Here is a 68,662-nt window from a genome sequence, read left to right on the forward strand (position 1 = left end):
TGTGTGTAATTAAAAAACCTTTTAATGGAAATCACTGCCCTAATTTGCTAGCTTTCTTTAATGCAGCTATGGCATCTGCAGTACCTGCAGGTACCTGATTTGGTCTCGTATTACAACATTAATAACAACATGACTGGCAGAGCTTGAGGGCATGTCTGAAAATGATGGGAACTTAGAAAGGAATGCAAGCTAGAAAACTTGGCTAGTGCCTGGTTCTTCTTGTTTACTTATCTACCATCCTCTTACCAAGAAATAGCCTATGGACAAATGAGTTTTCTTTTGCAAAGAAGTACTGGCCAAGTGGCACTGAAGTATTTCACAAAAATAAATTTAAAAACAAAATCTAATTATATACGTGGCCTTTAGCTATGGATATACTGAGATGCAACAACAGCAATTCAAAGAATCAGCATGCAATTTATTAATGAATTTTTTAAAATGCTTTTTTGCCAAAGCTAGAGCAAAACTTTCTTAAATATTTTGAAATTGCAGACTTGAAATGATTGATTAACAACAGAGAACTGCATGTTTTCTTGTGAAATTCTGCCCCAAGCTGTTGTGTTTGGACTGAACGAATTGCTGTTTGCCAGGTTTCAACTGTGAGGACCCAAAATGTTACTTGCTAGTATTCATGTTCCCAATGACGTTCCCTTGGCCCAGTTTGTTTTCTCCCTATTACTCAGGCAAATTCCCTAGAAGAGGAAAGCAGACACTGTCCCTCAAAAGTAATTTTGTTCTTCAGCTTTCCAAAATGGAAGAAATCCACAGAGCTGTCTCTCGCCAAACAGGAGACAGTATGTTCCCTGTGCATTGAAAAAAGAAACTCTTTAACCCATGACAGAGGAGAAAGTATGTTGCATGGTTCCTAGATTTATTGTAACTAACCATAAAGCATTTTAATACCTTGTCATTTCATTGGGGGGAAAAATTACCAGTTGCCTGTAAAAAGGAGCACATACATTCAACACTCGCTGAAGTCAAGGGGAGTCCTTCCATTGAATTTAATGGGCACTGAATCAGATGCCTAATAACCTTAGGTTATTTTTTCTAAACTTCTTTTGATAAAGGTAATAACATACATAATTTGTACTTTGTATAGCATATTTCACTGTAGAGTTTCAGATAACTCAGCTCTATCAGTTGTAAAGTAACAATTGGTTTTTGGGTTTGGCAGCCAAACCAAAAAATTCCGCCTCATTCCATTTGTTTTGAAGTAAAACTGCATGTTTTTTTTTCCTCTTTTAGTTTTTCTTGTTGAAATGAAACCACCCCAAAAATCCAATGACAACTGACAATTTCCAAATGGAATGCTGATTCAAAACAACATTTAAAAACAAAACAAAACGTGAACTTTCAAAAAAAAAGGTTCCTCGTTTTCCATTGGGCCAAAATTACTTGCTACATTCTACCCAAATTCACTAGGGGTACACCTACACAGCAGCTTTATTTTGCAATAACTGACGCTATTCCAAAATAACAAAGAGCGCATCTACACAGCAAGCCGTTATTTCAAAATAATGGCGAGGTGGAGGACTTCTTGCTCTGACTGCTGAAACCCTCATTTCACAAGGATAAGGGAAATCAAAGGAAGAGTGTTTTTAAGACATCACCAAAAGCCAAATTAAGCTATTTTGATTTCAGCTATGCAATTGATTAGCTGAAGTTGCGTTAGCATAATTCAACTTTTGCCCTGCTGCTGTTTAGACGTGCCCTAAGAGTTTTTCAAACTGCATTTTTCAGTGAATTTAGTATTTCATCCCCAGGGAAATGACAGATGTTGTTCTGACTATCATTTTTCAGGTTGGAAAAGTGAGACATATAGAGGTAAAGTGATTTGACAAAGTTTAAACAATGAAAGGCAGGAAGAGAACCAGAACTTGAATAGGCCCCTATTCAAGGGGGAGAGGGGAAATAATTTATCCTCTTTGTTTCTTCAGTGAGGTCAGCTTCACTAGCTTATTTGGTTCCATCTCCAACTTTTTGCTTTTTGGGTTGTTTTTTTTTTTTTTTTTTTTTGTAGCGGAACAATTTCTCAACCTTAGTGTGTTAGGGATAATTTGAATGAAAATAGGACCTAGAATTCACTTTGGTAAGACTTCAAAACGGCTACCAAAGTCATTCAATGAGAGCCAGCCTTGTCCACCTCAACATTTTATTCAATGGAAAACTAAGCATACTGTAAACTTTACACCTTCTTTTGAATCTCCTGTCTTCTAGGGGATAGTTATCTTTTGTACAGCACCATACACATCACTAGCACTTGAACAATGCTGGTATAGAACATGATATCAATTGTGTCAGAGGTTAAATAAAATCTTTAACTTCCCCTTTTAGGAACAGTAATTTTGAAAGTGATATTGGTTCAGCTTTATTTTATACAGATTTAATTCCTATCATTTTGATTTAAATGTGGGTGAAGCAGGAAAACAATACTGATTTCTGTGTTGTCAGCCCCCTCCTAGTAATGGTTATGGGTAAAACCATGGAATCATAGATTTACAGGGTTAGAAGAGACCACAAAGGCCATCTAATCTAATCCCCTGCAAGGATGAAGGATTTGTTGTGTCTAAACCATCCATCTCATTTTAAGTGAAGGGAATGATGGGTCGCAAAATGGCTGGCAATTGATATTCCCCATGCAGAACATATTGTCTTATTGTTTACATTATGTCAATACTCCAAGCAGACGCGGCAATGGGAGCCAAATAGAAATGGGATAAATGAAATTAAAAATATGTATGTATACCAGGCAGTAAACTATGATGAATGTTAAAGAGTTTTCCAAACTGAGAAATGGTTGAGGGAGCATTCTTTAACCACCAGCGTGTCTATGGTTCAGGGAATTCATGGAAATTGTGTATTAAGGTATCATTTCATGCTTTGATGGTAATTGGTATACCCTGAAGCAAGATTTGCAATCCTGGCATTCTTCAGTTATGATGCTTTACATCTCTTTGTTTGAACTTGGAACGTGTGAATTCACCATGCTTGTTTTTGAAAAGGCTCAGCATTGCTGACTGGAATCAAATATTACTTTCTTGTCCTGGTCAGGAGAGTGTATAAAAAGAAAAAAAAGAGGAGAGACACTGGGCATAAAAGAAAAAGGCAAACACAATGGCAAGCAGAGTAGAGGGGTAGCATGTAAAAGAAATACTGAGAGACTGTAAGATTAGAAAGGAGAAGGAAAGAGAGAACAATTACTTTAAGTATTAAAAGTGAGGCATTTCTGCTCATCTCCTATAAATGAAACAGTAATGGAATTTATACTTTCAAGAGATTACACTGACAGTGTTGTATGCTGTCTATGTTCTTTCTACAGCCACTATTACAGGCCCTCCTAGCCTTAATGGTGTGAAACCTCATGCTAACACAAATTTAAAACAAATTGCTGTAGTTGACTGATGCTCATTTCTATACATCTATATTTTCCACCATATTACATAAGATTGGCCATACTGGGTCAGATCAAAGGTCCCTCCAGGCCAGTATCCTGTCTGCCAACTGCTACCAGATGCCCCACAGGGAGGGAACACAACAGGTAATACTCACCTGATCCCTCTCCTGTCACCCATTTCCAGACAAAAGCACAGGACCTGTGACCATGTAACTTTATCCTAAGGGCCATCCCACCTCCCTCTGACATAGGAGGAGCTGAGAGAGTTGTCAGTGGTTTTTCATGTTTCTTCATCCTCCTTCATATTTAGCCTACTCTGACCTAAGAGCCATAGAGGGGGGTCTATTTGCTTGAGACATTTGATCAGGTTGGGTAGACATCTGTCAGGAATAATCTAAATGGTGCTTGGCCCTGCCATGAGGGCAGGGGACTGGACTCGATGACCTCTCAAGGTCCCTTCCTGTTCTAGGATTCTATGATTTGCTTGAGACATTTGCACACAATGAAAGCTACAGCGGCAGAAGCACTAATCCACTTTAGTGAAAGGGAGAGGCATAGCTTAAAAATAGGAGCAAATATCAAGACGACATAGATGTGAAAGTCTTAACATCAGTCCCACACTCAGAGCATTAATAATAAAATAATCATAGAATAACTAGAACTAGAAGGAACCTTGAGAAGTAATCAAGTCCAGTCCCCTGCCATCCAAGAACCATCTAGATCATCCCTAATAGATGTCTATCTAGTCTGCTCTTAAATATCACCCATGATGGAGATTCCACAACCTCCCCAGGCAATTTATTCCAGTGTTTAAGCACCCTGACAGTTAGGATGTTATCCTGCTTGCAGGTTAGCACGTAGCATTTCTGTAAACAATTAATGGCTAATATCCGAATAGTAATTTGACCGCAGCAGAAAAGTGGTATGGTAGGATCCACCATAGACAAACCAGTGTATAGACAAGTCATTTCATATAAATTAGTGCTCAGGGTGTCATTTTTTTGTTGCAGAAGCAACAGTAATAGTATCAGTCAGTGTGCCATGTAGGGCATATACTGATTTAAAGGCATATATTGGCAGTTGAGTTTCATGGCAGAAGTAGCTTTCACTATTTGTAGTATGAAAATAAACTTTTGTCTCTAGAACTCCACATTTCACAAAACCAAGGATGTGACCCAGTGAAAATTTTTTGGCCAATTTTGCCATATTCCCTACATAAACAGAAGACACTATGGGTCAAGTTGTAAAACGCAATAGTAAGGGGAAAGAAAAGACTAGCAAGAAGAGCCTGCACTGTCAGTTCATGCAAAGCTGAAGCACTGTGGGGGAACAGATTGATAGATTACAAGATTTCAGCTTTAAAGTGAGTGTGAAGCAATAGTACAAGGTAAGATGATGTAACAAAGACGTCTCTTGTTATCACCTTCTCTATGAATCTGGAAAAGGGCAACTGAATTCAGTAATTAAATAGACTATAAACAAGTCTGGCAGTGACACATCTATGCTGACATTTTGATGTGCTCCAACCATAAGGGAAACTAGCCACAAATATACATACGTTTGGAAGAAACTATGAAAAACACAGATCTATTTTATAGATTGATTACTGATTTATAAAGGCATATTTTGTTAAACCTATTGTAGCGGGCGGGTTCAACTCACTTTCACACATGGCTTCTTCCTTCAGGGTGGCTTTGGGGGAAGTAGCTGACCACTCCGACACCGACACACCCCCTTTGGGAGAGGTGTTCTCTTCAGGACACTGCCCTCCAGCAGTGACCACTCCGGTCTTGGTCCATGCCCCCTTCCAGGGAGGAGTCATTGTTCTTCCTCCGCTCTTTCTCCAGGGTCCTCCCTATTCCCTAGGACCTCCCAGTTCTTCTCCCACTGTGCCTGCCCAGTTGCCTCCTGCAACCCTGCCTTGCGGACTTATGGCCTGGGGCTTGCCTGGCTCAAACTCCCCCAGCCTACCGCAACCGCCTCCTTGTGAATCGTGGCTGCCTCCTTGCAGCCCAGCCTCTTAGGGCTGCCTCCTTGCAAGCCCCACCCTCCATGACTGCCTCCTTGCAGCCCCTGGGCCTCAGGCCAGATAGCTTGAGTTTGCTAGGCCAAAGCCTCTCTCACTGCAGGCAGGTCTCCCTCCTCCTCACAGGAGCTGTTCTATAGTCTCCAGCTGGGCCCTCCTTATTTGCCTCAGCTGGGCTTCCCCCTGACTCTAGGTCTCAGCCCCTTAAAGGGCCAGTACAGGACAACGCCTTGCCACACTATCGACTTAAAAATCCAAGATTTCATCTATTTTGTTTTTCTTTATGTGTGTCTCATATATTGTATACTGTATTTTGTTTGTTGTTTCTGCATTTACTCCCTTATGTGCATAAGCTGTCTTTCCTCTCCCTATCTCCCTCATCATTTCATCCAACAATTAGTTTTAACTCACTAAGAGTCATTATATAGTTAAGTTTTTATATAAATCAATACCTATAAATGCAATAGAGTACATTGATATGTAACAAATATTATATGGACCAACATTTCAAATTAAAAATCAACATGTTCTTGTCCTGGATGACTAAAATTTACAAGTGACATAAAAGTTGGTCTCTTTAAAAAGACTTTTCTTTGCCCTGTTCCCAGTTATTACTGCTATATTTGAGACTCCACAGGCACTGTATTTCTTCTACTGGCTGACCGTTTCTGAAATAGTACCACTATCAGGTAGATCAGATTGTTGGCAAAAGCTTTGGCACCAGAGAGACTCAACAAATAAATTTCATCACATTGACCCTGTACTAAACAGCAACTTTATGTGGATAACCTCATGGGAATGGAAGTTGAGAAAGAGCTATTTCAAGGCCTCCAATAACTTAATCTCTGGCCAGTTCATAATGCAAAGCCATTTCTGCTTCATTTGCTCTCAGTGCTTAAGTGTTTCTGGGATACTGTAATCCTAAAAAGGTGGGGAGGGCGACATGGGGGGTACGGCGGGGGGGGGGGGGGTTGTGAGAGGGGGAGATCCCACTCTAATTATGCGCCGCTTTTAAAAAAAGAGCAAGAGCCAACTTTTTTTTTTCCATCTTGGAAATTCTCACAGCCTCAGTTACGTGAGTGCAAAAAGTAACTTTTATTTGAAGAACCAACACTCACTTCTTTGTTAAGAAAATGTAAGGCACCCCCCCTGCAGACTTGAAGGCTCCTATATTATCAGCTAACTATTTCCTGGGTATATATTCACCCTTTCCATGCAGCTCACCTACTTTTTCAAACAAAGAGGAAAATAAAATATGGGGCAAACAAACTGTAAAGTCGTTGAAGTATCTGTGTTTGTTACAACTACTGCTTTTTTGATGTAATGGAAATTTTAGAAGTGTCTAGCTTTGCAGAAACAAACCTGAAAAGATTCCAAGGGGAGCCCTGTTTCAACACTATGTGGTTTTTCCAAGGTAAAGGGGTTTTGCTTGGCCCTGCTTGTCATCATTTTAGAAGGAGCCATAAAAGACAGGGACAGTGTGTGGCTGAAAGTAATCATCAGGATGGGAAAGGATTAGGGTTAGTGAGAGTGTTAATTAATCGTTAATGAACTGGTCATGCATGGAATATTTAAACAATTTCTCAGGATTTTATTATAACTTTAAATCTATTTTTCCATTCTTGCATTTTTTTTCAGCCACAAATGTTGCAACATACAACTGCACTATCCTCCCACACTGAGGCTTACAACAATGTTTTTAACTGTGCTGAGACATGAATGTAGAAAACTGTAGGCATTTGTTAAAGGCTGTCTCTGAATTTACTGTACATAGCTCTCAGTATGGATATGTCATGGAATTAATTCAGACAGTCCAGTTTCCAGTCAGTCAGCTTGAGAGGAGAGGTGAACATTGCTATCTTTGATGCTAAAGGGCTTGTTTTCTCAGTCACAAAAACACAGGCACCAGTTTCCTCAAAGACTACAATGCTGGAGAGATGGGATCAGATAAACTGCCGGAACTGAGCCACCCCTGAACTTCGGTGAAATTCAAATCTGGATCAGATTATGGGGTGAAGGCAGGGGCCTCTCTGCCATGAGACCTCGGTCTTAATGCTCCGGACTTCTCAACATTTTAGATCCAAATCTGACTCTGGGGGTTAGGTTCCTCTCTGTCCCTGTAACACACAGGGACTGATTGTGCCTGGTTCTAGCATGTGCAAGGTGTTTTGCACAGGTAGGTACCCCCTTCCCTCACTTGTACACCCTGTTCATTGGCTAGGCCTGACAGCAGATGGGAACTGCCCCGTACTGGAGTCCTGGGAGGTGCTAGCTATTCCAAATGATGATAGGAGTTTAGGGCAAAGGGAGATAAGACAGAGCCAAGATTTCTGAACAAAGAGCTAGTTGGCCATACAAGATGAAGTAGGTTGCATGGTCCAAATGGCTTGTGCGACATGCTTGTTGCTCCTGTGCATCAGGGAGTTTCAATGCTTCCTAGATCATTACCTCCCAAATGGGCCAATGCCTAAAGAGCACAATCTGGCCCATACTGCATAACACATCAACTTCAGACAAGCTCTCCCCTGCAGCTGATATGTATGTGCATTATTGCTCCTAGTAAGGCTAGGAACAAAGAGACCATAAATTATCAATTCAAGACTGAAATTTTCTTCTCTGTTGTTTTAATTTCTCTTCTGTATGCAGCAAAGTTAGGCCTCATCCAGCAGCAAGATTCTTTGGAAAGCCATTGTGATCTCACAGTTACAGAGCAGTATTAATGCTAATATAATACACAGGAGGTGCTTTTTTTTTTTCCATTTATGCTTGTTAAAGGGGTTTTCAATAAAGGAAAAAGAAAAATGAAGACATCCCCCTTCCCGCCTGCTTCTTTGACCATAAATCTTCAGCACAAACATTTTAGTCCTTCTTAAATACAATGCATCTTTTCATGAGGCAGTTCTTGGAAGCTAGCCTTACTGCATGTTACTGTATATAGCAAGGTAGAGTACAGTTTACAGGGTAGGCTGGTTTCAATGGGATTGGGAGGGGAGATGAAGTAGTCTTATGAGAGGAAGCTTTATTAACTAGGGGTTTAGTCTATGGATTTCACAGCTTTCACTGGCCGCAGCTAGCCACAGCAATTGTATTTCATCATGCCTGAGTTTTAAACACGACTTTGCATTTCATTTCACCTTGTCCTTGAGAAAGACAGGTGTCCATGGATAGTGTATCCAGACACTAAACCAGATACCCAGGCCAAATTCAGGAGCGACAAAAGGCTACTGTGATAGAATAAATGCTTCCTTCTTAGACAAACATTTACAGTTTCACCTTCTTTGTCTCCCAGTTCATTGCCCTGGTAAGGTGTCTAGCAGCCGACAAACAGAGCCTAAAATTTAAGACGTCTGCAAAGGTCAAGTTAGTTTTACTTGCACGTTTAGTGAAAGGAAAGCCGAGGCATCTTGCCTAGGTTGAATAAAGTAACAAAGCAAAACAAAAGAGAAAGTTTAAGAATTTATCTTCTGGAAGTCTTTTGCGTCCTTAACAATGCCTTTGTATTTAAGGGCTTTTCAGATGGCCTTGTCACACTGGAAAGATCTTTGCACAGTCAAGAAAATCCTCCACACAGTTTGATCTCATAAGACCCTGAGATATGATAAGGTTGCAAATCCAAAGCTTTAAAGAAATAGTGACAATGAAAAGGCAAAAAACCAAAACAAGTAAAGGGCAGAGCATGGGGTTACAAAAGGAACAACGGGATAAGTTTACAGTGTATTGCTTTTTTAATATGGGGATAAACATTCATCTGCCAGCTTGATTTTCAGATGTACGTCTTTAGCATGAATGCTTTCTCCCACTTCATCAAAGAAACAAAATTCAATTTTCTCTCTGTCTTTGGCTTCCCATGGTCATGACCTCCCGTCATCCAGTCCCCACACACATTGTTTATTCTTTTAGTCTATTTTCAGTAAAATGTCAGCAAGCAATTGTCATTTGCTATCTGTCAAAGATAAGTGTAGGTGGAAAGGGTAACAGAGAAATCTAACACCTCCATGCAAATACTACTGTACTATCTGCAACAGATACATTTACCTGTGGGTAACTTGACCTTCTAAATACACCCAAAAGTATTCTGAAGAATGAATGCCTGACCCATCATACTTGGGTAGGGTAGCAATGAGGCCTTCTTTTTAAAAAAACACAGGTATTCTAGAGAGTGAATACCTGACCTAACTTGCTAATGTCATCTGAAGGTAGTTTTTCCATCGATTTTAATGGGAGCTAGATAAGGGTATGTCTACACTACCCCCCTAGTTCGAACTAGGGGGGTAATGTATGCATACCGAACTTGCTAATGAAGCCCGGGATTTGAATTTCCCGGGCTTCATTAGCATAAAGCCGGCGCCGCCATTTTTAAACTATCTAGTCTAGTGTAGCCGCGCGGCACGGGGCTCGCACTAGCCGGCTTTTAAAAATGGCGGCGCCGGCTTTATGCTAATGAAGCCCGGGAAATTCAAATCCCGGGCTTCATTAGCAAGTTCGGTATGCATACATTACCCCCCTAGTTCGAACTAGGGGGGTAGTGTAGACATACCCTGACATAGTAGGAAAATTACATTGGTTCCTACTTTTAAAGCTAACAGTCTAGTCCTTTCTAACCATGTACTTTTGCATTTTTCAGCTGGAATATTACATAGTAAAATAATCAGTTTGGAGGCACTGAATCGTGTTGGGTCATCCCAAATTTTTTTAAAAAATTATAAGCAAAACTGTAGCTAAAGGCCTGTAGTTTTAAGATTAATATATTTAAAATCAGAAACACAAACAAATAGGAAATTAAATATAGCACTACTCATTCAAACTCTGGGGGAAGAATAAAAACTACTAGAAGGTTCTGAGTGTGTTCTGATTGCTGTAATTTTATAATGTATGTTCATATTGTATGAGATTGTTCTGGCAGATCACCTGTTATTGCCTTTTTTCATTTAATGATCATACATTTTTATGAAAAATAGGGAGAAGTAATCTTTAGAACAGGAGCTTCAGAGGGTTGCTGAGTTAGTCTGTAACTGGAAAAACTTATAAAACAACAAATAATCTAGCAGCACCTTAAAGACTAACAAAACATGTAGCTTTCATGGATAAATCCATTTTTTCACTGAAAAATGCATATTCAGTTTGATCAAAACAATTAACAAATTCATATCTACATGTTCAAATGGTATTGACTGAAAAAACTGAAAACTTTAATTTCATGTCAATGTTTTCAAAATGAACTGTCTCATTTTTTATTCAAAATAACCTTTCATTTCGAATTTTGCTTCAATTTCATTTTTCAGAAAAGTTTCAGGTAGAACCAAGCATTTCTGGATATGAAATGTTGGCCTCTTATGTGTCATCAAAAAATGTGAAAGTGTGCATGTATATTTGTTTTGGGTTGATCCAAAACTATTTTTGCAATGTTTTGGTTCAGCCACCAAACTGAAAAACCAGTCATTCATACAACTCTGTTTACAACCCAAGTTCCCATGCCTCCCACATATGAATAAAGTCCCAGTGGCACATTAATTAACTCTTATAGATTCATAGAAATATAAGGTTGGCAGGGACCTTCACAGGTACTGATCCAGGACCATATAGACCTAGCCTAGACCATCTCTGACGGGTGTTTGCCTAACCTGTGTTTTAAGAACTCCAGTGATGGGGTTTGCACAAACTCCCACTTACCCCATGAGGAAAGGTTGCAGGTGGACCATAAAAAATTGCATTATCCAAAAATAAGCGATGCTTATTTATAAAATACTTCTTTAAAACTTCTTCGGGAATGGATATCTACCTGGGGCCACATCTTGCTCATCCTATTCATATGAATAGTCTCTCTGGAGTTATTTACTTGAGTAGAGCAACCAGGATTTGTCCCAAGAAAGTTTATTTTTCATGATCACAAACCATTTTAATTTTTAATTAATGTTACAAACAACACGCTCATACACAAAATACCTCAAAACAGAATTTCACTACATTTCTCTGTGCTTGTAAGCAGCATGTTCAGAAGGACACTCACTCTTTTCCACACTACCTGCAGTGTCATTCTGTCACATCTCATAACTTAACCTGTACTTAGATAAGATAACCATCAAGGAAACCTATGACACTACTGTGGGTGTTCTTCCTTTGATTCTGTACTAACATATATCAGCTGTTAGGGGTACCATCTTTTGCATGAGATGTACACTCAAGTTCCTAACTGAAACAGTTTGTAGATCTTTTTGCAAGAGCAATGGTGGTATCCTAATGCTTTGATTAAATTCCAATGTTGACATTTACATGATGCCTACCTAAATTCTACAACCTCAGCTGAAGGCAGAACTTTTACATTTCTGTCCTAAATTGTTGGGTGGCATTGTTATGTATTGTTTAAATGGATGCTGGGTTCCACCTCAGATGCGACAGAATATCAGCCATTTTGAGTGATTATCATCAAAGCTGCTGTATGAATTTAAGTTATTACTCCTGGGGTTACATAAAGAGACGGGAAGGCACACAGATTTGAAAAGATTTCCAGATAAGGTTAGGCAATATATAATTCTTAATTTAAGACATGAATTACCATCATATTAAAGGGGCTTTTTTGAAATATTGCCAACCCAAATGTTCCAAAAATCATGAATCGCAACTTTAATTTCTAAAGTAAATGTTTTGCAACATTGACTCAGTCTGTCAATTACTCAAGGAACCTTACATTAACTTTTTATATACATAAGGTGTACTTTTTCATCACTACATAGCCATACTGAGCCTATTTTAAAGATAGTTGCAGACAAATCCATGCAGTATATATAACAATAACCCATGCATGCGATAAGGAACTCTGAAAGATCCTATCTTGGAACTTCCTCTGCAGGGTTTCTGCCTCCTCAGGGCATGACAACACCACAGCATTATTTCAAAATAACAATGTGAGCATCTACACAGCAAGCCCTTTATTTCAAAATAATTTGAAATAACAAGCATCTTATTCTGAAAGAATAAGCCCTCATTTTACAAGAAATAACACCTATTCCAAAATAGTTGCGTTGAAACAGGGCAGTTGTAGACCACACAACTGTGGTTACTTCAAAATTAGTGGCCTCCAAAGCTTCTCAGAGCTGCCCTGCTGGCCACTCTGCCCACACTCAACAAAATTCTATAGTTCCCCTTCTCCCGCAGCCTTTAAAGGTGCAGCCACAGGGAGAAAAGTATGTGGCACAACGCAAGCCCTGCTAGCACTGTGCCACAGAGCAACACCCTGCTCTGCCTTCACTGTTGCCATGGCATACCCCAGCACTCCCACCAAGCCCCCCAGGGATGCAAGTGAGCCAGCAGCCAGCTCCCAAGCCCCTGCCCGGGGTGAGAGTAGCGGGTGGAATAGGAGAGCCCCATTCTGGTCTGGTGTGGAAATCCTGGATTTTATTGAGGTCTGGGGAAAGGAGGCAAACCTCCAGGATCTCCACACCAGACACAGGAATGCTGATATCCAGGGCTCGACAATTAATGTAATCTACACGCTCATGGCGAGTAGATTACAAGCCGGCACAGCCGCACAGCATGGTCAGCGCATGTGCAGCGCGTGACTGGCAAGCAGGGCTTGCCATGGTTTGGCGAGCCCTGCTGATATCTATGGCTGGATAGCTGACCACCTGGGACTCATATGCACCTAGAAGCAAGTGTGCATGAAAGTGAAAGAACCGAAGCAGGCCTATACCAAGGCCAGGGAGTGGAGCTCCCACTCCATAGTGGCACTCCATAGTGGCTCCTGTAGGAGCACCTGCATTATGAACAGCTCCACCTCAATCTGTGATGGGAGTCATCCCCCCTCTTCCATTGTGGACTCTGGGCTGGAGAAGTGCATCATCAGCCTCCTGGAGGTTGGGCCTGTGTGTGAGGAGGAGGAGGCCAGAACTGATATCATGCCCACTGGCCAGCAGGTCAGCCTGTTCCAGGAACTGGTATCGCTCTCCCAGGATGTGACCCAGGGCTCAGACAAGGTCAGGGAAAGCCCATCAGGTGAGTTCCATGACTTTCACTAAACACACACGGGGGGGAGGTGGCAGGCAGCAAGGGACTGCACAATCCTCACTCAGCCTTCTCGGCCTGGGGATCGCACAGTACATGACCCAGAGCATGTGCGTGGCATGCACCAACGACCACCACCACCTGGTGACCGCCATTGAGCGGTCCAGCAGCTGCCCCCCTGCTCCTGCTCCCAGTTCCACTCCTGCTCCAGCTTCTCCTCCTTAGCTCCCCCCTGTGGCTGCACATAGGGTGGTGGGACCATCTAAGGCAAGCACCAGTCCCATCCCCATCCCTGAGCCTCTCCTCCCACTCTCATCTCCCTCCTTCATGCTCCTAGGGTGATGGGTGCCATCAATGGTTCCCCCACTGCTGCGGAAGCACATGGTGGCAAAGCCGGTGACAATGGGGGTCCACATTGCCCTGGATGATGACCCAGTGCAGCAGGATGGTATTGATGGTCCTCAACACCTGTAGAAGGATACAAACAGAATCATAGGATTGCCAGAGCTCTCAGGAGTTCCCTGAGCCCAAATTCCTTCCAACAGCAGAGTACCCCAACTTACCCCATCCCTGTCAGGGTGGGAGTGAAAAACCTCCAGGGAGGGAGAGTCCACCTCCCTCCTTCCCTAAGGAACTCCATTCCAGCGGTTCATCACCCTCCTGAAACAACAGTATGAGAGCACCAAACCTGCACGAGTATGGCCCCAACAGTCTATCTCCACATGCCGAACTGGATCCCGACAGAGTGGAAGCTGTCTGATGTGGCAAGCTACCAAAGTGGAATGGCAACCACTTCTGGAGGCAAGTGACAGGTCACATGTGTGTGTCCTGTCACCAGAGGACAGAGGTGGGCCACTCACACAACTCCAGGAAAGCGACCTTCCACATGAAGACGTTCTGGAGCCACATGGAGAGAGGTGGTGAGGAGCTGCCCTGCAGTAAGCTGCGGGTTCTGTCCCTGCACTGCTAGGTGGGCAGCGTGCCTGGTGCAGCAGGAGGTCTTTGCAGCAGGTTTGTGCTACATGGCTGGAGTGCTGTGGTGTTCACAAGGGCCACCAGAGCAAGCAGTGAGAGGAGTTTGCTGTCCCTCGAGGAGATAGGCAAAGGTGAAGAGACAGACATTTTGGGAGATTTTATTCCAAAATAGCTTATTTCTAAATAAGTGCAATAGTGTAGATAAGTGGTCCCCAATCTTTTGGGGCTGTCGGGCACCGGGGGGGCAGGGCCGCTCATGCGCCAGGCATCCAGGGGCGGGGCCACCAATGCGCCGCGCGCCCGGGGCCTTCACTGCGCATGTGCCATGTGCCCGGGGCAGAGGCCACCCGTGCACCACGCACCTGGGGCCGGTACCGTGCAGGTGCTGCATGCCCAGGACAGGGGCCGCCCATGTGTCCGGGGCCGGCACCACGCATGCGCCTCGTGCCAGGAGCGGGGCCGGCCCAGATAATTCATGGGCACACATAAATGCCCCGGTGGGCTCCATGGCACCCGTGGACACCGTGTTGGGGACCACTGGTGTAGACGTACCCACTGAGAAAGTGGAATTTAACCCACAGATCCCAGCTGTTCTGAGGACAGTGGCTTGGTGTCTTTTCATTGGCTCACAGGAACATCTCACTTCCAATGGGATCACACTGCCATGGACTTCCCCCCCTCCACACCGATGCTACCATAGATCCTTCCTTCCAATGAAGGGAATTCCATATAAAAGAGAGGGAAAATACTAAAATTAATACTGTGTTGCTGTCTCTGTTGTGTTTAATTTAAGTGGGGAATGTCAATGGGATTAATGGAGAGCCAAGGGCGAGAGAAACAATACACCGAATATGTCTGTCCCTCAGTCTCTCCTTTTCCATTCCATCTTATTCCCTTTCCACATGTGGATCCCAAACACCACGTGAAAGGAATGCTGCTGTAAAGTTGCTGCATTCACTCTCCTTTATGTTTACAGAGGCCAACTGCTAAATTTTTAATCCTCCTTCATCTAGAGAACAGATGAGCTCTAAGGAATGAGATTGGTGTTACAGTTTTCAGTATTTGTATTTATGTTTTGTTAATAAAAAAAGTAGCTTGTGGAAATCCCAGTTATATGATTCCATCTTGACATTTAAAAAAATATTCAAAGAATCACCAAATCTTCTGTCAACAAACACTCCGGCTAAGTCACACAGTCAAAACGAAAGTAATATGGAAACCTGCTGACACAGGGTGACTGAATGCCATGGATTATGCAAAGCAGTGATGGAATTAGGCCCTCCGTGGGTACATGCACAAATGTCCCCAGTTAGAAGGAAATTTGGGGACTGCTCCCATTTCCCCCTGGGTGAATGAGAAGTTTTCTATCAATTTCAATGGGAGCAGCAGAGTACTCAGCATTTTTTTTAAGCCAGGCCTCTTTATTAGGTGCTTAAATATATGGACTTTGAAACCTGCCTTTGGCATCCATATTTTTTTAAAAAAATCTTGGCCCTGTCTTTGTATGGAAATGTTAACCTCTATCTTCTAGGACTTGGAACATCTGCAGTTCTGTGAACAATGTCTCTCTCTCTCGCTCACTCTCATATGCATACACATGCACAAACAAACACAAACCCCCTCTACAGAAATCCTTAAGGGAAGAACTCCTGAAAGTTTGTCACCTTCAAACAGATTATTAGATCCCAGGGACAGAGCGGTCTTGAGTAATAAATAGCTACCACATTGCAATCAGGGAGAGGTGATGGTTCTTTACTGAATGCCAGAAACCTGGTCTAGCAAAGCAGCAGCAGAAACTTAGGACTTTGAAATACTAGATGATTTAAAAGCAACAGTAAGGTCTAAAAGTACTCGTTATTGTAAGGGACATAACTCCTATTACCACCTCTTCCTTTCAACTTATTTTATAGATCATGTGTGACTAGCACTGTACCCCAAAATGTAATGGGTTAAACACATAGACTGTTTCCCATCTCCAACATTATTTTAGAAAGTATTCTTTTAAAAAAAAAGATTATTGCAGGTCATTTCCAAGTTAGGAAACACAACAGACTGTATGATAGATTATTTGTTAAATCTCAAACTTTGACAATATTTCATATTATGCATGTTGCCTCATCTTTTACACATACTTGCAAAATATAAAAAATTGATGCATGTATTTCAATGCTGTGATGAGGGTTATGATACAAAATCCATTGCAAACAAAAGAATCAAGTACTTACTAGTAACAGTGTAAATATTTTATCGCCAGGGCTTGAAAAGAGTGATCTCATATAGCAGTATACACTGCATGGTTTTGAGAGAACAACATCAGCAACCTAGAAGTAACATTGTATTGTTAGAAAGTTGTCATTGAGATATGACAATAATCATTTGTTCATGGAAGTGATGCTGCAATGTATCTCTGGTGTTTAGTGATTCATTTTATGAGCATAGTCCCGATTCTATTTTAGAAAAATGTGGATATGGCTCCAAGAACGCCTGATCTCCAGGATACCTAACCCCCATTTTTTCTTCCTCTCCCCCGCCCCAGTTCTCTCCTTTTCCTCTTTCCCTATTCATGCATGTTTTTGCCTATTTTCTCACTGTAACCCCACCCTAACATTTCATGAGTGGGGGTACTGTGTGGTTTTGCAGTTTTGACAAGTTGTGAAATTACATAATTCCGCTATTCTGTTTGAGATCCTGTAAAGCATAAGGTGTCTAGAAACACATACTAGTTGTAAGTAATTTACTTTTTGTAGTTTTACTGGCCTATTTAAGAAAATGAATTTAAAAAAATCTATTTTATCTCCATATCACCTAGTCCTGTGATTTTGCCATAACTTACAAGCTCAAACCTGCTGGCTATTGCAAAGCAAATGTCCTTTAACTATCCCTTAATCCACACAGGGTGACACACCATAATATCCCAAAATGCAACCTGAGGAAGGTGTTATCTCTGCAAACAGCAGCACAGAGTTACCTATAAGTTGCTTGCAATGCTGTCTAATATTGTAAGAGGTAAAGACTTATGAGACTTATTTGGCGGTACCTCTAAGAATGTCACAACAAATGCCATTAGACTTTTTTTTTTTTTAACACAGGCCTTTTCCATAGTTGCAGGACAGATGGAGTGAGGAGTCCTTGTAAGAAGTTATGTTTTCAAATCAGTAACAATACAATATGATCCAGCATCTCTGAAACCAATGGGAGTACATGCAAACAGTGGGAATTACTTGAGTAAGCCACAGTTGCAAGTTCAAGATCTTACTTTGTAGTCAACGGGACTACTCCAGAAAACACTTGTTTGTTTGGCTAGTCCTTACTCCTCTGAGTTGTGATAGTATTCAGCAGAATTATTTTGATCAGTAAAAACCACTCATGTGAGCAAGGGATTCAGGATCAAGTCTAATATCTGCATTACAATTCTGTATACATTCAGACGCTTTAAATAAAAGCATTTTATAAATAAGGAAATAAATAATATATTAAATAAAGTTGCAGTACCAAAAGTAGGTAGGTCATGGCAAGACTCATCAAATGTCCACCTTCTTTGGCAACCTGAGACTTCCCAGCATACCCACCTGTGCTGAAGAGGGGTCCTGAATTTCTTGCCCATTTTTTTTCCTAATCATCTCCACTTGTAAAAAGAATGTAAACAGTCCTGGTTGTTTGTCCCCTACCACTGCTGAAAACATGACTTCAGAAAACATCTACTTTGACTGTCTGTTTACATGACTCTGCAGATTGAAACACTGGAGAATTCATTGCAGGGAACAATCCTGTGTTGGCAGAAAAATTGACAAGATGACCTAATAGGTCTTTTCCATCCCTAATTTCCATGATTCTACTATTCCTCAGGGGCAAAATAACTTGTCAGCAAAGTTATTATAAAAGAAAATAGAACAGTAAAAATAGTTACAGAAAATAGCCTACCAATTTCTTGCTCTAACAGATGAATGTAGTTATTAATGTGACAGTTTCTTGTTCCTAACAAAAAAGAAAAGCATGATCCAAGTTTCAATACAGTGGTCAGCTGAAAAACCCTCTATATCGGTCTGAGACTCAGAAATCCTAAACAGCATGGGAAGACAAGCAAGGAAGTTAATAAGCAACTCACAAACACATGAAACTTGTAAGTGACGTTTTTCTACTCATTTATTGATCTTACACAGTAAAGTTTGGGAACTTATCTAAAAACTGTTGTTTTTTAGAAATGTGAATTAAAGAAAAAAATATAAAATCCCCTGTTACTCTTTCTAGCCAACACCTTGTTAGAGTGATAAATCGCTGAGTGCTGTCACCAATCCTTGCTTAAGCATAGCTTAGGGACTTGTAGCTGCCAGCACTGGTACTTCTATCACTTCCTCAGGCACGCATATTCACACACAAGAAAAAAAGATGAATGGTGGGAAGATTCTTCAAAAAACGGCCCAATTCAAGCAGGTATTTAAGAACGTGAAGAGCCCAGCTGAAGTGTGTTTTCAATAACTTCTAGAATCAGTACCTAAGTTAAAACAAAATACAGGACTATGTAGCACTTTAAAGACTAACAAGATGGTTTATTAGATGATGAGCTTTCGTGGGCCAGACCCACTTCCTCAGATCAAATAGTGGAAGAAAATAGTCACAACCATATAGTCTGAGGAAGTGAGTCTGGCCCACGAAAGCTCATCATCTAATAAATCATCTTGTTAGTCTTTAAAGCGCTACATAGTCCTGTATTTCGTTTCAGCTACACCAGACTAACACGGCTACATTTCTATCACTACCTAAGTTAAGTGAGTGAATTTGAAACTTTCATATCACAAAACATTTCTCACCAAAAGACTGAGAATTATGCTCATAATCTGATCGTGGTCCTTAATTAATTAGATAACCTACTGTGTGCTTTGTTTGCAAAAATGAAAACAGTGAATAATCTGTTGATAATTAGTAAATGATCTAACCTAAATTTTAGTTATATTGATAAAGTACTGATTGAAATAATGTTTAGATGATTTGGCCACTGCACAAGCCAATTCCACAAATTCCTCATCAGGTTAATGCCTGTACAACACTAACAACCAGCACAGTTTTTGTACTTTGACTGGCTCAAGATATTACTTTAATTTTCATATGTTCCATCTGTTCTTGGACAGCCAAACACAGTCCACTTGGCTGAAAAAAAAAAGACCCGTATGTGACCTACAGTAGTTTTGGATTGTGACCCTGTGATCAAAATTAAAGAAACCATTAGCCAACAAGAAAGTACCGGAAACCACAGGCCACATAGAAAAAAGAGATTTTTTTAAAGAGTTATAATGAATGTGATTCTGTTCTTACACTGGGGTAAGTGTGGAATAACTCCACTGAAGCCCCCAACCAGTGAGAAAGTAGTGTATGCAAAATCGTTAACTAGGCCTAGCAGACACCCAGTAAACTTAATTCAATCTTACCTGTCCTACATGCTAGGAAAACCCTGAAACCAGGCTAAGATCCAGACCTCCCTTGAGATCTGACCTAAGCAGCTGAGGCCCATATTGAACAAAAAACAAAGCAGAAAATAAAAATAATTGGAATTTAATTTACATATTTACTTTATTTAATTTCCATCCATGTGCAGAATAAATTTTGTTATATGTACTGCGGCATGTATGGATGTGCACGACAAGTAGAAACACATGCTGTCAGCTATGGGCATTGTGGGTGCTCTGATAATCAGGTGCATGACACTTGAATCGCTCTTGGGTGGCCACCAAAGTGCTCAGTTTACAGAGAACACAGATTATATTCTACATTCATAGTCACTCTTCCAACTTGGAGTGGAGGAGAAGGTGAGTATTATCTAATATAAATCTCAATTTCAGTCAATTCATGTTCTCTGAGTGCATGCAAAATACATATACATGCATATGCATATTACTTATGGTAGTAGCATGAGATTTCACATTGATGGGCTCACAAAGGCTTGTTACACAAGTTGTACTCTGAGGTGAAATGGATATTCATAGCAGTTTCTCAGCATTTAAAAGCTTCCTAATCTAATATATAAAGGAGAATGTTTGTAAGTTTGTGCTCTAATAACTTGGACACTATAAGAGCTACCGCAACCAAACTTTGCATGGTATAACCTTTCATCCAGGAGAAGGTTTTAAGGTACTTTTGGACCTGATAGGGACCAAACTCAAACTGTAAAAATCAAAAAGTAACCCACCGTGCTGTGCTGCAAGGACCTCCCTGCCCACCGTAGGTCCCGTGCCCACCACCTGTGGCCCCCAGCGCCATCCGGGACTCACCCCCTCCCACCTGTGATGTTACATAAGTGACCCTCTTTCCGTTCCCCTGCACCGGCACACAGTGCCCCGACCACCACGTGTACAATGGCTCGGGCACCTGCCCTGCCCCCCACGGCACCTGCAGTCCTGGGCACAAGCTGGGGGGCCCCTCCTGCATGTAACCTTGTATAGAAATCGGTGCAACTTTTCTACCATTCAAAAAAAGATAATGGACTACTGTTTTTCTACATTTTGTTCCTCTGGTTTCCCGAGCAACGCTGGGTAACTCCAGCTAGTGGTTTCTAATGTCCTGGATATATGTAAACGATAAAGAAATATGCCATTGTCAGCTAACAAGAAGATTCATCTTTCATAGGTTGTAATTGCTGGGTTATATTTTATGTCTGCAATAGCCTTCCTGTGTATATCTCATTACCAAGGAAATACCCGAAAAACAGTATATCAAAGATGAAACAACCACAGGTGACTTACAAAACTGTACCTTTTTTACCCAAATACAAATTACAATAGAAGCTGTCATATATTCCAAATATACATTATATTATATGATTATAATAGCTAGAAAGTAAAATTATATATATTCAGACTAGCATATAAATGCTTAGGATCAAATCCAATCTTCAGAAGTATCAACACAACTTGCACTTCCTTCAGTAGGACTGCAAGCATGTCCCCAAAGGACATATACTGTGATATTTGTCCAATATTCTTTAAGGTTTCAGAGAAGCCATTATGTATTGTGTGTAAATTAATATTCTGGCACATGTAAAACATTCACATGGTTTGAGTACAGAGAAAATATCCTTATGATTGTAGATATAAAATATTAATACAATAATTACTACAAAAGTAAGTGTTTCTCTTTGAAAAGTTGATCATCTTGGCCGTTCCATTTTAAAACAAAAATGTTTCCAACATCTAACAGATTATATTACAGATCAACCACTCCCTAAATTCTGCTACTTAAATCAAAGCCATATTTGTTGTATTGCATGCGAAATTATGGGTGGGGTTTTTGTTTGTTTTAATGTGATGTGTAACATCACGAACACATACGTTGTTATTGTTCTAAACTTAAAATATGTAAATGAATTTTACAGCTGAATTATAAACACCTGGGCAAAGGATTTTGTAATGGATATGTTTATACCAGTAGGGACTGATGTTCTAGTTCAGAAAAAATATGTACCAAGCCGAACTTCAGCCCAAATGTTGAACTGGATCAACCATAAACATTTCCCAGAAGATGGTTCATATGGATGGGTGGAAACAGATCAACCCCATAAACAGCTGACCTTATGAGGAGCATTGATGGGATGAAGAGAGTGGTCGTTCTATGATGATCTGGAAGAGGGCCAGCCACCAATTCACACTGTGGTGGGAGTAAAGTTAAAGGCTCTCTTGTGGCCTGAAGAAACCATCCAATAAAGAGGAGGAAAAAGCTTGCATTCTGGAGGGAAATGGCTTAAAGGTAAACACATTTTGCAGAGGAATATGTTCCACGTGGGAAACAGTTGTACAATTTATTGTAGAAAAGGGGATTTGTGCAGACGGGAGGGAATTTCCTGGACAAGTGGTAGCCTAAGTCTTCTCCAGTTATTAGTAACTGAGGCTCCAGTTATTTGAAAAAAAAAAGTCAAGGAATTTATTTTATTCTGTGATATTTATCATAACAGCATTCCTTTCACTTCCTCCTGCTCCCATTGACATCAACAGCAAAGCTCCAGTGGATTTTAAGCTTCTACCCTCTCATAATAAATGAGATAATCTTGGCCTGAGGAAACGAAGCCCCTTTTTCTTCCTGTAATCTTTTTAAACCAAGAACCATAGAACAAAATATTCCACCGTAAGACATTGTCCGCCCACACTGCTTTCAATATCTGCCAATCAGGAAACACAAAGCCATGCAGGAAAGGAAAAAGATCATTTAAATGGAGTTTTAAAACAAGAAGAGATGCATCTAATAATTTAGGGATGCCCCTAATAAAGCACACTCCAGCTCAGTATGAGTAATGGGACTTCTGTACTTTATGTTCACCAAGTGTGAGTTATAGACCTTACACTCCCACTGTTGGGAATTACATACTACACCACTGTCCACCAGTGAGTATTCCCGATATATATTTTAAAATATCAACCTCATCAGAACCTCATATGGAGTTTTGGTTATTTAATTAGATCAGCTCGTGGAGAGATCACATTTGATCTCGACTGACCAGTGCTGATACAACAAAATCATTAAGAATAGGTTTGCTGTTTCACTAGAGCAAGAGTATTTTTACTGCTGGCGCAGAGGGTTATTTTCCAGACCAAACAAAAAAAAATCAGCCTAAATTGATTCCTGAAACTCTGGCCAAAGACCAAGGATTCAAGTACATTGTATGGATGAATCGCCAGTGAATCTTCTTAAAGTGATCCTTGAAGGAATAATAAAATAATGATTCAGTATTTCTACACTGAAGAAAAACAGCGATTCTCTCATCCATTAAAGAAAAATACAGCAAGGTCTTCCAAATAGATCTGTCATCTACACTGTACACAGTCCGCAAGCCATGGCAATGTGTGTGATGTATCCCCCTGAGTGAATAGCTAACACAGGAATGCAGCGCCTATGACGGTTCTATGTTAGGGCTCATGTGGGGCGGGAGGAAGGAATCAATCAGCAACATAGCACTATCTCTCCCGTCTTCATACTCTCAGAGGGCCCTCCACATACTTGGCTATCTATACATGAAGTGGATGAAAAGGGGAAAGATGGAAGCAAATCCAGGGGCATACAGGTTGTCCGCCCATAATCACAAGTGCATCGATCATAAATTAACTATGCCTGCAAGTGCCTTTCACTTCAGTCCCTAGCACCATAGCTACATTATTTCTGCAGACAGGTAATATAAAATAGGTGTCCACTCTTTGCACCCTACAAAGGGTGCATATTTTGTAAACCCATTGCTTTAAAATGAACTCTGGCCCATACTGTCTTCTGGAAAAATGACCTCTTATCTGTAGCTACACAGCATTCCCAAACTGCTGCATTAGTTAGAAGAGTAATTTTAATATATTAAAGATGGATTCCCTAACAAATGTTCTTATTGTTTCCTAATTATTTGCACTGGATTTCAAACCAGCAATGGCACATTAAAAAGAAAATGAAAACTTCTGTAACCCTTAGAGGAAACTACTTTCATTCTGTGTATAACATTTCTTGTTCATTTGAAACGCTAGCTATTTAAGGCTACATACTTTTCCCTTCTTAGAAAAAAATCTTTTCAGAAAGGAAACTATGTTTCAAGAGGCCAAGATAAATTATGCAAGAAAGTGTCAAAAAAAAAAAAAAAAAAGAGCAAAGGAAAAAATTATACGAGAACCAGCAGGTAAAGATCCCTTTATCTGAAGATTAACATTTGTTGTACTAATACAAGTAATCACTACATAACAAGGACTGATTGGTATCAGCGTAGTGACTCAGGGTACGCCTATCAGTTTATAAGAGACCATAGATGGAATGCTGTCCTTTCTAGTGTAGTGCAAAGAACCAGCAGCTCATATGATCTAAACCAAACTAAACCCCATAGAGTTTGTAACAATGAAAAAAAAACAGAAAACAGTGCAAATCAGGTGGAGGGAAAGACGATATTAAAAAGAGGAGAATGTGAGGGGAGAAGAAAGAATAGAGTCTATGCTTTGGGGACCCAACAATATACACACAAGATCCAACAACTGTGAATTATGATGCTACCATTCAAACAGGGGCCAGGTCTGTCACTAGCCAATGAGAGGCAAGCTTGAGAGAGCCCCTGAGAAGGGGCCATATTTTTTAATTCCAGATGTAACTTTGAAAAATATCATACAAGGCTCTTGTTTCCGCTGTGTGCGTTCAACTCCCTGTGGGGTTATTGGATTCGCTCACTCCCTGTTAATCACTGCTGCCAACCTAAAACTTCCTTCAATCTCCCCTGTTTCCTGCCCCTAGCATCCTGGATGATTTTCCTGTTCCCTTTCCCTTGCTTTCTCTTCTCAAGTATCCTTGAATCTCCACTTCTGCCTCTTCTTTCCCTGCTGCTAGAAAGGCTTTCCCTTAGTGCACAGTGACCTTTTGGGTGCAGAGAAGAGTGCTGGCACACTCTTGGCTAAACCAAAGACTAACAATGAAACCAGCACCAGCATCTCGGACAAAGCTGATGGAGTCTCTTAATTCACAAATGGGAATCATTCCCATGATTTACAAAGCTTTGTTTTGCACTGATTGCAAGTGCTCCATGTATGACACCTGATACACCATTAACATGGATAACCCAAAAACTAACAGTGATGTGTTAACACTGAAGGATCATACTTGATCCGAAACTGAGGCTGATAGGAAATTGGGGGAGTGGCAGGGAGAAAGTATTTGACCTATTGATTGACTAAAGGAAAATTTTGTTCTAACCCAACCAATCAACTGAACTGGGGGTGCACAGAGAACACATGGAAGCATAAAAAGCTAGAGTGCCTGAATGTGATTCTGAAGTCACTTACACCAAAATAACACAACTGCAAGTGATATCAGTGCTATGCTCACTGCTTTGACAAGGTAAGATTGAGGAACAAATTGCATATTGGGATTTAAAAAAAAAGGGGGGGGGGCAACTCTCCTATGAAGTTTTTAATGGAAAAACTCCTATGGACTTTAGTGAGAACAGAGATAGCTGAGCATTTTCAAAAATCCCGCTCTGTAAGTACAGGCTGTTCAGCGTGGATGATTTAACAACCTGCTGTCCCCAAAGCCTCAGTAGAGGGAAACTGACCATGGTCAATCTCTTCTGTATAGCTGTTGCAGCCAAAATGATCTGCAGATATATCAATTTCCTCCAATTTCATCCTGGACAAACTATACTGAACAAAACTAAATATACTAAACCTGACTGAATTAAATTTAAGTATCTTAGGCATTCATTGTATTAAATACAAATCTTTGTTTATTATTGTGGGATTGCGTGTCACATAGTTAGGGGAGAGATGTGGTTGGCATAAACCCTGCGACATTTTGTGAGCTTCAGAGGACCACTTGAAACAATGTGCCAGACAGAATGAACTTTAACGTTAAGTGGGTGCCCCACAACAGCTTAATGGGAGATGTAAGCAAGAAGTTTGGTTGTGCCAGATCTCCACCTTCGGAAGCTCTGCCCTGAGGAGGGGACCTCTGGCTGCTGATCACTTATCACATGAAGAAAAGATGACAGGCTTAAGCCAGATAAAGGAGTGCCTCTACGATTCCTGGGTGTGCATGTTCTGAGCCAAGGTGTTTAACATCAGGCATGTGTGGACATGGAAGAGGGAGTTCTGTCAAAAAGAGAGGCCTCCAGGAAATAACACAGGTGCCCTGCTGATCACTCCATCCAAACTCATCACAACTCTATAGTTCCTGTCTCTTGGAAGCTCTTAAAGCCTTGTGGCAGGAAGCCGGGCCTGGGAGCTGCACCTCACCATGGGTATGTCTACACTACAGCACTAATTCGAACTAACTTAATTCAAATTAGTTAATTCGAACTAAGCTAATTCGAACTAGTGCATCTAGACCTAAAAACTAGTTCGAATTAGCATTTTGCTAATTCGAACTAGCATGTCCACATTGAGTGGACCCTGAACCGAGGTTAAGGATGGCCGGAAGCAGTGTCGGCAGGGCATCAGATTAGGACTTAGAGCATGGAGCTGCTGTCTCAGGCTAGCCGAGGGCTGTGCTTAAAGGGACCCGACCCCCTTCCTGGACAGACAGTTCTCAGGGTTCCCCGCTCGCTTGTCTAACTCGATGAGGGACAGCAAAGCAGTCCTGGCTTGGAGTGCCCTGAATGCCCACACTCGGCACATCATGGCACTCGACCATCAGCCTGGCTGCACTTGCCGCAGGCTGCCATCTGGGGGGGGGTGTCAATCGGGGGGCTGCAGGAGAGCTTCCACCCCAAGGAGCCCACAGAGCCACCCCAGTCCTCCCCATCGGGGGCTCATACCCCATTCCTCCCTCACCTCCTTCCACTTACCCCTCCCTAGCCCCCTTTTCTGATGTACAAAATAAAGGACACGTGTGTTCAAAAATAGAAACTCTCTTTATTTAACAAAACTGGGGGGGGGGATTAACCTTTGGGGAGACTGGGAAAAGGAGGTGGGAGAGGGGAAGAGAGAGGGTGGGAGAGGGGAAGGGGAAACCTGGGAGGAGAGAGCTGGAAGGGGGAAGCCAGGGGAAGGAGGAGGAGGGGAAGTATCAAACTATGGTACGCCATATCTTCAGTACTGTGTACAGATGTGGTCTCCTTACCCCAGAAAAGATGTTTTGGCCTTGGAAAAGGTTCAGAAAAGGGCAACTAAAATGATCAGGGGTTTGGAACAGGTCCCATATGAAGAGAGGCTAAAGAGACTGGGATTTTTCAGCTTAGAAAAGAGTAGACCGAGGGGGGATATGATAGAGGTCTATAAAATCATGAGTGGTGTGGAGAGGGTGCATAAAGAAAAGTTCTTCATTAGTTCCCAAAATAGAAGGACTAGAGGACACCAAATGAAATGAATGGGTAGCAGGCTTCAAACGAATAACAGAAAGTTCTTCACAAAGCAAATAGTCAATCTGTGGAACTCCTTGCTGCAGGAGGCTGTGAAGGCTAGAACTAGAACAGAGTTTAAAGAGAAGAGAGATAAAGTCATGGAGGTTGGGTCCATGGAGTGCTATTAGCCAGGGGGTAGAAATGGTGTCCCTGGCCTCTGTTTGTGGAAGGCTGGAGATGGATGGCACGAGACAAATGGCTTGGTCATTGTCTTTGGTCCATCCCCTCTGGCGTACCTGGTGTTGGCCGCTGTTGGCAGACAGGCTACTGGGCTAGATGGACCTTTGCTCTGACCCAGTACGGCCGTTCTTATGTTCTAAGCTCAGGGCTCAGGGTCGGGGGTCTCACTGGACCACCTTGATTTTCATGCAAACCTGCTCCTGGGTGGCCAGCCTAGGCAGCTTTCCTGTGCCTAGTGTGGAGGTCATGGATGAGGTCCACGATGTCCGCACTAGACCAGGCGGGCGCCCGCCTCTTGTGGCCCGGGCAGGCTCTTGGGAGCCGCCAGCCTGGTCCCAGGAAGAGGTGGAAGGCTGGGTGGCAGCGGGTGGCTGGCTCGTGCCGTGCCAGGTGCAGGGTCTGCTAGCTGGGTGCTGGCAGGCTTGCACCTGGCACGGGCACCGTAGCCAGACCGTGCCCCTTTAAGGGCTCCAGGGCCGGGAGGGGGGCAGACAAGTTTCCCTGCTGGTGCCCAGAGAGGCCACCAGGGCAAGCTGGGGAGGGCTAGTCTCCCACTAGTTCGAATTAAGTGGCTACACAGCCCTTAATTCGAACTACTTAATTCGAACTAGGCGTTAGTCCTTGTGGAATGAGGTTTACCTAGTTCGAATTAAGCGCTCCGCTAGTTTGAATTAAGTTCGAACTAGCGGTTTGCCTGTGTAGCGCCTATTAAAGTTAATTCGAACTAATGGCTGTTAGTTCAAATTAACTTTGTAGTGTAGACATACCCCATGAGGCTTAGACTGCCACACTTTTCCTGAGCCATGGCCCAGTCTCAAGCAACCACCTCCCCCGATAGCCCACTGGCCCTCACGGGGAGCATGCACAGGGCTCCAAGAACTCTGCCAGGAATGGGGTCTGGGGCAGAGATCCTGGCCCTCCTGGCAGTGTGGGATGAGGAGGAGGCCCTGCAGGATCTCGGCTCCAGACTTCATAACATTAACATCTATGTCCTGGAGGATGCACAATGGTAGACACAAATGTGGGCTGAGTTGGCGCAGCAGGGCCAAAACATGTGTGCCACCATCCGGGAGATGATGGCATACCCGGTTCCTGTCCCTGCTCCTGCCCCCCCTACCCACCTGCCATGCCTATGCCCACCCCCCTTCTTCCTACCATGCCTATGCCAGACCCCCACCCCCGCCATGCCTGACTCCGCTCCAGCCCCCCCTCCTGCCTATCCCCCTGTTGTCCCTGCCTTCTGCCCCCCCCCCCCGGACCTGAGGTGGCACTTCCAGCTGCACCATGCGCCGCTCTCAGCCCCAGCTCTGAGCCCCCCTCCTCCCTCTCCCTATCCAGGTTCTCAGCCCCTCCCCTTCCTCTCCAGTTAATTTTATTATAAAAAAATACAAAGTTATTGGTTTTCAGCACAAAACTGGTGTCTTTATTGAGTGTACAGGGAAGGGAGGAAGGGCAGAGTTGTTGTGGGAAAGGCAGAGAGGGCCAAGGCACAGCCCCCTAGTGGGGAGGCCCTGGGGAGAGTTACTGGAGTACTTCAGAGAAACTCTCCCTAGGGCCTCCCGGATGCGCACCCCCAGTTGATGGGCCTGGCGGATGGCATATGCAGCTACTCGAAGGCCCTTCCCTCCTGGCTGGCCTCTGCTCCCTATCCTGGAAGGAAGGCCTCTCCCTTGCTCTCCACAACGATGTGGAAAACACAACAGGCTGAGATCACCTCAGGGATGTTGTGCTCTCTGACATCCAGGCAGGTTAGGAGATACCAGAGCCTCACTTTCAAGTGGCAGAAGGTGCATTCAACCTGGATGCGGGCCTTGCCTGGGCAGGCATCGAAACAGTCCCCGCTCAGGTCCAGGTGGGCAGTGTGCAGCTTCATCAGCCACAGCAAGAAGGGGTAGGCCTCATCCCCCACAGTACACAGTGGCATCTCAACATCCCCAACTCTAAAGTCATGCTGGGGGAAGAATGTGCCAGCCTCTAGCTTCTTGAAAATGCAGGCATCACGTGTCCTCCTTGACCACCCAATGAAAATGTCCATGAATTGTCCTCAGTGGTTGACCAGGGCCTGTGGTTCCACCGAGAAATAGCCCTTGCAGTTAATGTACTGTGCGGCTCGATGTTCTGGTGCTCAGATGGGGATATGGGTTCCATCTATGGCCTCTGCGCAGTTGGGGAAGCTCAGGGCTGCAAATCTAGCCATGATGGAGTCCAGGTCACCCAGGCAGATGACCCTGTGCAACAGGATGGAGTTGATGGCCCTCACCAGCTGCAGAAGGAGACAAAGAAACACATAGAACAGAGAATCAGAGGGGGGTGCCTGAGCTCATGGGAGGTCCCCGAGTCCCCCACTCCCTACTCCCTTAACACCCCACTCCCTACCTCTTATGAGGCCATCTCCCCTGCAGGGCTGTGTGAGGGTGGGACTGCAGAAGCCCCTGGGGATGGAGGCTTATCCCCATCTCCAGCTCACCCCCCCCCCCCGCACTCCTTTCCAGACTGCAGCCCGAGAGTACCCATGAGGAGGGCCCCGATGGTGGTTGCCCACAGACTAGTAGCTGTCTGGGGTGGTGAGCTTCCATAAGACGATGGCAACCCGCTTCTCCAGGGGGATGGTGGGTCACATCTGAGTGTCATGTCATCAGAGGGCAAGGGCAAGCTAGGCACACAGCTCCATGAAGGTGGTCTTCCTCATGCAGAAGTTTTGGAACCACTGCTGGTTGCCCCACCACTCCATAACCAGCCAGTTCCTCCAGTCAGAACTGGTGTGCAGCCCTCCAGAACCATCTCTCCACTATGGGGTGCGGTTGCAAGGGCCTTGCTCCCGTACTCAGGCAGAGGGTCTTGTTGATGAGCTCGGTGTCGAGCTTGTGCAGGACCATTGAGGCAGCCTGCACAAAGTACTGCAGAAACTGCAGCATGGCAGTATGGGGCCATCACATGCCCAGGGGCAGCTCTGGCTCCATAGCAAGGGGTGTGCTGTGCTGTCCAAAAGCTGGGCAACCAGAGCATGCACGGCAAGAGCTTTGCTGCCACTTGGAGAGGTAGGCAAGCATGCAGCAGAAGCTGAGAAATGGCTGTCCAGGGGAGGGAGGGATCCCTTTAAGCATGCATCTCAGCTAGTCTTAGACAACAGCACCCAGAAGCAACTGCTGACCTAATGCCCTGCCTGAACTAGTTCTCTTCCAGAGAAGCTTATTTTGAAAAAAAGCTTGCAGTCTAGACATAGCCTCAGAGCTCCAGGAAGCACTGGGGATGAAATAGTTTGAATTACTCTGGGGAGTAGTTATTTCAAAGTAGCAGCACCAGAGCGTCCACATTAACGCGGTTTCCAAATAACTATTTTGAAATTAGCGCTATTTCCCGAGAAAAGCAGGAGTATACATTTTTAAATAAGTGGCCCCTTAGTTCAAAATAGCAGGCTTGGTAGTGTGGACACTCCACTTATAAATTTGACCAAAGGGGAGTTATTTTGAAATAAAGCCCTAGTGTTAAGATGCCACAGGACTATTCATTTTTAAAGTAGCCATAAAAGTCATTCAAATCAGCTAACTGAGCTCTGAAGTTTAAGAAAGCAATGACTGGCTAATACTTTAAAGTCTTTGAACCTAGCCAGTTTTTTTTGCAGACCTGAAACCCTGTAGAGTTTACAAACTTCAAGATCTATTGAGAAATTTATAAACTCTAAGGCGACATAGAGTTCTTAAGCTTGAAATGATCGCACTGCGTAAACCTTCAGAATTAACCAAACATCAGAGTTAAATCACCAATCTTCCAAAAATACCCAAAGATCTTTAGTGTTTATTTTATTTATTTTCAATGTTTGAAGACACTTTTGAAAAGTATAAAAAGCTCTCTTAAAGTTCAAAAATCATTTTCTCCAAAACACCTTGTCTGATTGACTTCAAACTTGGCATAAACATTTCTTCCCTTGAGGGAAATGAAACTCTCACATTTTCAGGGGAAATGGAATTTTTCTGAAGAAGTTAGAGTGATAAAACAGGGTTTCTGGAGCTGCAAACATTGCTCCAAAATACATATAAAGATAGGAAAATACAAGGAACATAATACTTATTCATGATACTGCCAAGTTCTTGTCATAGAAGAAATAAAGTGTGAAGTTATTTTAATTGTTTTCTGTTGCACTTACACTGAAAAGTTTACTTTAGATATTAAAGCATAGATAAGAATGTGAGAAACAAGCTGTCCACTACTTCAGACTACCTACTCAATCTTTGGGGACTAGATTGCTTGGCTTTACTGCTGCTTCCTCTTTCCATTTTTATAGGCAGGTCAAGTGCCAGGTTGAATTCAGGAGCAGAATATGTGAGGCTGAAATCTGAAAACAGGAGCTGGAATTAGATTTTATATTGGTTTCAAGCCTGGACATAGATTTTTATGAATCTAGGATTGTGAATGTGATAGCTTGTGGTAGGTTTGTTCAAATTCCACAACAGGATCTCTGTTTAACAATAGTATGTTTTATTCAATGCTGGGCTGTATTAAAAGAATGCCTTGGGGTTTTTTTTGGGGGGGGGGAGAGGAGGATTGTGTGTGTGGTTTTTTTTGCCTTCTCTGATGATGGTTCTCTTACAAACATAATGCAAACTGGCCTTATTCCTCCCAGCAACAGGTTTATCCTGAGATGAACGGTATCTATAAGCACTGACTGTAAGTAATAATGTATTTAATCATTTAGCCTCTTTTTTCTGTTCAATTGAATTCAAGTAGTTTGTGACTTGATTCACTATTGAATGAATTAATGACGTTTACAGGATCTGTCGAAAAGGGGTTTATTTTTGACATATCCACATCTAGACTGCCATTTTTTTTGGAAAAGCTCCGTTTCGGCCATGTTTATGCTAATGAAGCACGGGTTATTTAAATCCCTACTGCATTAGCAATTTTGACATGCCTAATCTACATCTCTCTGTCGACAGAGAGGTTTAGTCTGACTGGCCAGTTTTTCCGGAAAATCAGCTGCTTTTCCAGAAAAACTTGCCAGCTGTCTACACTGGCCGCTTGAATTTCTGCAAAAGCACTGACTTCCTACTGTAAGAAATCAGTGCTTCTTGAGGAAATACTATTCTGCTCCCGTTCAGTCAAAAGTCCCTTTTGTGCAAAGCTTTTGCACAAAAGGGCCAGTGTAGACAGCTCAGATTTGTTTTCCGCAAGAAAGCCCTGATCACGAAAATGGCGATCGGGGCTTTTTTGCGGAAAAGCGTATCTAGATTGGCACGGACGCTTTTCCGCAAAAAGTGGAAGTGCTTTTGCGGAAAAGCGTCCGTGCCAATCTAGATGTTCTGTTCCGAAAATGCTTTTAACAGAAAACTTTTCTGTTAAAAGCATTTCCAGAAAATCATGCCAATCTAGACGCAGCCATAGAGTTTTAATGAGTCTCAAGTATAACATTGTCCTTCTGGTACAGGAGTGAATTACATTCTGAATGATTTGATTAACTGTAGATTGTTTGTGAGCAATTTGTTGCTAGTTTTTCCTTCAGCAACTTTGTTGCAGGTGTCTGTTTCATCCTCCAATTGTCTCTTTTTTTTTATACTGCAAGTTCTTTAGGGGAAGGAACAGTCTTCTTCTATGTGCTCATTGCACACCTAGTACAATGGATTCTTGTTCTTAGGGTTCCTTGGCCCTGCCACAATTGCAATAAAATAGTGTTCTAAATTTAAGCTGTGTCAGGCAGTTATAACTGACCATATAGGGAACATGGTGTTTTGTTTTCCATTTGAGCAAAGATAATTTTCTAAATCAGCTGTTTGATTATTAGCGGTTCTGAAATTTGCTCCCTCTCTCCAATGTTCTGCCAGTAAGCTCATTTGTGGAGAGTGGACATATGTGCAAAGTGAACTCAAAAGAGGTGAAGCTAATGACATTTCTGAGTGAATGCTCACAGAAAATGTGGAGATATTAATCCAGTTCTGGAACTGTTCAAACACTCTTTTCCCTCACCTTCCTATAGTTCAATGCCTTTAATAAACTAGAGCTGAGGTAAACCATTTATCCACTGTAAAACAAACTTACCCTAAAGCTGCTTTGAGCCAAGAAGATAAGATAAGAAGATAAGAGAGGAGCTTTCGTTAAGCATGGAAACAGAGCCTGCTCACTTGCCCCCAGAATGTATTATGTAGCTTAGTGGAGAATGACAGGTAGGGATGGCAGGCATTGAGAGGCATGATTTTTAGACAACAAATACCCAATAGCAGTACATACAAGCAGACCTGTTGCCATTAATGAGTTATTTAACAAATATAGTCTTATCTGCTATTAACATTAGCAGAGAAGATGTGGAAGACACCGCTCTTAAAAACATGACAGTTTAAGCTGCATTTCCCCATAGGACATGAGTTTCTCTCACCGATTTATGCTCTCTATCATGAAAAAAAACCCTCCAGGTTTTTTACATTTTTTCATTCCTGAAGGGGATTTCCTACGCATTTAATTCCTTTGAATAACTCTGAGATCCTGTCTTTAAAGAAAAAAAACAGAAAAACTCAGAAGAGTTTCCTGAGCAGATTGCATCTGTTCATTGGGATGGTCCAAGCAGATGCATCTCCTCAGAAATCAACCACGCTGCACTTGTATATGCTGGGATTCAATTTGGCATACAGTATTTGGCGACGATTTGCTGGTTACTGCAACTGGCAATAAGGGCATGAATCACCTCCCATGTGCAGCCTTGACAATGGAAAGAAAAGATTACATACTGTACTGTGCTGAATGTGAGTGTGATTTCCAGCTGAGAGAAGCTCAGCACAGCTCCTACTGAGTCAGCCAGTAGGTTTCCCTTCAGCGAGCCTGGAGGACCAGACAATCTCTTGGCTAGGAATTACAAGGCTTCTTGTTGAAGTTCCAGTTACTGTAGCATACAACCCCCTGTCTCCAAGGGCTGTATCAGGGATAGACTCTGGCCACTCTTCAGCACAATTTATTTTCACATCAAATTATGTGTGTTTTCATGTCAACTATTGGCCGACTCCTTTCCCAGACACATCAATATTGCCTCTAGTCAGTACTCACATGAATCAGTTTAATATTCTAGGGGACTACAAGCATTATATCCACATGGTATAGTCTCTCTAGCTCTAGACTGCCCTAGGTCTGCAATCTAAACATTCTCCTGCCTGTGAAGCAAATGGGTTCATCACAGCAAATAGGTTCCCTCTCATCACAGGGAACAGGTTCTCTGCTAGGTAACACACACGGAGAAAATCCTTTAAATATTATGCTTTCCAAGAGCAGTATCATTGTATCACATGAAATATAATGAAATGTATGACATATTACATTTGTTGTATTACAAAGCCATTAAAGGGATTTGCTACTGGAAATCTTGTTGCAAGTAAAAACGGATGAGAGAGACGAAACAGAAGCTACACCAAACCAACTGTTCTCAGAGAGCAGAGGCCGATGTCTGTCACAGCAGCAGATGTGAATTTTGACACAGTATTATGGAGAAGATCCATTTGTGCATTTTTTCTTGTGGTCTCAGTCTGATTTTCAATTTTGAGGGAATCAAAGAGGGAGTAAGTTCAGTATCCTACGGTTCAATTTCTGATATAAACATGCTGACAAAGATTCCTGTGCATGCTGTCTCTGCAGCTGCTGCCTGTGTGGCATTCTGAGTCTCCCCCTTCACAGCCATAGAAAGCCTGAGCCAGAAAAGGAGGAGAAAGAAGAGGACTCAGGAAGACATGTGCCAGGATATGCTGCAAGCCTGGGCTGCAACAGAGAACAAGACTAGGGCTGGGAAGACAATCTTTTCAGACACCGTGAATAACTAAAGGGCAGAGAGGAGAAAAGACATGGGAGTACAAGCAGGAAAAGGAGAAGGAAATGCATCCAGACATAATGTGGCTTCTCAGGCAGCAAATACAGATGCCGCAGACTGGTGGACCTCGAGTTTCAACAATCCCATACTTGCCTTCCTCTTCAAGCCATTGAAAACTCAATACTGGGACCTCTTCTCCCCCTCAACATCCCATGTGGCTGCAGAGGTCATTGCACTACCTGTTCTACTTCACTGTGGAGGATATTAAAGGCAACAACACTGCACATATACTGACATGTGAAAGATGTACATGTGTGTGTGAGTCTCCTCATCAGGAATGGAAATGACTGTTCTTTCCCCTTCATAAGTTTTAATGTATTAACTTTTGTTAAGTTCCAAATGTTTTTATTTGCCTGGTTCATATTACAGAATACCATTCTATTTGTCAGAACATAATTCATCTTTATTAGTTCAAAACATATCATGCCTGGTGATGAGCAGGTCTGACTGAGATCAGTTTCCTTTTTCTGCACTCTCTCAGAGAAACCGCAACATCATTCATAAACAATTTTAATAGGTGAATTGAAAATATTACATTCCTACACAGCCAGCATTCACTACAAGAATCATCCTGGGCTACAAAAGAGAAGAGTTAGGAGGAGGACACTTACCACCCCACACACTAATTAAAATGGTCTTCTCTGAGCCATATAACTCCATGCTGAGCTCCTCTGGTAGCCCTTGTTTCTAGCTGTTCAAATTCAGCAGAGAGCTGCTCCACCTCCACCCTCCATTCTAGCAGGAACTTTCCCTACTTTGCTTCACAGATGGTAGTAGGACAAAGCAAGCAACTATAGCCACTGGACTAACCTTTTCACTGAAGTCCAATCATCTCATAAACACGCAATGCCAGTGTCTCTTCAAATGGCCAAAAGCACATTCAACTGTCAATCTGCACCCCCTGAGGCTGTAGTCGAAGAGCTCCTGGGTGTTGTCAAGGTGACCAAAGGATGGCTTCATGAGACCTGGGACTTGCAAAGGATAGGCTGGGTCTCTCAGGATCTCAACTGTCATTTCAACATTCCCAATGGTAAACTGCTGATCCAGAAAGAAGGCCCCTGCTTGTCCCTTTCTAAATAGCACTGTCTACCTAAAGATGCACACATCATATACCAGCCCATACAGATGCTTAAAGTATCCCTGGTGATCTACTAACATTTAGGGTACATCTAGACTACATGCTTTTTTCGAAAGAAGCTGTTTCGAAAGAATCTTTCAAAAAACCTTCTTACGAAATAGATTGTCTAGACAGCCACAACTTTTTTCGAAAAAGCGATCCAGGCAATCTGGATGCTCTCTTTCAAAATCTGTTTGCGGTCAAGAACGCCTTTTTTCGAAAGAGCTCTTTCGAAAAAAGACATTCTTCCTCGTAAAATGAGGTTTACCGCTGTCGAAAAAAACCACTGCATTCTTTCAATTTAATTTCAAAAGAACGCGGCGGCAATCTAGATGCAGGTGAAGTGTTTTTGAAAAAAGGCCACTTTTTTTAAAAAAAAAAAAAAAAAACCCTGTAGTCTAGACATAGCCTTACATCAGCATAGAAAAGTAATCCTTTCTGTTGATGTTCTCTGCCAAGGTGGTCCCGAGCTAACATAGGAATGTTACTCCACACAGCAATTTGGGAAGTCCATTCCTGCATAACCATTCACTACCATGGTAAACTGTCCATAAGCATTTTGTCAGCTGTATCCCTTTAAGAAATGAGCGGTGTTTGGAATAATATCTAAGAGTTTCACTTAATAGTGATCATGCCAGTTCATTCAGCCTAGATACTCCTTATGGAGACCAACTTGGCTGAGAACAGCAAATGACACTACATTCAAAGGGCTTATTTAAACTTTGGGTTTTTTTAAATTTAAACTTAGACTTTGATTAGTGTGTGAAATTGATCAGGGGACATGACCGGGGACAGATATGCAAAGGAAATGTCTTGTATGCTAGGAGTAGTTGGAAACAACTGTGCTGCATGGATTTTTAAAACACTCTTGGCTGAAGCAGCATTTCAGGAAATGCTGTCCTTTTGGATAACCAGCTGAAGGTAAACTTGGACCCTTGTTGTCTCTGTTCCTTGCCCTGTGCATTTCTATTTCACAGGCACCTACTGGCTGCTGTGTAGTGTGAGGTTATGGAATAGGTTAGCCAATTGGCTGCTGGGTGACTTGCTCGGATATCTTACGTTTTTCCCGTTTGTTCAGTTTTTTACTAAAAAGACCTTTAATTAAGGGATTTTAAGAAACAATATCATCTGGGGCTCTCATTGCCCTTCAAAATCTATAGAATTCACAGGGACATTGATTTTTAAAATCACACATACCTCAGCATTTTTTAAACCCACTGTGGATGTCCTTTGCCATCAGTTTCCACTCTTGCTTTATGTGGGTTTTTTGAGGCTGAAAGGCCTAAGCCAGAGAGCAAGTCTTTAATTTGAAAGGAAAATGTGATGGTCACACGGCAACAATGGGCATGCTACTTTGAATGTTTTTAAATCGACTGTAGTTCTTGTTTACATTGCCTGTTTTGCTTCTTTTTGCTTTCCTGTCTGGAGTAATGCCTTAGGGTAAGAAGGTGGCACTTTCAGAGCATCTTAGAATGACTACAGGTTAGGGCTGTACGCTCACGCCTGCCCTGGAGGCATTGACAGGTGACTGACTGTTTCCAGTGCTGTGGAGTGAGTTTCATGCTAGTAGTGTATCACCTGCACTTAGCTGCTTTGCTCTCTTTCTTCCCAGGCTCGCCAATTTTCCCAGGTGTTCAGAGCTCACTGGATATGGCTATGGATCATCACAGAGAGAATAGCTTTGCTAGATGCCCACAGGGTGGCTCAGGGGTGGGCAATAATTTTGGCAGAGGGGCCACTTAATGAATTTTGGTGCCTGGTCACAGGCTGGTTTCACCCCCAGTAGGGGTGGGGTCTGGTGCGGAAGATGACTAGCCTCACCCCGGGGTTGTCTGGGGCTGGAGGCTTTGAATTAAAAACACAGAAAAGGGCTTTCAGGATCCTGGCCCCGCCGCTACCGCATTGCCTGGAAGCCACCCTAGGCTGCTGCAGCTATTTAAAAGGCTCAAGGCTTTGTCCCCTGCCGGGGTAGCACCTGAAGCTGTTTAAATAGGATCCTGCTGCCTGAGATACTGCCTGGAAATTTGGTGGCATGAGCAGCAGGATATAAATAGAAAGCAGCCAGATACTGTCCTCAGGCTGGTTCAAAGTATCAGGTGGGCCAGATCCGGCCCCTGGATCACATCTTGCCCAGTCCTGATGTAAATGGGGCTTGGTACTGCTGTGAGGGCAGGGGACTGGACTTGACTTCTTGAGGTCCCTTCCAGTTCTACTATTCTATGCTTCTATGTCCTGCATATCACTCAACGTCACAGTTCCGTTTATCAGGAGGCAATTAATGGCCAGGCACACTTGCATGACAATGACCCCTGCAGTGGATTTCCCAACTCCAAATTGATTCCCAACTCATTGATAGCACTCTGACATAGCAAGTTCCCACAGTGCACTCATCACCCAGTTCTCAACTGTCAGTATGGTTCTCATTTTGGTGTCCCTTCACTGGAGGGCTAGGGTGAGTTCAACACACAGATCCAGGAATGTGGCCTTACAAGCCCCAGAGCTTCACAAGTACTTCTCATCATCCTAAACCCTCGCTATGATGTGATGTCCCTACTCTGTGCTTAGTTCTCAAGCCCAGAACCACTGCTTCACTGTCTGCAACTGCTTCATGATTACCACGAACATCTTTGAATTGAACCTTTCTATGGTCCATAGCAAACTAGCCTCCACAGAACTGTCATGTTCCCCATCACTTCCCTTTCAGCTCTGCAAATACTGCAGGATGGCATGTCCTGTACTTGAAAAGTTCATGACAATCATGCAGAGAGGTGCAGGATCTATAATTCAGTCAGAGATGGCAGACAGTGAAGAAGGGATGTGCAGGTTTGCAGGGATTTTGAAAAGAGATGTGAAATTCCATGAGAAGCAGATGAAATTATGGGATGGACAATTCTCCCGTGTGACTTGTTTCAGCTCCATGAGGCATTGCAAAATGTCCCCAAAACACCCTACTCTGGATGGGGTGAGTAGCACAGTGGGATGTCTTTTCTTGGTGCACTATACTCAACGTCAAAGTAAGTGTTCCTGGTGAGGACATGCACCACTGACCCAAGAAGGATAGTTACATCCCCATGTACAAGCAATGTAATAATTATGACTGCAGCTGTATTTCCAATATAACTTACATTTGTAGTGTAAACATGGCCTTACACACTTCCCATCTCCCTGCATCACTTACAATATGAAGGCACTGAATGAACCTCACAGAACCACTTGATCCCTAATAGCCAGGTGGGGAAGTTAATTGAAGACCTACCCTTTTGAGCCTCAGAGTCCTATACATTTTAATCTGCATCATTGTCAAACAAATAAAAAAAATCAAGAGACAAGACACAGAACAACCCCATCACTAAGTGTAAGTCTTAATAATATACTGGCATATGAAGAAAATTAAAAAATAATGAATGGACTTGTAATGCTATAGGAGCATTCATGGTTTTGTAAAGTTTTTTTCAATTACAGACTAACATGGCTAATCCCGAGACTTTTAATCATTCTTGGCATATGAAGAGTTACTCTACAAAATGTCCCTTTGTTTGTTTTGAACAAGTAACAGCCAGAAAGAAAAATCAAGACCTTATACAGTAACTGTAAAATAATACCTACCTTGTTTTGAATGTGAGTACTAAATGTTTTCAGAAAAACGTGTTCTTTATCATATATTATCGGGCGGGTATACGGTATTTGCTCCCTAGGGACAATATAAGAGCCCTAACATTGCTCAGAAGGACAGTTAAATAAATGACTCTACCAGTGAAGTCACTGAACAATTTCATCCCTGCCAGCTGATTTCTGGCTCCCCTGCACCAATGGATTGTGGTGACAGCAGTTATGTCATCAGTAAAGTCAAGAAGCTGAGAGTACTTATGTCAGCTCTCAAAACTGCTTATTTGTCCTTCCTATGGCTGTCACTTCTGTTTACGATGAGCATTACCATGTTTGCAAAGAGTGAACTTGAGATAACACGCACAGATGCTGTGAAACCGTGAGGGAAGTTAAACTATCCCTGAGAGATCATCTTCCTCCTTTACTTCCAAGTATGTGCTTCTAAAATTCTTCTGGGACTAGATGAGGAGTCGCTTTTCATAGGATCATACTGAAGTGATAAATGATGATTAATGAACCTACAAAACAATCCACCATGTGCAAGTGCTTTAACCTCATCTATAATGCTCCGCTGTCTGACAACAACATAAAAACAACATAGGTTGATTTGTGCCCTCCACAAAACACCGGAAGTGAGTAAAGTTCTACATTATCACCAGACCACTCTCCTATTGCATGGTTACAAGGAACTGACAGTGGGGTATATGGTGAAAATCACTTATTTCTACAAGCTCTTATTTGTTGCCAATTGAGTGTAATATTCACACAGTGAAAGTTTAGGTAATTTATACATAAATAATATTTCTAGAAATCTATGGACCACTTAAAATCCCTTTCAAAGGGTGCCAGTTATATTCTTTTCCATTAAAACATGTGGATAATATGAGCCGTTTGGTGTATTCCGGTGCTTTTTCAAAGGCAAGGCATAGTTATCCAAAATGACCTTTGTTAATTTGAGCTAAAAACAATCACTGACAGAGATGCTTTTGCAGTATTCCAAGAACAAGATAAACGTGATTCAAGGCAATGAACACCCACCCACTCTTTCATTTTGAATACTTCAGACCCACAAGATACCACACAAAAGTGCAACCACAATGCAATTTATGGCCATATCCTCAACTGGTACAAACTGAAAGAGAACCATGGAACTAGCTGGAGCTGTGATAATTTACACCAGCTCAGGAAGCGGTTCTATGTCTCTAGGGTAATCTTCTCGAGGGGAGGGACCATCTCTCATTCTTTTTGTACAGTACCTGGCACAACGGAGTTCTCGGTCCATGACAGCATGACAGCAATACAAATTCCTAATATTGATTCTCAGAGGTTGAAAGTGAATAACCATCTTGCAAGTGGCTCATTTTAATGATTTTATCTGAACAGCAGAACTCAGGAGATCCTTTGGAAACTGTGTTTCATCAGGTGTGAATTTCTCTTCCAGGCTTCAATACCAGATCAACCTTCTGTGATGTACTGAAAATGGTGTGAAAATTACAAGCTATCACTTTAAGTTCTGTGGGGTTTCCTGGTCCTGCATTTGGGGGGGGAGGGGAGTAGAGAGGTCAGAGGGAAGCATGTGATTGGACTTCTCAGCAGTCAATCTACAAGGAAGCCCAGAACAGATGCTGGAACTAGACATGCAGGAGGTACTGCAGCATCCTCTGGCTGGAAATGGTTTCCATCACACAGAAGGTTTACAATGGCTTTCTGCACCCTGACTGTAAAAATTGTTCCAATGTTGAGCAAGATGAGTTGTATCTCTGCCAGCAGTAGCAGCCTGTGTGCTATGTCCCTTTGGATTTGGTGAGTGTGTTAGATTTCTAGAATCTAAGAAAGAAAGTAGTGTTATGTTGCAGCCTGTCAGGAAGAACATTGATGCTTTGTTTCTATCTTTCTGGCTAAAGCTACACTTTCAACGGTGTATAGAGCATGTACCCAGGTAGCCCCTGTAGCACCGCTTTAAGTAGCAGTGCAGACAGCGAGGCACAGTTTAGCAGGATTGAGAGCAGACATGCCAGGAGGCTGGGGGCATGTACCCGACTGCATACCTTACACGGCTCTTTATTTACCCAAGCCATGCCCCGCCATCCACATTGTTAATTCAGTTGTGTAGCAGTTTGCTATCTCCCAGCTGCTGGAGCCTTTCTCCACACCAGGGAATGACTCTAGGGGAAAGGTGAGGGAAGGCTCCGCCAGCCCTCCATTGCTAGAACTTTTTCCCACCAGAGGGGAAAACTTCAGCAGCTCCCTGCTCCTGATAACGTCCCTGGCAGCAGTGGAAAGATTCCAGCACAGGGCAAGACTGAGCCTTTATCTGGTGCCTTCCCCCCACCAAAACCTTTCACTGTCCATTGCAATGTGGATGCAGCCCGCTTTTCACCGAGTAGCGTAGCTATCATCTGCCATAAGAAGCGTGTAGTATTGAAGTAGCTTGTGTTTCACAGAATACACCCACAGCACCTTCCTACTTCAACTCCCATCACTCTGCTGGCTTCTAAATGCTCTGAAACAGAGTTACCTTCATCGTGTTGCTCCAAAAGTACTTATCGGAGGTATCATTAAAAAAATATACTGAGTCCATGTAATATATTCATGGAGGAAACTGCTCCTCAACAAGACCTTAAAGGAGCTGGGAAGGAGAAGAAAGAGATACAGTGCTGTGATGTCCTTCCAGTAGCACCCCACACTATCACTAGAATAAACAGCAGTCAGATCTGCCTTAAAACTACTGTAGTTCTATTATCAGAGGTGTCCTATCAAAATCAAAGCATTCTGCAGGAAACTGTCAACTCAGATAAATCTTCTAAGGGAAACCAAACAAGACAGCTCATTTTGCCTCCTTTACTGCATTGGTGTCATCCCATAGATGTTGTTTACATCACTGGCAGAGGGATTCAGAATGCTATTGGACCACTGGTGTTCTAACTTGCTGCCTGTTTACTTCTAGTCCTTAAAAGGCCACGTCCTCTAAGGTGCTGGGGTCGCTCGGAACTCTGACATCAGGTACTCAGAACTCTCCTAAAGATTCTGGCTAACTTCTTCATACGTGTAATACCAGGTCCAATTTCTTAACTCCAATAAGAAATTAAAAGGGTTGCCGTGTGTCTCTTGGACACTGAGGAGCAAAGAGTTAAGAAAGAGAAGTTCCTGCAGGGACATCCAAGAAACAACTTTTGTTAACAGACAATAAGCTTTGGCTGAAGCTTATTTTCTGTTATTTCAGCTACCAAAGGAGCCTGGAAATTGATAAGTTTAAACTATAAACAAATTAGCCATGTCCTTGACTGCAAGTGAAGAGCAAAGACAACAGGTTACAGGTTAGGAGAATGCAAAAGGTGTAAAGCTCACATTGGTGCACTACCAATCCAGGGTTGCTATGTGCAAGGTTGGTTTCCAGGCTTAAATTGGAGTAAGCAAGGTGGCTGCTAATTGTACTGCAGGGGAACAAAGGGGCGCTCCAAGACACATTCTCTACCTATCCCCTCTTGGAAATTCACTTTCCATGTTGTCCACACCTCTTCAAGATCCTCCTTGCACATCAGTGATCCAGCCAGGGTCTGATAGAATTTGCACAGTGTGGCACAAAGCAGTCACAACCCACAAAAGGGTTGGGTCCTCTTAAAAACAATAGCTCCAATTGTGCAGCAGCTGTTGGAGTTATTAGAGAAGTTCTAATACAATGTATTGTTAGGTAGTGGCTCAGCCTGATCTTTGCACAGCACCAAAACAATGGTCGTACTTCTTGGAGCTCAAGGGTTGCTCATTTCAGGTAATTTCATACATTTTCCATGTAGTCTAGATAGGTTTGGGGGAGATGGAGAGGAGGAAAGTGTCTGTGCATGCACTAATGACAGTGCTCAATGTTGCAAAGCCTGTGATTTAGACCGCTAAAATCCATTTTCAAAAGTGGCATAGGCACCCAGGGCCCAGATGTATTGAAACCACAGGAGTTAGGTGCTTAAATTCCTTTAAGGATCTGAGTCTTAAGAGCCTAAATATTATTGACTTTCCATGAGACATAGGTTCCATGAGACATAAGTCACTTCTGAGAAATGCAATTGTGAGGAACCCTGGCTAAATACCTTTACAAATCCGGGCCTTAGAATTTTCCACCCTGGTACAGTCAAATATTTTGCCTAAGCACCAGTAAACTCATTAGGCCAAATTCGTCCCTGTTTTAACTCTGTTAAAGTCTATGAAGTTATGCTAAAGATAAACTTTTGGAGACTGTGTAACAGATACATATAAATGATATAACCAAGAGCTAAGACTGAATGAACAAAATTTATAAAGTCATTTGGATAATGTCATTGATCTGATTGGCTGCAAGGGATTCTACCCACCGTAATTATCTCCTGATGAATGCACACTCAGGGACTATATGTACTATGAGACTGTAAACAGAGGGAATGTGTTTTTTCCCAAAAAGATCTTTGTTCCCAAACAAGAAACCTCTTAAGTATTCCTCAAAAGAGGACCTGAGGAATGATATGTGACCCATATGCTTTGGAGGTGAAAGGCAGCACACACCACTGTGTCACCTGGAATTCTGACACTCTTGCCATTTGCACTTAATCAGCATCGGTCCTGATAAATTATTTATCCTTGAGGAATGCAACAGGACGCCAGTTTGTCTGTGCATACGTTCTTATAGTCTACTAGACTAAATAAGCTGGGCTGAGGGTTGAGGAAAGAGCCCTGATTACTGTCAATGAGACCCTTTTTACACTCAATTGGCTCTGCTTTATGCAGTGCACTGTGCCTACTGTGACACAATACATGTTTAGATGCACCCTTGACATGAGTTTCCTTAAAAGGGAATTTCAGTGGAGTGGTCATGCATCAGAGTATGTTAGACACAATAGGGTTTAGAAACAATAAACTATTACATAGGAGATAGATAGAGAAATTGTATCTTAGACATAAAAGACTATTTAACATCAAGAGGAAAAAAGATCCGAGATACCATAGATAACAAACTTTGGTAACCTTATTTTTAAGGTCCTGATTTAAAGCCACAAAAGCCAATGTTCATGGTAAAACTCCACAATATTATAAAATACATTATCCTTAAATCACTGTTGTGTCTAAACTAGCTACTGTGCTAAAAAGATCCAAAACCCAGTTGATAATGTTCCATATCCCTCTGTACTTGCTAGGCAAAAGAATGGGGAATGAATGCTGGAGTCACTGTATGGTGTCTCAATCTAACTTTGAATAGTTTACTTTTGAAAATAAGTGGGTCGGTCGTATCTTTAAAAATATTATTTCATTTCTAGAGACCTTTTGATATGTGGATACCTTAAAGTTTATATGATTTGAATAGATTTGACAGGAGATTAGATATTACACTAATGGGAATGGAAAATATGAAAAGTTAAGTACACTTAGAGAGTGTCATTTATTGAGTGATTATGAAAAGGGGTGTACAAATTCTAGTTTTTGTGATTCAAGGTTTTCTTTGTTTAATATTTTCATTGGCTTTATATAAGTCCCAGAAAATATTTATAGGGATAGAATAATGTGAGATCTTTCCTTTTTTGGCACTAATGTTCCAGGAAGGTGGAAATACCATGAAAAGACCATTTCTGATCCTGGTCATTATTGTGAAAGTGAAAATATCCACAAAAGCTACCCACAACTAAAAACACTGATTATTTTGGTTTTCCTGGAATTCCAGTGTTCAGCCTTTTACCTCAGGCCTTCGGGGGCAGAAGCCTACTGAAGGTCTAATAGAGTACAGGCTGGTTACAGGAATGGAAATAGTGATGTGATGGAAAAGGGTCTGCTGGGGGTACAAGAGTGATACCCCCAGTGATATTTTGACTTTCATAATGTGGAATCTCTCTTCCTTTTTAGAGAGAGTAGAGAATATGAGCATACAGTGTGATGATGCACATCTCATTCCCTCCTAAGTGGGGTAATTCCAGGTTGCATAGTTCCCTGCCTACACCGTGAATTTGCCAGTAAGCAAGATAGCCTAAGTAGGTTTGATTTATTTTATTCCTCAGTGGCTAGGATGAGCGTAATTGCTTTCAGTTATAAGGTTATATGTAGCTTTTCATAAGCAAGCACGTTTATTCACCTTTCCCCACTCCTTCTCTACAATAAAAATACACTAAAGAGCCGAATAAAGATTTGTGTGTAACAGTGTAAGGTCCGTTGCGTGCCTATCTGTTGATTACTTTACTTTTAGGTGTTTGACCTTTGTAACTAAGGATATGAAAGGTAAGTAAATAGTTATCAGAGCAACGCTGTCTAGTGGTGGTGGTGTTTTGAAATTCAGGCAGTTCCCTCCCCCCCCCCCCCTTGGAATATATTCAAGATTAAATGTTACCTTTGAAGATATGACAGCTCTTAGAGATTTTAATCTAACCCTATGATATCCTGGGTTAGCCACTGTGTCACTTAAAAGTAAAGTTATATGTTGGTCCACAGAAAACTTACCACTGGTCTGCAGAAGTCTGACTGATCACATGGTGCTGGCTGTCCTTATTTCCAGCTCTGAGAAAGAGAACAGATGGGAGATAGAGAAGCTGAAATGAAGAATAAAACAACTATTGCACTAACTACAGCTGTAAAACACATTAAAATACTCTCTTAATGTGACTTTTTCATGTAAACTATTTGTGTAGTTGTCATGGGGATGTTATGTGATTGTGAATGGGAGGGGTTGGCTGCATGATCTCAAATAGGAAGGAAGCTGGTCCGTGACAAAAATATCTGTATAAGAAACCCTTGATCTGAACTCAAAGATGTTATAAGTCTGCACCAAAATAGAAACACTAAAGTGATACAGAGACGGACAAACCACAGGCTACCAGATAGGAAAAAATACGATATCTTAATGTGAGGCCCCACATGCAGGAAAGAAGATCTGGACAATGTAACAAAAAAGAAAGAGAGAGATGGAAATATATACACAATGTTATGGGCAATAGCAATGTTACCAACCAGAATGCTGTAGTGTAAATTTACCTCCGTACCAAAAATAAACCTATAAGAATATTAATTACCTCCTACATACTAAATATCAACTCATATACTTGTTTCTGTTGTGACAGGATAAGGTCAGATGGACATAGAAGAGTACTTGAAGGGAGATGTGTTAGCCTTAGAGTAAGGAGGTCTCTGTTTCCTGGGTAAACTGGCAGAGGCTGTCCTAGAACCAGAATGAACTTTCTAGAAGCCAACTGGACAATCAGGCCAGTTAGAAACCTGGAGCCAATTAGGAGACTTCCAGAGCCAAGGGAGTTAGGCTAATCAGAATACCTGGGGGCAATCAAGAATCAGTTGAGGCTGGTTTAAAGGGGCTCCTCTTCTGTTAGTTCAGAAGTGTGAGGAGGGAGAAAGGCAGGGGCCAAAGTTCTGAGAGTGAGAGGAGTCTGGGTGAGAGCTAGGAGCTTCAAGTCAGACAGAGTGAATTGGAGGAGCAAAATAAGCTGCTCAGGTACCAGAGGAAAGGTACTGGCAGGAATGGTCCAGGGACGTAGTTGCCAGATGCAGAGTAGAACAAACCCCATCTGTTGCTGCTGTCTTAGGGTCCCTGGGCTGGAACCTGGAGTAGTGGGTGAGCTCAGGTTCCCCCCATCCCTCCCTCCACCACTACAGAGTCTGTCCCTAGACGGGGAGAAAAGGATTACAGAAGGGTTTCATCCCCATATTATGGACTAGCCTGTGATGAGTATGGCTCAGTAGGCTATGAACCCTGCCTCTAGTAAAGAAAGAGGTCACATGGTGGGACATGTTGAGCCTCTGAGGCTAATCACTATCCACCATAGGCGCAGGACCCATGGGCATAGCCACAGCGCTGCCACACTATGCTCACACACATCAGTGTAATGTTTTAAGAACCTGTACCAAACTTCCAGTGACTGGAATGGGCTTCACAAAACAATATGGTATCAGACCCTCTGACTTTTAATTGTTCCAATTACTATGGATAAAAATAGACTGTGAAAGACTCCATTCCCTTTCTATTAGTCAGTTTTTGGTAAACCATACTGCACTATTTGTTAATATCTTTTATTTAAATTGATAATAAATTAGATGGCTGCATCATTTAATTTACTGGAAACAGCACTGTATATTGCTCTCAACTATTTTATACAGATGGGAATAAAAAAAACCTATAGGTTTTGATAGAAATTTATTACTTTTTTCCGCCATTGCTACTACAAATTTCATGGACAATATAGTTAGTGTTAACATCATATTTCATCTGTAGGTACATTAGCAAATAGCACATATACCTTGTCTAGGTGCTTGCACATTTCTAATCACAATAATGTATGTGGGAGCTTCCCAAAATTCAAACAGCTTTAATATAGGTGCACCTCTACCATCTCTGCAAACAGGTGTGCTGTTGAAAGTAGCTTCTCCTTTCATTCACAGCCCCATTCCTTCAAACCTAGTGTATCTCATGCCTCTTAGACCTGCAAAGGAGATCCAGGGTTAGGAGAGAAAGATATAATGACAGTATTTCTTCTCCTCTGTGCTTTCCCAGCCAGAATGAGTCACCTTCAGTTACAGAAATAGAGGGGCCAATTTTAAATATTCAAATGCAGAGAAGAGGCCAGATTCTGATATCTCACTGGTGTAAATTCTTTTGAATTCAATGAAGTTACATCAGTGTATGTCCAGTAAGAGACTGTTACCTGGTCCACTGTCTCAGTTGGATGTATCTTGTTTAAAACTGCACATTGCTTGGTTAGAAAGTGCTTGATTTCTGAGAAGTTCAGTAAAATTTGCCACTTTCACCATGAGGAGCAAGATTAATATATTTTATTGAACCAAATTTTGTTGGTGAGAGACAACCTTTTGTTGGTGTTAGGCAGAGCGCGTCTTCAAAAGCCGTGTAAAAACTCACGTCTCTCACAAACAGAAGTCGGTTCAATGAAATACTACCTCACCCACTTTATTTCTCCAGTATCCTAGGAACACCATAAATATAACAAATATGGCACACCGCTTTCACCACGACATGTAAATGAGAAGAGAATTTTTTGAATTGACTGAGGGAGAAACGATGAAATTGTTGGGACCTTGAGCAAGGTAAAGGGGCGGGGCCCTCAGGCAGAAGCAGCAAGGGTGGGGCCAGTGTCACCCAGAGCATCCTGTGCTGTGCCCTTCTCCTGCCTCCAGCAGTCCTTGGAGCCATTTGGAGCAAGCGGATCAAGAGTCAAGTTAGATTGTTTCTGTTTCATGCATTATCAACAGCACCAGAGACTTTATAAGACAAATTCTACCTTCATAGATTCTTGTGGAGACTGACTATCATGACTCCATCTTTCTGTTTAATAGCCCTGCCCATTACACTCCTAGCATTACAACACACTATGGAACTGCCCCTCCTCCCAGTTTTCTAAAATAGCATGGCAAATAGGTTGGACAGCATGGTTACGCTATTAATCGTAATCCCTGTATTCAGATGCATGTGTCAAATGGAGCTCCATATATGATTGACCCAACTCTTGCTTTGACCATCAGATTAGGACCCAGGAATTTTTGAGCTCTAATCCCTTCTCTAACACAGACTCCATTGGGAAGCTGGTCTGATAACTTAATCTCTCTGTTTTGGTTTGTTAGGACTAGCTCCTAACTTACAATCACTCCAATGAGCCAATGAAGCTACACTGGTTTATTCAAGCTGAAGATCTTATTCTCCACCTACAAAATGGAGACCAAGGGAGGCAAGCAAATAATTTGAAATGAATAATTTATCTGAGGAATTTTGCCTCTTATTCTGCTTGCAGAATGATTGAGCAAAATATAGTGTCCTTGAATTTGTTATTAGAATTTGTTCAAGGTATTTGTAATTTTTTAACTCTGTGAATAAAGCAAGAACTGTTTGCTGCCATAGTCGAGAATTGTAATGTGAATTTGGTTTGTTAGTTGTGACTAGTTAATTGATCACAGTGTTGTCAATTTACTATCGGGAGGAATGCAAAGATACTTTCTTCACCTGTACTCTCACATACTTCTGCAAATATTCATGAGAGACAAACATTATTTTCCTAAAAATGGCAAGAAGCAAACTCAAGGGACAGCCAAATAAAATTAATGAAAGCATTCAACCAAAAATTCACTATTTTTTCTCTAATATGAATCAACTGATTCATCCATGTTTATATACTGCTTAGAAGATGAAAGGAACTACATGGAGATAGAGATGGACATAAACCAAAGCCTGGAAAAGAACAACCCAATACACTGGAATGGTTTGGATTCAAATTTTTCTTCCCAAGCCTATCTCTGATATAAATCACATATTTATCCAGTTTCATGAACACAAGACTGAATTCAGAATTTGGACTATAAAGTCTTATTTTTCATGCAATAAACAAGTGTAATTTGAGAATTTGCATTATCTGATAAGCATAGCAGAAAGAAGGGTTTTTTAAACAATGCAGCTTTTTGTTGTCTTCATATCCACAAATCTTAAACAAAACACACCAATGGTACATAGTTCCGAGATACTTTCAGCTTGTGAATTAATCTCGGATGCCTAGCTTTATTTTCACCTTTATTCTGTCACAACTGTTTGTCAGTTGAAGTTTATTTGTCTTTTTTTTCCTTGTGATTCCCTCTCTGGCTTGTAGACAATAAATTCCTCTTAAGTTTGCTTGCACTTTGCATAATGTAATATTTAAGACAAATTTTACTTTTAGATAATGTTTATGCTTTACTTAAATTACTTAGCATACATTTTTGCAAGCCTCAGAGGTGAACAACAGACCATATTCAGAGGTGAAGCTACGCCAGACTAAGAAAAGTCTGGAGAACTGAAATTGGTATAACTTACACTTTCATCCTGTCCTCTCAAACACATATGTTATGCCAAATGGCTGGCCTTAAACTCACAAGGCCAAATACAAAACATAATTTATGAACCAGATCCCTTTACGCTAGTTTTGACTCCTGTTAGGAAAGACTCCCCCTGATTTCAGAACAGTCCCCTAGAATGGCTTTCACTAACTCTCTCTCTCTGTCCAAGAGTCTCTCAGCTGATGTAACATTTATGAGGAGGAACCAAAAGATGTGGATTAAATTCTCCATGTCTCTTCATTAATCTAAGACTTCTTAAAATATGTTTTGTCTCCCTGGCTCACCGATTACACCAACATGCTCTTCCTGAAATGCTGAAACATTAAGAGAAAGTAGCTATTAGGAAATTTGAGTACTGTACAAAAATAGTCTACTTTGCACGGGACTCTCCATGGTCAAGGGAGACCTCTCATTCTACATGTTGCAGGATTGGAATTGTTTATATTATGGAAATAGTGATAATATGAAAAGTAATGCCATTTTAAGACTGCCTCAAAAAAAGTGTTATTTTCTATATATCTCTTGCCAAGAGATATTCAGTTTATTACATAAGCATTATGTGGTATTTGTGTTTACAATCTGCTTTTTATTTACAATGTGGAAGTTTGCCTCCCATTTTTTTCTGTTTAATGTTTTCAGTGGGTGAGGGAATTTTTTATATTTTACAGGTTTTTTTCCACTTCCTGGTTAATTTTAGCATTTAGTTGATTTATGGCTGTGTTTTTATTGTTTGTGTAGTTCGGTTGAGGTGACGATGTCTTTTTTTATTGGTTCATTTAATTGGTTGTTCCCATAGTAACTTTTTTTCCTAAGGTCTGAAGGATGCTTTGGGGCTTTTCTCTGGTGGTCTGCTAATCTTCATCAGACTGCAACAATTCTGTAAGTCTTTCTGCCCTCCCTAGGCCTGCATGTCATAGCTCCTTAACCCTTTGCTGCTCACATGGACCCAGTGTACTCCTGCATTCTCATTTTTCAATCGACATATAACAGAAAAAAATTGAACAGGAGGATGTATAATAAAGAAGCAAACATGCAGAGGATGCTTCTAGTACAGACAAGATTATTATTTAGCATATAGTATAACAGTTACAAACTGACATTCAATTGAACAAGTTGTGACATTTTTTGCTGTATAGAAAGGTAATAGTACATATATGTACTATTATCCTTCTATACAATAATACTATATATAATATATGTACTGTAGCTAACATTAAATTATGTAAAATGAATTAAATAAATTATGATTTAGCCTCAGCTAAGCTTTGAAGGGCAAGCATTCTTTTATTAATTATGCACAGATTTGGATGTGCTTTGTCCCAGAAATATATGTATAATCTAAGTGAATGGTTTTATATGTATGGTTTTTATTTATCATCTTTTTTTTTTAATCTGAAAATTCAGCTCTGTGCCAACAATTGACAAGTGACAATGTCCTGTGAGTGGCATAACACTGTTTGCTTAACAAGTAACCTTTAACCCAAAGTGCAGTTCTAATTCCTCCTAGGACAGTTGTCATAATATTTATAAAGACACACTAAAATGTCAGGAGGTTGGTTGTCAGGTTTTTGTTTTCAGGGCTGAGTGGTGAAGGAGAAGATGGCAAGGGACTATGGACTAAGAAAGAGAGGATTAGGGTTAACATGAGCAGTTAATGAAGTTAACTGCATGAGCTGCATCTGTATGTGACCGTGACTAAAAAATTTTCAAAAAAAGAAAATAACTGAAAATCTTTCACTTTTGACACAAAAAAATAGATTGTCGAATGCTGGACTAAAAATGCCTGCTAAAGATGGTCTTTTCATTCAATATCCAATATAACTTGCAATTGCACATCAGAGTTCTAAGGAGGATGGAATTATTCAGTGCCTCCCCTTTCGATATATCTATCTTGCTTTAATCTCATAATTATATTTGTCCCATCACTAAATTAGCATCCTCCCCTTATTTTAGCTATATGGATTTACATAGGTGATGGGGAAAATGGGCTTTCTTCACAGCTAAGTAAGGTTGCATTAAAAGCACAAATTCAGCTGACTTGTAGGAACTCTAAAATAGAAAGTAGAATTGTAAGCTGACATTGTGGAAAAGACAAAACATAAAATACAGGGGCACTGTAGGGAAAACAAAGAGGGAAATGTAGTATACGTTCTGTGCATTGAAAAGAGTGAAATTAAGCTCAGCCACTTTCACTTTTAAAGCTCATTTTATAATAAGGTCCTTATTGTACTGGTTTACTCATGAATTATAATTTTATATCATGAAGAATCAAAGATGTACTAACAAGCATATGGAGTTTTCCCATCTGGTGGTAGAAAAAGAAGCAAGCATGTCAGTAAATATGCATCTACTAAGGTCCAAGGTCACAAGAATCAAATTATCTCATTGCTTAGTGTCACCTTTAGAATCCTTCCTGACTGGTGAGTGTATGCATAGCGGATGGGAAGAGGCTTTCTTTCCTAGTATGAAATAAGCCATTCACCCCACTCTGCTCTCCACTCATCCAGAGCAATCTGGTTTAAGAATCTAACCTGTTAGCCCCTATAGAAATAATTTACATGCACAGGACAGTATATGCAATGACAGAAATACCTTATGGTATTGAGAACTTGTAAGTCAGGAGCTCTGCTATCTGCTACATAGCAGATACCTCACACACTGAAGAATGACACTTTTGTATCATTTATTTCAAGAAGAAAAATTAAGTCTTAAATCACATTATCTGACTTGTATGTAGATTCTTGGCTAGCATTCTCTGATGGATAACATTACTATGAGCTGCACAAATTGGCTAAATTTTGCCTTCTAGGTACACCTGTGTAGCCCCATTGACTTCATAAGAGGAAGTAAGACAAGGGAGGGTGTATGTTTGTGTATACGTGCATGTACTTCACTTAAACTAGGCTTAATGACATGCCAAAATGTGAAGCTCTGGCTCATGGTAGAGGGTGATACAAATTGCAGCCAAATAGCTTTTCTCCTGGCTACAGGGTATGTCTCAGCTTGCAAGTAAAGAAGTTAAAAAACAGGAGTAATTACAATGAGTGGGCAAAACAGGATTGTGCTTACAAAGAATTAAAGTATCCCTTGCCACATTCACCAACATTCCAGAGGCATCCAAAATATTTTGTCCTCCTCCCCCCACCAGTGTCATCTTCATTTACTTTAACAGTAAATGTGCCTGTTAATGGATCAAGTTTTACTGAAAGTTGTACCCAGGCAACTTCACAGTCAACTCTGACTCTTTTCCTGGGGAAAACTCTATCAGGATTTGGAGAAGGATATACCATTCAGATATTTAGAAATCTTCTGGGTTGATAATTATTTCTCTTCACATAATAATGAAGCAATACCCTTTTCACTGGGTATGTCTACACTACCCCGCTAGTTTGAACTAGCGGGGTAATGTAGGCATACCGCACTTGCAAATGAAGCCCGGGATTTGAATTTCCCGGGCTTCATTTGCATAAGCGGGGAGCCGCCATTTTTAAATCCCCGCTTGTTCGAACCCCGTGTAGCGCGGCTATACGGGGCTCGAACTAGATAGTTCGGACTAGGATTCCTATTCCGAACTACCTAGTTCGAGCCCTGTGTAGCCGCGCTACACGGGGTTCGAACAAGCGGGGATTTAAAAATGGCGGCTCCCCGCTTATGCAAATGAAGCCCGGGAAATTCAAATCCCGGGCTTCATTTGCAAGTGCGGTATGCCTACATTACCCTCCTAGTTCGAACTAGGAGGGTAGTGTAGACATACCCACTCAGACTTATTTTCCCTACTGAACTCTAAGATGAGGCCAATGCTTCAATCAGAAGAAATCAACCCTACAAATACTACCACTCATTGCCCTGTAGTAAAAAAAAAAAGGGCATTGTTACACCTCATATCTAACTAATCATTGGACTAGAACTTGATAGACATTTCAAAATGAATTTAATACACTTCCTTTTAAGTATAACACATTGACCCGCCCCAAAAAAGTAATTTCCTTTCCACTCCCTTACATTTCTTTCCCTCCCTTTTGGTCTCTCACTTTCTTTCTAGCTGTCATAGGAATCAAATAAAAATACATACCACACAGACACAAGATAAACAAAAGTCAAGTCTATAAGACTAAGCCACCAGGACACCGGTTAAAATATTTTCCCACACAACAAAAGAAGAACAGACATTTGTCTACATATCCGCTCTCATCCCCCAATGCTTTAAAAGTTAATTCATAGTTTCATAACTACAACAAAGTAACTATGTAGAGATTAAAATCGGGACCTCTTTTTATTTGGAAATCAACAGTATGAATCCCACCCAGTCTTTCTAAAAATGGGTTTGGCTGACTCTCTGAAATGCTTCCTCAAGTACCTCTCCAGCCAAATAAGAAGTGGTCTGGAAAGGATTCATCCATTTAGCATACACAGAAGATCATCATCTTAGATCTATAAAACAAGTCTTTAAATTCCATTGTGATGACTCCACAGACATAAATAGAACAGATGCTATTTGTGGCATCCCAGCTGGCTTTTTAGACAAGGTACGCATGTCTTCAAACAGTGGTTTCATGCAGTGAGTAGAAACAATGGCAGATGCCTGGATAGGATTATATGAGAAGTCCAAAAATGAGCATTTCAGAATGTCTTTGTTATGTGATGATGCCTACAAAGAACTTTCCTATATGGAGTACTTGTTCAGAAATTGCCTTCATGTCTTGAATGGAGCTATGTTTTCAGTAAATCATCGTCAATAAAGATGGACTTGATGCTAAGTAAGGCTCTGCTATACAGTATAACTCATTGAAGTGCTTGAAAAACAAAAATTAATAATAGCTTTGGGTCTTCAAAGTGAACTCTTCACTATTAATTTTTAAAGATGAAGACAACCTTGAAAACATAAATTGTTTGCTAGGGGTGGATATTGCTTGTTTATTTTACTTACAATTACAATACTTTCTTGAAGCTTCAGGGGGTAGCCGAATTAGTCTGTACAGGGTAAACTTAAAAAACAAGAAATGGTCTGGTAGCACTTTATAGACTAACAAAACATGTAGATGGTATCATGAACTTTTGTGGGCACAGCCCACAGAGAGGCGTTGGAATTACAATTCATCTACAAAATCCTTTAGCTATGATCTTTGAAAAATCATGGAAGACAGGGGAGATTCCAGAAGACTGGAAAAGGGCAAATATTGTGCCCATCTATAAAAAGGGGAATAAGAACAACCCAGGAAACTACAGACCGGTCAGTTTAACGTCTGTCCCAGGGAAGATAATGGAGCAGGTAATTAAGGAAATCATATGCAAACACTTGGAAGGTAATAAAGTGATAGGGAATAGCCAGCATGGGTTTGTGAAGAACAAGTCATGCCAAACTAATCTGATAGCTTTCTTTGATAGGATAACGAGCCTTGTGGATAAGGGAGAAGCGGTGGATGTCATATACCTAGACTTTAGTAAGGCATTTGATACGGTCTCGCATGATAGTCTTATTGATAAACTAGGCAAATATAACTTAGCTAGGGCCACGATAAGGTGGGTGCATAATTGGCTGGATAACCATAGTCAGAGAGTTGTTGTTAACGGTGCTAAATCCTGCTGGAAAGGGATAACAAGTGGAGTTCCTCAAGGGTCTGTTTTGGGACCCGTACTGTTCAATATCTTCATCAATGATGTAGATGTTGGGATAGAGAGTACGCTTATTAAGTTTGCAGATGATACCAAACTGGGTGGGGTTGCAACTTCTTTGGAGGATAGGGACATAATTCAAAATGACTTTAGCAAGTTAGAGAAATGGTCAGAGGTAAACAGGATGAAGTTTAATAAAGAGAAATGCAAAGTGCTCCACTTAGGAAGGAACAATCAGTTCCATACATACAAGATGGGAAGCGACTGTCTAGGAAGGAGCATGGCGGAAAGAGATCTAGGGGTCATAGTGGACCACAAGTTGAATATGAGTCAACAGTGTGATGCTGTTGCAAAAAACGAAAATATGATTCTAGGTTGTATCAACAGGTGTGTTGTAAGCAAAACTCGTGAAGTCATTCTGCCGCTCTACTCTGCACTAGTTAGGCCTCAGCTGGAGTACTGTGTCCAGTTCTGAGCGCCATATTTCAAGAAAGATGTGGAGAAATTGGAAAGGGTACAGAGAAGAGCGACAAGAATGATTAAAGGTCTAGAGAACATGACCTATGAAGCCCGGCTTCATGAACTGGGCTTGTTTAGTTTGGAAAAAAGAAGATTAAGGGGGGACATGATAGCGGTTTTCAAATATCTAAAAGGGTGTCACAAGGAGGAAGGAGAAAATTTGTTCCTCTTGGCTTCTGAGGACAGGACAAGGAGTAATGGGCTTAAAGTGCAGCAAGGGAGGTTTAGATTGGACATTAGGAAAAAATTCCTAACTGTCAGGGTGGTCAAATATTGGAATAAATTGCCAAGGGAGGTGGTGGAATCTCCCTCTCTGGAGATATTTAAGAACAGGTTAGAAGACATCTATCAGGGATGGTGTAGATGGAGCTTGGTCCTGCCTTGAGGGCGGGGGGGCTGGACTCGATGACCGCTCGAGGTCCCTTCCAGTCCTATGATTCTATCAGTTCTCACACTGATGGCCTCCTCAATTGAGATAACAGCTGGCTGGGAAGGTTCCAACAGCTCTTTGTCTGCATTTTAGATTCTTGCATTAGTACCCTTCCTCTCCAATTGCTATCCTATGATCCTTATCTGCTTCTTTTAACTATCCAATCTTTAGGTGCGTATTGATTACCAGTTCTGCCTATTTGGTTTTCCCTTGATATTTTCATACCCTTTGCTCCTTGTTTCCTGCCCTCTTCCATTTTTTCCTTCCCTCCTCTTCCTTCTTCCCTATTTATTTTGGGTCTGCACAGCCTAAACACAAAACTCTGGTCATCTGAAGAAGTGGGCTGTGCCCACGGAAGTTCATGATACCATCTACATGTTCTGTTAGTCTATAAAGTGCTACCAGACCATTTGTTGTTTTTTTAATTTTTTCATGGTCTCCACTATATTAAGGGCTAGTCATTGAGGGTGAATTCTATAAGCAAAATGGACATCATGGAACAGTTTCAGGTCTGCCACTACTACTCATCTATCTACCTGACTCTGAGGTGCCTGATCTGCTGAACAGCCAAAAGTCTCTGGCCACTAGAAATCACATGAGAAGCGATGAAGGTTAGTAGAGCAGAGGTGGGATCCATCCCCAGAGGCTCAGGGCTCCCCTCTCCCCCAGCATTGGGGAGCCTACACTGTTACTCTAGCCTCCCTTCCTCCCCTCTTTCCCCCCCGCCCCTGCCACTCCCACTGTGGGGCTGGAGCACACAAAATCTACTAGCCTGGTCCCCATTAAGCTCTGGTGCGTGAGGGGAATGTGGGGAAATGTCTTTCTCTTTCTCAGTCAGAGGCTATGTCAGTAAGGTTTGTATTTATTTTATTGCTTCTCGCTTGAGTGCAGCCCCTGACTGATTTTTCAGGGGTTGGGAAAAGATCCCCCCACCCCTGGATTAAGGGTAGGATTTCAACTGTCTCCTTCAACATAACCTGACTTTGACAGGGTATGTCTACACTACAGCGCTAATTCGAACTAACTTAGTTTGAATTAGTTAATTCGAACTAAGCTAATCGAACTAGTGCATCGACTAAAAACTAGTTCGAATTAGCGTTTTGCTAATTCGAACTAGCACGTCCACACTGATTGGACGCAGGGGCACATTTAAGGGCGGCTGAAACCAGTTCCGGCGGGGCATCAGGTCAGTAGTTGCTTTTTGTGGCTGCTGTCTGAGGCTATCTGAGGCTCGTGCTTAAAGGGACCCCCCTGGACAGCCGGTTCTCAGTCTTTCCGCTTGCTTGTGTACCTCACCGAGGGACAGCAAAGCATTTTTCTCTGCGCCCATCTGTGTCGGTGTTTCCCTTCGGGGACGCCGCCGCAGGTGGCAACATGGAGCCAGAGCTCGCCCTTCACTTTCTGGTGCAGTTTATGGACTTGCTGCTGCAAGCCTGCCAGCAATGGCTGGAGGCTGCCTGGTTCCAGCTGGTGCACGTCAGCCCCCTGTCTCTCTGCCTGGCCACCCTGGAGCCATGGAGCAGCTGCGGCGGCTCCCGGGTGCCTGCGTGCCCCACCACATCTGACGTCTGGACACCAGCAGCGACTGGTGGGACCGCATCGTCCTGGAGCGCTGGGGAGACCAACAGTGGACCCAGAACTTCAGGATGAAGAGGGACACCTTCCTGGAGCTCTGCGAGTGGCTCGCCCCTGCTCTGCGCAGAAGGGACACTCGCATGAGGCCCGCCATCCCCCTCCAGGAGCGTGTGGCCATCACCCTCTGGAAGCTCTCCACGCCGGACAGCTACCGATCCATCGGGAACCAGTTCGGCGTGGGGAGATCCACCGTCGGAGCGCTGCTCATGCAGGTACGGCACTCGCCGGCCACTGGGCCGGGGGCGAGGGGGGCTGCAAGGAGGGGATGGGCCGCCCCAGGGAAAACGGGGGGTCGGAGGGGTCGGAAGCAAAAGTGCCCCGCACCGGAGGGGCCGATCTCTCCCGGCCGTACTACACGCCACCCGGGGGGGTTGCTCCTGGGAGTGGGGCGCGGGGCACTGCCAGGGCACGAGCACTCCCAGCCACCCGGGTGCCCCACTGATTCGTGCTTTGCTGTGTCTCTCCGCAGGTGGTCAAGGCCATCAACCGGGTGCTGCTCCGCAGGGTGGTCCGCCTCGCCAACCCAGACGCCGTCATCCGGGGGTTCGGCGCCCTCGGCTTCCCCAACTGCGGGGAGGCCATCGACGGGACACACATCCCCATCCGTGCCCCGGAACACCAGGCCTTCCAGTAAGTGAACCGCAAGGGGTACTTCTCCATCCTCCTGCAGGCCGTGTGTGACCACCGGGGACAGTTCACGGACATTAATGTCGGCTGGTCCGGCAAGGCACACGACGCCCGGGTGTACCGCAACTCCTCCGTGTGCCAGCGGCTGCAGGCCGGGACCTTCTTCCCCGACCGCCACATCAGGGTCGGGGACATGGACATGCCCGTCTGCCTGGTGGGATGCGGCCTACCCCCTACAGCCCTGGCTCATGAAGCCCTACACGGGGCACCTCAACCCCTCCCGCCAGGCCTTCAATGCAAGGCTGACCAGGGCCTGCATCATCATTGAGGGGGCCTTCGGGCAACTGAAATCCCGATTTAGGTGCCTCCTCACCCGCCTCGACCTCGCCTAGCACAACATCCCTCCCGTGGTGGCAGCATGTTCTGTGCTGCACAATTTGTGCGAGAGGAAGGGGGAGGCTGTCCTGCCAGACTGGATGGCTGAGGCTGACCGCATGGCTGGCCAGTACGCTCAGTCCCACACCGCTGCCGTCCGGGAAGCCCAGCGGGGGGGGCTGTCCGGATCCGGGAAGCCCTGCGGGAGAGCTTCCAGGTGGAGGAGGAGGACTGAACTCTCCCTGCATGGCCCACTGGGGCCTTCTTCCACCCTCCCCCCCTTTCCCTTCCCTATCCTCCCTTCCTAATGTCAAATAAAGACACCTGTTTTGGCAAAAAACAACTCTCTTTATTTTACATAACTGGGGTGGGGGGAGGGAGGAGTGAGGGTGAGAGAGGGGAGGGGGAAACCTGGGAGGAGGGAGCTGGAAGGGGGTGGAAGGAGAGGAAGGGAAGGGAAAGCTCAGGCTTGGGGGGTCTGGCTGGCTCTCCCGTCTCGAACACTGCAGGTGCGGGGACCTCGGGGGGAGCGGGTGTGGAGGGTGGGGCAGGAGGGATGGGGGGTGCAGAGGAAGCGGGAGAGGGAGCAGGGGCAGCAGAGGGAGCAGGGGCAACAGGGGTGGGAGGAGGAGCAAGAGCTGCGGCAGCCGCAGGAGCCGGAGCAGGAGGAGGCAGGAACCTGTCCACAAGGGTCTGGAGGTGGCCTCTGAGGCCACGGCCCTGCTCCTCCAGTGCATCCACACTCCGCTGGCGCAGCCGAAGGTCCTCCCAGACCCAGTGCTCCTGGTTGCGGAGCAGCTGCTCCATGAACCGGAGGTGCCGCCGCTGGTAGTCCTCCTGGTTTCTGGCACGCCGGCTGGCCCAGGCGCGGGTGGCTGTTGCAGGCGGAGTGGTGCGCCCTGCAGTCCCAGGTGCTGCGGCTGTGGTGAAACAAGAGCAGCGGTCAGTTCTCCCTGGGGACAAGGTGGGTGAAACCCAGCCCCCCTCTGCAAGGCCAAGGCCCCGGCATGACACCCAGCTGCTGCTCCATGGTGCGCAAGGCCCAGGCACATGGTCCCTGGGCTCCCTCTCGCCCCCACGCCCCCGGTACACATACGGGGAGCATGATGGTACTCACAGGTGGAGGCCTCCCTGGCCTCGGACGACACAGGATATGTTGTCTGTGGGGTTCCTGGGTCCTGGGCAGGCTCCTGGCTCGCGGCATCCTCCGGCTCCTCCTCCTCAGTGTCCAGGACCGGTCCCTCTGCCCCAGGGTCGATGACCACCCGGGGGCATGGATGGCGTGAGCCCCCAGAATGTGGTCCAGGGCCTGAAAGTGGGGGCAGGCCTCCGGGTTGACCCCTGGCAGGCAGGCCCGGGAGTAGGACTGCTGCAGGTCCTTTATTTTGCAGCAGACCTGCTCCTGGGTCTGCTGGTGGCCTCTGGCGGCCAGGCTGTCAGCCATGCGGCCATAAACAGCCGTGTTCCTGTGGCTAGTGCAGAGATCGTGGACATTGGAGGCTTTCCCCCAAACCTCAATGAGATCCACGATCTCCGCACTAGACCAAGCGGGCGCCCGCCTCTTGCGGCCCCGGGCAGGCTCCTGGGAGCCGCCAGGCTCGTCCCAGGAAGAGGGGGAGGGCTGGGTGGCATCAGGTGGCTGGCTCATCTTGTGGCAGGTGCAGGTCTGCTGGCTGGGTGCTGGCAGCCTTGCAACTGGCACAAACTGTGTAGCCAGCCCGTGGCCCTTTAAGGGCTCTGGGGCCGGGAGGGGAGCAGACAAGTTTCCCTGGTGGTGCCCAGAGTGGCCACCAGGGCAAGCTGGGAAGGGTTAGCCTCCCACTAGTTCGAATTAAGTGGCTACACAGCCCTTAATTCGAACTAGCTAATTCGAACTAGGCGTTAGTCCTCGTAGAATGAGGTTTACCTAGTTCGAATTAAGTGCTCTGCTAGTTCGAATTAAGTTCGAACTAACGGAGCGCTAGTGTAGCGCCTATCAACGTTAATTCGAACTAACGTCTGTTAGTTCGAATTAACTTTGTAGTGTAGACATACCCACACTGATTCTTCTGGGCCAGATTTGAAGGATTTCACTACTGAAATTAATGAAAATTTGAAAAAGCTGGCCCTGTCTCAATTAGAGACATCTCTTAAAATTCCTAGCTTTGTTTCTTTATGTGTAAAATGGAGATAATAATCATTACCCTTTTCTGATGAAGTGGACAGTGGACTCTTATGTCAATTCTGGAGGGAATTAAAAATCCTGCTAAGGTCAGTGCTGTCAAGAGTTCAAAGTAAGCTTGGGAGGTGCTATGAGATGGGGATAGGTAATATCCTAAACCTATTTAGGATCAGCACTTTAATAGAAGGGTGGTTACTAACAAGAGAGACACACACAGGGCTGACCAAAAGCCAGAGCAGGGAGCTTAGAGGAAACATACAAATGTGTGGTTTATATTTTCTGTTTTGAATTTTTTTTCTTTAAAATGTACTGCTTGTAAAGCAGCATGAAAGAAGGTAGCTAAAGGCCTTCAGCCAGAGGGGCTGGCAGACTCACTAGGTCCCTGGGCAAGAGATGTGTGTGTGTTGGGCAGGGGGGCAGCTCCACTCTCCCAGATGGTGCTGGGCCTTGAACACAAGGGGCAGAGTTGGGGCACCCAGCTCTCAACACCACCCGGAGAGTGCCACACTAGCCCCCATTCCATCAGCCCTCAGAGCCACCCGAAGAGTGCCATGCGATGCTCCAGTGGTGTTTAAAAGGGCCTGGAGGTCCAGCCACCACTTTTCTTGTGTTAGTGGCTGCAGCAGCCGAAAGTCCCAGGCCCTTTTGAATCACCAGGCCCTGGGGCAACTGCCCCACACTCCACCCCCACTTCCTCACCCATCAGCAGGACTGCCTTCACCAAATTGCTGTCAAGGGATTAATCCAGAATTCCTGCAGCAAAGCCTACTCAGAAGGTCCCAATGTCACCCCCTGATGAGCTTCTCTGTTGTTTTTCCACCTGGGGGCCTGTGAGGCTATATCTACTCAGCAAAGGAAAGCCTGGCTTGCAGGCAGCAGCAGTGGAACCATTTGTATAGCATGGCCAATGAAAGCCATTGAACATAACTGTAAACCCGGTATGTGATGGAAACCACTTCAAGTGAAGGGGTGCTGATGCATCCCCAGCACCTCTAGTTCCAGCACTCCTACTGACAGGGCTTAGTTGCACAGTAATTTCATTGCTGTGTTGCTTTCTGGGCTTAGGAAGGAGCCTGAGCTCCTGCAGCCTCCTGTCTCAAAGAGCCCTTGAGCCCAACCCCAGACTCCTAGATAGCAATGAAACAGCCCTGTAAGCCCAAGCGCCATGAACCTGAGTTGTGTGGCACAGGCCCTAGGTGTCTAATTGCTGTGCAGTCATACCCTGACACTAACTCACCAGGGAAAGGAGGACATGTAAGGAGGTTGTGATGATTAATCGGGAGAGATTGTGGTATCTCTACTCACTAGTTGCAGCCTACTACATGTGAGGTCCTGCTGAGGCCATTTGAACTCTTTCTGCAAAGTGGTTCTACCAAACGTAGTAAGGACACCACAATGTGGAATTATATAGACAGTACTAAAATCCACTCAGCCCACACCAAACCCTTTAGTTGCATCTAGACAATTGCATCTAGCAAAACATTTTAACTACTACCCATTATACACAAAACAAGGCACAAGTAGCTGAGCTGGGGATGGAGGTAAGGACACACACAAAATGAGTGTCCCCAAAGTTTGGATTGCACTTCAAGCAACTATCCTTGATAGCTTGGTTTCTCCCAGCTAGACAAGAAGCTCTTACATTTTGAAGCTTCAGGGGGTAGCCGAGTTAGTCTATACAGGAAAAAAAACCCAAATGGTCTGGTAGCACTTTATAGACTAACAAAACATGTAGATGGTATCATGAGCTTTCGTGGGCACAACTTGTCATCTGAAGAAGTGGGCTGTGCCCACGAAAGCTCATGATACCATCTACATGTTTTGTTAGTCTATAAAGTGCTACCAGACCACTTGTTGTTCTTACATTTTGGGAATGAGTGCAGGAATGGGGGGGGGGGGAGTGGGAAGGAAGCCTTCCAGGCATGTGCATGAAAATGCTAAGGCCACTCTGGGAGTATGGAGTATGGTGGTATCTTCCAGCAACCAACAAGACTGGCAATCCCTGGATGTAATCAAGACCTTTAATGAGGTTTCAGAATGTCATATTAATAGGGCTAAATCAGAACTTCTACCCCGTCAGTGATGTTATCTTACTAATTTCTCACCCTTGAAGTATAAATGAGACCTGAAGAGCATGACTTATCTGAGCATTAAGCTGAACAGCAGTTTAAACAATGTAATTAAGGATAATATGGATCCTGTTGTGTTAAATAAGCTGAAAAACTTCAGACACTGGAATACATTCAGTGTTAGTCTCTGGGGAAGGGAGTAGCATGATAAAGATGACTACAGCACCACAGTTTAATTTTGTCATGCAGACACTCCCTGCAGACTTTGCAGAGGAATATTTTTCTAAAATAGAAAACCCATTCTTTTGGAAGCATGTAAATCCAAAGCTTAAGAAAACAAAATTATATCCAGCTTTGTGAAAATAGAGGGATAAAGCTGCCAAATGTAAAATGGTGTCAACTTGCATGCAGTCTCACACAAGCTAATACGTTATGGATTCCTCACACCAACAGACAGCCGATGTACAGCTTCAGTAAGTTATAAATCATATGCTCTCAATCACAGGCAGATGAATATAAGCTATTGAACAATATACATAGAAAAAGGGATAACACTAAAGTTTTGTTACATTGATAAGCAAAATCTTATGTGTTAAGAATGTCTCAAAACTCATTTAGGAAAAGTGGACTGAGGATAGACCCACCAATGAAGGGAAGAGGGAGGGGGAGAAGGGAAGTTGCCCCACGGCCTGGTGATTCAAAGGGGCCCAGGGCTACCAGCTGTTGCTGCTGCTACTGTGGAAGTGGTCAGAGCCCTGGGCCATATAAATCACTGCCAGAACGCCACACCGCAGACTCCATGCAGCAATGAGGGCTAGGGGAGGGAGCTCCAGGCAGCGTGGAGGGCTGTCCCTTCCACTTGAGGCCCCATTCCTTGTGGGAGCACAGAGCCACCACCACCACCTTGCCCAGGGACCTGTGGAAGCTGTCAACACTCCTGACTGAGGATATTAGGTTTTCAGGAAATATTAAGGTTTGAAGAGATATTCAATGCAGAAAAGAGTGTTTTCTTAATGGATCTCGGGGGGGGGGGGGGGTGGAAAGAGGCTTGACTGTGAAATTCTTGATAATATTTTCTATGAAGAGGAATCATGCAAGAATTATTGTGCCTTACTATGAGAAAAATTACCAGATGGAGAACCAGAAAGCTTTTTAAAGAAAATCAAATACAACCAGCAGCAAGACTACTACCCTTAAATCAATTTTATCACAAATTGGCGGGTCTTTTCCTACTTCCACTGGGGCTAGTAAGAAAGTAGGATCATGAAAAGACAAGTCCAATAGATCACCAAAAAATAGTTAAAGGTGGAAGATGCTGGGCAAAATTTATTGGCAAGTAGTACACAAACTCTGGAAAGGGAATTATATACATGTGTACAAGGACAGACTAACATTGCAAAATAATTCCAACCACCATAATGGTTTCCCTTCAGTTACATAATTTGAGGACAAGTTTATGCAACAATTGAGTTAAAGTAAATATTTTGTTTTTAAGTCATGATAATGTAATGTTGAGGTAAAAACAAAGTTGTAAGAGAGTGTCCTCAATTCAGGTATATAGATAGATACCCTGAATGTGATTCTGTACCACTGAAGCCAATGAGAACAGAATCAAGCTTGATGAGCATAAAAAATATCATAATTCAATGATGGATTTGCATTTTTGTTTGTTTCTTAATTATACGTGGTACTTAACTGTTTTTGCTGAATCATTTTAAAAAAAATAATAACCATGAAATCTCTGGCCAAACAGCAAGACTGAAAGTTTTATTCCAAATAAAAATTTTTTGTTATAACAAAATTTGCAATTCAACTTAATGTTAAACTGTAATACCAGTGATATCATAGTACTGCAGTTGTACTATGCTAAGCTTAAGTAATTGGTTTATATAGAGAGCCAATGGGTGGATAATTCATTTTTCAATTTGCTAGCTGCTTTGACAAAAATTGAAAAAAAAATCAGTTTGTGTTAAACTGAATCAAAAAATTGCAAAACCTTTTGGTGAATCAATCCATTTCAGGTCAAATGAAACAGGGCTTGCTTGACCTAGAACAGATATGTTCAAACACTGCTGGATTTCCTTATAACCTTTAGGCCGGTAGTTAGAACACTCACCCAGGATTCAAGACACCAGTTCCCCTATCTATCAGATGTGGAAAAGAGATTTGAACTTGGGTCGCCTACATTTCAGAGAGTGACCTAGCCCCTGAGATATTCTAGGGAGGGTCTTTCTCAATTTCTCCTTTTGAAGCTGTTCCACTCTGTAAAAAATAAGGCAATAGTCATTGGAGTTGAGGTCTCAGCAGTTCCCTGTGAAGAGTAGGGGTGGGGTGAAGGACATAAGGGGGAGCATGGGAAGCTACTGAGATGTGGGAATTGTGGATGGCAGATGGCTACAATCATCCAAATCATTTCTACTGCCATTCCTATGGCAACTGCAAGTTGGGGCCCTGTGCTTCCACATACCCCCACTTTGGCAACTCATATACTGTGCACCCCCTTCTAGATGCCAATGTTCTGTTCTGTCCTCAATCCCAGTATCTAATGCACATACTTTTGCTCATCCCTTGGGCTGGGTGTCTACCAGGATTTTAAAAAGGTACATCTAAACTACATGGCTCCATCGACGGTAGTCTGGACACTCTGTGGTCGACAAGGGAAGCCTATGTCGACGGCTCCGGTAATCTTCATTCCATGAGGGCTTCCCTTGTCAACCGCGGAGTGTCCAGACTACCGCACTGTGCCGCCAAACAGCTGATCAGCACAGCATGGCAGCCATTTTGATGTAAATGAAGCGGCGATTATTTAAATCAACACTTCATTTCCCTATGTCTAGAAACCTAATCTACATGGCTCCATCAACGGAGCCATGTAGTATAGACATACCCAAAGTGATGAAGGCAGGGCCAACCTGAACTAGGGAATCTGATCTACTCCCCAATTGCCGCTCTAATATCCAGCCCCTCTGGATACCACTCTTACCTCCGAAGTATATCGTGGGGGGCAGAAAACACAGTGAGGACAAAAACATAGGTGTTGGCCCCTAATATGTCTATTTATGGTGCACTAACTCCACCTCCACCTGGTTCTTCCATCTCTGACTGGCGCAAAGACTGGGGCCAGGGGAGTGTCCTAACCATCAGTCTATAGTGTCACTCTTTCCCTTGACATTGACATTCACAGTCATATCCCCCACAAAAAATACTGAAACTATGTGATGAATTCTTGTCAAATTCATAAATCATTTTGCGTGCACTGAAACCACACTTTCATCACACAAAAACAATCCCAGCTCTCTTTATACAAACTGTGATAAGTAAGAAAAGTTAAGATCGCCATCACACTAAATTATGCTAGATATAAATAACCAAGTCAAAGACATTAGGGGAGGGCAAGGTGGGTGGGAAATAACTAGACTACTTTTTAATAGCACTGGAGTTAAAAAAATGAAAATAACCCAATCTCTAAAAGAACTATTTAAATAACATTTACAAGACCTTTGCATTGTTTCCAGAAAATCTTTCATAACAAATATGTACTTTTACTTTGTAAAGGGCCCTTTGTTTTTTTAAATAAAAGTTATTAATAGAAATCAGTTACACCATCAGTACCATTTATATAGGATTATAATGTAGCTAACTAACACAGACATTATTCTTCCCTATTAATGAGAGACTAGCAGATTTCCTTTCATGTTATACTGACTTCATCTGGTATTTAAACTACAGTCTATATGCTGTATAGCATACCACAGTGCTAGGAAAGAAAAACATTCCCTAGCAATTTTTCTAAAGAACAATAGGAGACTGTAAAATCAATGTTGGTGTTGGGATTATTGGAAATTCTATCCTCCCCTTACTTCTTAGATGGAGTGGGAAAGTTTCAGTATTGTCATGAGGTTACCAGAAATGGGTGCAATGCTGAATATGAAATTGTCCACAGTGGGTGATTGCTGCCTTGCGGTCATTACTTGGGAATGACTCTGGATTACTTTTTTATTTTTATTGGCTCTAATTTAAAAAGACATTTTCTTCCATTGGTTGAAAATAATGTTGCTTCTTTAGTTCTAAGAGCAGCAGCCTAGGGCTGGAATGTTCTAAAGAAACTCAAGCTTTTGTAAAATGGTATCATATGCCCACTGTGCCAGGCCGTGTAGTAATAGCTAAAGCATTCAATAATTAAAACAAGTCCTGGTTAAAAGAGACTGAAAGTGATCAAAGCACTTTTGTCTGTTGTGACACTTGGTAGTTTTGCTTACAGAGAAGGTGTTGTGGTTTCTCTCGGTCTCCATCTTAAGTGACAATACAGTACATCCTAAACAATCCCAAACTGCAAAGAAGGCAATAAAAATTGCAGAAAAACAAATGTTGCACAAATGACTTTTAAATGAAAGGAAGTGATAGGCACAAATTGCATAATGGTTTCACCTAACTTTGTAAT

General features: G+C 42.9%; 1 long non-coding RNA gene across 1 annotated transcript; it reads right to left on the reverse strand.

Moving 5' to 3' along the window:
• Positions 1 to 28,818: 28,818 nt before the first annotated feature.
• On the reverse strand, positions 28,819 to 48,394 carry LOC142826806 (uncharacterized). The gene is made up of 3 exons (XR_012901057.1): positions 48,218 to 48,394; positions 46,413 to 46,469; positions 28,819 to 29,668 (listed from the first exon to the last, which is right to left on the reverse strand). It is a non-coding gene; the product is annotated as an uncharacterized LOC142826806 (long non-coding RNA).
• Positions 48,395 to 68,662: the final 20,268 nt, after the last annotated feature.

This window comes from Pelodiscus sinensis, chromosome 2 (genome assembly GCF_049634645.1).
Source record: "Pelodiscus sinensis isolate JC-2024 chromosome 2, ASM4963464v1, whole genome shotgun sequence".
NCBI lineage: Eukaryota > Metazoa > Chordata > Testudines > Trionychidae > Pelodiscus > Pelodiscus sinensis.